Source organism: Symphalangus syndactylus, chromosome 2 (genome assembly GCF_028878055.3).
Source record: "Symphalangus syndactylus isolate Jambi chromosome 2, NHGRI_mSymSyn1-v2.1_pri, whole genome shotgun sequence".
Classification (NCBI taxonomy): Eukaryota; Metazoa; Chordata; class Mammalia; order Primates; family Hylobatidae; genus Symphalangus; species Symphalangus syndactylus.
The window spans coordinates 80,742,167-80,814,255 of record NC_072424.2 but is presented as its reverse complement, the minus strand read 5'-3'; positions in this window follow the sequence as shown (position 1 = coordinate 80,814,255).

The following is a 72,089-nucleotide window of genomic DNA, read 5'->3' as shown; positions in this document are numbered from 1 at the left end:
GGTTACTCCCTTTAGTATTAAATGCTGTGAAACCCAGGAATATGAACAACCAGAATACAAAGCAGGTATATTTTTTAAAAAGTGAAATATATATATGTATATATGTATATGTGTGTATATCTATGCATCGATATACATATATCAGATATACCATTTGCTAACCATTGTGCTAAATATTGTTGACATGTAGTAATATAAAAATGATTTTTACTTTATTCTTTTGTGTTGCCTTCAAATTTAAAACCATATTTACACTGTTACTGAAAACCTCCTATGAAGAAGTCTCTGTGATATGATCTGATACCCAAAGATGAATAAAGCATCGTGCTTGTTGCTATGGTGTGGGAAATTCAGAGGGGAAGACAGGCAGAGAATTATAATGCAGACTGTGGGAATTGCTATATTGAACAGGGAGGCATGAAAAGTTAAGGGAATAATATAGGCCAGGGAGACAATGAATATATATTGATATGGCTACACATTTATTAAATGTTGAACAATTATACAGATATATAATTTATGGTAGCTTATTAAATTTTTTTTAAAGACGAAAAACTTTTTTGGGGAGATGGTCTGTTATGGAATAAATTATGTCTCCCTCCAAATTCATGTGGTGAATTCCTAACTTTCTGTACCTCAGAATGTGATTGTGTTGGAGATAGAGCATTTAATGAAGTAGTTAAGTCAAAATAGGGTCCTAAGGGTGGGCTCTATATGACTGGTGTCCTTATAAGAAGAGTATATTAAAACAGAGAGAACAGACAAGCACACACATACAGAGAAAAGATCCTGGTGAACATGTAGTGAGGAGGCCATTTTCAAACCAAGAAGAGGGGCTCAGCAGAATTCAAACCTGCCCACAACTGGATTTCAGATTTCTGACCTCCAGAGCTGTGAGAAAATAAATGTCTGCTGTTTATGCCACCGAGTCAGTGATATTTTCTTATGGCAATCCTAGCAATCTAATACGGAGTCTTTACAATCGTCTCAAAAATAGTTTCAGCTTTTTGTCTAATATTTGACCCTTTTTTCTGTATTTTGATTCATATGTTATTTATAAGCTACTTAGCATACAAATATTTTAATATGAGATAATTTTAATATTTTTAATATATGGCCCCCATCATGATAAATAACTATTTTCCCTCAAAATACAAGTTCAAACTCTTTTTTGAAGAGTGGGGAGATTTTCAGTAAAATTGTATTAGTCTGAAATGCATCAGCAGGTAATTTGAAGAGAAAAATGTACTGTGTTCATGAGTATACATATTTTAAAGAGTCTTGTTTTAAGTTCAGCAGAACCCACTTACATTATTTTATTTCCTGTTTGTTGTTTCTGATTTAATCAATGCCTAAGACAAGAACCAGATTTCTTTTTTGTACTTTTAGAGCTTCTGTTTAAAGGTGAGGAGTAATATACCCCTGAGAATGGATATCGTAGCTTGTTTATTTATGTAATATTCACAGAGACTAGCACAGGGCTTGGCATGGTAGGTATGCATAATGTATTAAATTTGAATTAGTGCATACAGTATATATGCATATGTGTATATATACACATATACATACAGCATATATACATATGTGTATATACATATACATATATAATGTATATACATATATTATATACATAATATACATATACATATTTGTATATAGACATATACTTAATTATATACACAACAAATGTATATGTGTATATATGTGTATATATAAATATACATGTGTGTGTATATATACACATATACACATGTATATATACTGTATGCACTAATTCAAATTTAATTCATTATGCATACTACATACATATACATTATGTATATGTATACATTTGTATATAGACATATAAATAATTATATACATAATAAATGCATATGTGTATATATACATATGTATGTGTATACACTGTATGTACTAATTCAAATTTAATTCATTATGCATACTTAAACACACACACACACACACACATATGTCATTTTTCTTCCTTTAACAATTTTTTACCAAAAGATGTAAGCATAATTGGGTAGATTAAACTGCAATGTGCTAATCCTCTCAGTGAGGTGCTCCAGTGTAGGCTGGAAGATGTCTTGGTGAAATTGGTATAGAATCAATATTTGACTTTTAGATTTCTATTTCAACAGCTATCTTTTAGTGAGCTTATGCTATAAGCCAATACTGTGCTGAGTGCTTTATATACATAAATCCATAAAATCTACATCTTTATTTTCCCTATACCTCCTAATATATTTTTGGTAAACATTTTTCAAGATAGTATATGTGCAAGTTATTTTTAAAGCAGTTACAGCATAGCTATAGATAATATCCATATATGGTATTTAAAAAATATATCATGATGCAATCTGATATCAGTGAAGGAGGGAATAAACATACTTGAGAACCAAACTGTCTATGACCATTTTTATCTTAACTAAATAGTCCTCATTTCTGCTGGTCAGGAATTAACTCTCTAAACTGGTTTCTCTGCCTCACACTGATTTCTAGGAGTTGAAGATAGGAACAATGGAAATTTTGCCACTTCCTAGTTCAAAAAACAATAAAAGGATTTCTAGAGTAGATGATAATCCATATTTTAGTGAGCCTTTATGCCTATTATGTAAAGAACTAAAGACAGTGTACTGAGATAAATTGTTCTGAATTATAAAGGACAGGTAATAGAATATCAGGGAGAGGCCCAGGATGTGCTCTCCATAAAAAGGAAAAGAAAATCCTGAGAGTCAGAGAAGGGTAGAGAAATAGGATGAGAGGGATAGAAAAACTATGAGAAACGTGTTATTTATTTATGTATTGGTTGTTCATGTTGATTGAATCCAAATCTCTCCTGTGGCTCTAAACTCTCAACAGAGTCTGCTACATGCCCTGTAACACACTCTGAATTTGTTTGTTTGCTTTTGGTAGAAAATAAGGAGGAAAGGCCATAGTTTCATCTCTGATGTAGCATCATATGGAAGAGAAAGTGCTGCTGCAGATTCATATATAATACAAAAACTAAATTTACATTCAAGTCGAAAGTTCTTTTGTAGATAGAACCACCGAACAAATACACAACCAAAAACATAACATACTTGAACATCTTCCATTCACCTCCAATCTCCGGAGAGATTAGGGAATTATGAAGATAAGGATGTTCCCCTATGAATGAGATGTGATTCAAAATATTTTGTTTGAATCTCAAAGACAAACTCTTTGGAATCCTTGAAAACATATTGTTAAATTTAACAAATATTTTTTTCTTTTTTCCTCCTATATTCAAAATATTTAACATATTATATTAGGTCCAAAATATATGAGACTTTGAAGAAGCTTGATATGGGGTTTTATCCTTATAATGAACACAATAGGAAGCCCTTGAAGAGTGGTAAGCAAGAGACGTAATGTGATCTGATTTAAATTTTTCAGATTGCAGAATAGAACACTGATTACAAGGAGAGTCAGAGTGGATTCTGGGAGCTCAGCAGAATGGTATTTCCTTAGTTGAGGTAGAGGAAATAATATCAGCCTGGACAACATTGATAAAACTGTTAAATTTCCACTACAGATGAGAGAGAGAGAGAGAGAGTGTGTGTGTGTGTGTGTGTGGTGTATGTGTGTTAGGATATGAAGACAGGTAGGTAAAATAAAAGAATCACTAGGCATTACGAAAAAATGACATGGAAACAAGACTATAAAAATAACAATTAGAGATCTGGTTTCATCTCTGACAAGTAAATAGCTTGGGAGTCATCACTTTCAAACTTACAATAAAAAAATTCAGACCAACTGAAAACCGAGAACTTTTCTTGGAGTCATCAGAAAATTGAGGTTACAGAACAAAAAAACCACCTCAAAATCTGAGAGGCAGGAAAGTCCAGAGAGTCACAGCTTAGATCTACTTATTTCTGGAGCAGAAGTGACTGGAACCATAAACTGGTAGGCACACTTAAGTAGCAAGTCGGACAAGTGAAGATCTGAGAAAGATGCCCTGTGGCTCTGACAAGGAAATAAGAAAAGTATCATGTGAATGATATCCATATCTAGAATCATATCTATAACACAAGCATCCTGGTTCAGGAGAAAAGACTTTGCTACAGCCTTATCACAGCTAGAGGAAGAGATTAGTCCCACTCCAGTTCCCTCCAGGCCTCTTGTCTTACCTATCAGGAGAAAAATGCACAAATACAGTCAACAGGATGTGGAACAACAGGAATGCTCATACATTGCTGCTCAGAATGCAAAATGACAGATACACTTTGGAAGACAGTTTGGCAGTTTCTTATAAATCTTCATGTAGTCTTACTATACACTCTAGCAATTACATTCCTAGGTATTTACCCAAGTAATTTAAAAAATTATGTTTACATAAAACCTGCATGCAAATTTTTACAGCAACTTTTATCATAATAACCAAAAACTGAAAGCAACTTAGATGTTTTTCAGTAGATAAATGTGTGAAAAAATAATTTCTGTGGAAACGGTGAGTATAATCAACAATTTTTTATTGTATCTTTTTAAATACTAGTGGAATTGGAATGGTCCTATCACAAAGAAATGATAAATGCTTGAGGTGATGGTTACCCCAGTTACCCTCATATGATTATTACACATTATATGTCTGTATCAGAATATCATATGTTCCCCATGAATAGGTACATCTATTATGTACCTATAATAATAAAATAAACACAAAACTGCTTTTAATACATACAGTGGAATGCTATTTAGTGATGAACAGAAATGAATTATCAATATACACAAAAGTTTGGTTGAATTTGGATGCATATCTCTAAGTAAAATGTCAGTTTTTAAGGTTATATTCTGTGTGATACCATTTACATAAGGTTCTGAAAGAGACAAAACTATAGAGACAGGAAATAAATAGATCCAGGGTTTGGAGTAAAAGGAGGACCAAACAGGTGAAGCACAAAAAAAAATTAGTGCAGTGAACCTATTCTTTATGACATACAGATGACAATGTAAAATGCAAAATTCATGTTTTCATGTTGTCTACATTTCTTTACCTGGTGAATTGTGGATATGTGACATACATTTTCCCAAACCCTTAGTGTCATACAGAGCACAGAGTGAACCTTAAAGTATGTAAATTTTAAAAAAAATCAGTGAGGATAGCAGGTATTTCAGAATGGATATGAAACTTAAAAAAAAATCTGAAGGTTTCATAAATATTTGAAAAAATCTAATTGATGAGAGTGGAAAGAAAAGTGCCGACCTGAGTCACTTTGGAAATTAGTGTAGTCTGTAAGGCTAACCAGAAAAATAATTGTACACAGGTACTGAACTCTAATTAACAAGTTTTTTCTCATCAGAGTATTGGATAACAATTCTGAAGCCACTATCCATGTATACTGTATTTGAATAATTCAGTATTGGATGGTAAATTGTGGCAAATCAGTATCCAATGGTTGGAGTGGGAGAATACAGGTAAGTGAGGGGAAGAGACTAGAATGATTCAGATGGTCATAAATTTGAGTTGGAGACACTGGTACAGACTCACATTTGGCTAGATTATATAAGTACCTCTATATACAAAGTTTAGAAAACACACATGGATAGGTTCATCTATTATATACCTATATATTGCAGGTATATAATAGATACATATTATATGCTCTTTCAGATGCAAGTTTCTGGAAGCTATGACACTACAGTAGCAAAGAGCATACATACCTTGTGCCTATATCATGTTGTTTTAATACCATTCTTCAATACAAGAATGAGGGATATTTAGAGAAATTTCTGATTCTAGGAGTGGGGAAATAGACAAGGTGGGCTTGGTACATGATATGGCTTGGATGTTTGTCCCCTCCAAATCTCATGTTGAAATGTAATTCCTAATGTTGGAGTGGGGCCTAGTGGGAGGCATTGGATCATGGGGGTGGATCCCTAATGAATGGCTTAGCATGATCCTCTTGGTGATGAATGAGTTGTATCACTCTGTTAGTTCACACGAGGTCTAGGTGTTTAAAAGAGTGTGGTGTTTCTCCCTTTCTCTTGCTCTCCCTCTTGCCATGTCACAGGCTGGCTCCCCTTCCCCTTTCACTATGACTGTAAGCTTCTGGAGGCCCTCAGCAGAAGTGGATTCTGCTTCCTTACAGCCTGAGTCAAAATAAAGTATCTTTTCTTTATAAATTACCTAGTCTCAAGCATTCCTTTATAGCAACACAAGAATGAACAAATACAGTATATCTTGTAGTTCCAGAAAGTATGAAACTGCTAAACAAACAAAGAACACTTCAATGATAGGCACAAGTCAAAAGGATATGGAATACAACTGAAAAACTCCCAATGGCCAAAGCCATAACAATTTTAACGAAAATAAATAAATATGTATTGGATTATAACCCAGTGTATAATATAAATATCAATGAGTGTTTAATGATATAAACAGATGGTTGACTACATTTAAAATGAGGAGGAATAGACATATCTCCCATGCTAAATAATTCCAAATAATTTATTCTCCTAATTCAAGGAGGTTGATCATAATACCCAGTCAAATGTGGGGTGCACATAGCCACTTTCTTCTATAAAGTATAAAAAGAGGGGCAAAAGAGTAATGTCACAGTGAAGACACCTGAACAACACTACCTTAACTAGTGATCAAGTTTAATATAAACAGAGATAAACCATATTCCTATTATGTGCACTTTATATGACAAATGATAGTAATATAAGATATAACAATAGGTAAAACTCGGTGTGAGATATACAGTCCTGTGTCCTTTAATAATGATTCAGCCAATGATAAACTGCCTATAGGACAGTGCCCATAATATCCTGTAAGGTTGAAATATGACATTTTTACTGGACCTTTTATATGTTTAGATACCACTATATTATAATTGCCTACAAAATTTAGTACAGTAACATGCTGTACAAGTTTATAGCCTAGGAGCAATAGGCTAGATCATACAGCCTAGGTGTGTAGGAGGTTATACCATATAGGTCTGTATAAGTGCACTCTATGATGTTTGGACAATGATGAAATCAACTAAGGATGCATTTCTCGGAATGTATCCCCTGCATTAAGCAACACATGACTGTATTGGGATTCTCTGTACTATGTTGTAATTTATCTGCAAATGTAAAACTATTTTAAACATGTTTTTAAATTGCATTACTAATAATTGCAGATTTAATCCCTAAGGGTTTACCTTCCCATCTTCTATTCTTCACAAAATACATAATTCTGCCACAAGCAAACTTAGGCAGTATATAGACTCCATCCTAGCCTCATTTTTACTCCTACTTAGTTCTTACCAGGATACTTAACTCCCTCTCCCTGTTAATTTTTTACAAACCTCTACCTTGGAAATATGAATCAACTGGGACTCAACCTCCCAATCCTCCCTCTCTTTTCTGTGCATTGAGAGCTAATCTCTATACAGAATAAAATTACAGAACCAAGATCTTAAGTGACTTATCATAACGACCTTCATATATAATGTTTGAGGCCCAAATAACTTTTACCAATCCTTCATCCTTAATTAGCACCTTCTGTATTTTTCAACAGAGAATACTTTAAAAGTTCCCAGAATCCATAGATTTTCTCTCCAGTATTGAACACATTAACATGAAGTTTTATGGGAAGTATTTCATCCTTTTGCATTTTTCACATCCTTTATGCTTTTAAGTAGCCTCTGAGGATGAAATCTGCTTCCTTCTCACAGCCATTGTTTTCATGCATGCATGTTTCCTTTCTCATTTCCTCAAATATTTAGCTCAGCAACATCCTTTCCATCTCCCTTGCAGTCAACCCCTCTCTTTCTATCAACAATTTCCTCAACATAAAAACATCTTCAAAAGATACTTATCAAATTTAAACAACCAATTAACTAAGCAAATAATAGCAATAATTGGCACACATATCCTCCTCATTTTCTTATTTTCCATTCATTTCTTGTCTTACTACATTTTACCTTCCATGAAAAAGAATCTACTGACAATGTTATCGTTTTTGTCATCATTGTCCTCTGAAGTTCTAAGGGCAATGACTACTGTATTCTGTATTTTAATTGATCTGAGACTTACGACATCGCTTCTATTCCCTACTACAAACTCTTTTCCCTCTTGTCTATTTGATATAATTCATTAGCTCACTTCTGTTTAATTACTGTCTACTCCATGTCTACATTATTCTAGGCAATGGAGCTTACATTACAGTTAATAAGAAATACAAATAATAAACCATATACGTGTGTGTGTGTGTGTGTGTGTGTGTGTATTTCAGGTATTGATAACTGTTAATGGTGGGAAAAAAGCATGATAGGATAATAAAAAGTACTGAGTGGCATTTTATCAAAAAAATGTCAGAAAGTAATTCTCTGAGAGGTAAATTTGAGCAAATCTCAGGCCATACAAAGAAATGTGCTAAAGATACTTATAGGATAGGATACAGCAAGTGCCAAAGCACTGAAGCAGAAACAAGTTCAGTGTAATTCAGTTACAAACAATAAGAAGGCCAGAGATGTCAGGGTCAGTGAGCTAGAGAGCCAAGAACAGGGTAATGGGAGAAGATACCAGAGATCTAGAAAGGACTGAATGAGTGATGGAACTTCACTCAGCAGGAACATGACAATTTATTGTATTCTAAATGGGATGGAGTAAGTGATATGAGAAAATTCTGGCTATATTCAAAATTGACCACAATGAGACAAGAATAGATATAAGCAGATTAGTCTGGAGGATGATACAGTAGTCTAGGTGGGAGATGATGGTGATCATGGTGGAGAAATTGAAAGAGTCAAGCTTTATAATGTAAAGAGTTTTATCTTATAATCATTTTAATTGATAATCAGTAATAAATTTTTAAAGCTTCAATAGACAAAAGCATATTAAACAAGCCATATAGCACTTTACAGCTGTAGATAATAGGAAAAATATGACAGATAGAATTTAAAATATGAAACTAATTTAAATATTATATTGTCAGGCAAACAATTTTTTTCATTAAGTAATTTTATGAAATAAACAAGACAAACTCTGTTTTTAAAATATAAGCTAAAAAAATGCCCTAAAGAAGACAACCCCTATACTGATGTAGTTGATATATTTTCTTTTTGTCCCCATTTAAGTGTTGTTTATAGTTACTAAGGTATCTTTGGATAAAAAAATTTGAAGCATGATATATAAAATTCTTAATTGTGAAAAGTAAGCATTTTTTTCTGTAAATATATCTATACTATATATCTATATAGTATATCCTACAAACTTGACAGCCATTGCTCCTTTTATAAACTTAGGTCAAATACACTGCTGAAATTAAGAAAATACTTTAAATAATAAGTCCATTTTGAGACAAAGACAATAGAATATTTTTACATTCATAGTGTACTATAAAATAAAGATTAAAAAGTATATTTTCCTTTGAGAAATCTGTACACTTGTAAAATTATATAACATAAATCATGTTTTCTGTTACTGTGAAATAGTTTAATTTTTTTTCTTTTAGGCTTTTCCCTTATTATAACAAATAAGCTAACAGCAGTATGAAACTTCAAAGTAAATAGATGAACATATGAACAATCTTTTTTTACTTTTTTCTCCCACAAACTACTGTCCTAATGGAAAACTTCTATGACTTTTTATATAAATCTTTTCAGAATCTTCTGATATCACCCATTTTAAGAAAATATCCCTTACCATACATTAGTCAAGAAATATGAACCAAAGTATTTTATTAAATTTTATCTGTATATTATAACACAGAACTACAGAATTATAGACAGTACTGATTTGAAGTCTGAGTATTAGAAAAGACCATGACTGATTAGAGGAGCATCATTTTAGGTTGCATGATGTAAAAGGAGTTGGTAAAATTAAATTGTCTTCAGGTTTCTTTCCTATAATGTTGCAGAAAATAAATCCACCTAGTTTTGCTGATAAATTTGACTTATTAAATATATGTGTATGCATGCATATGTATCTATAGAGAGAGAGACACATATGATATACATACATAGATAATTTTTAGGTAGAATGTATTGCAGCTCTACTAGAGAAGAAAGTGTAGCTACATTTTACCATTATTTTCTCCTTGTTATATCCCACTTCCTGCTTCTTCTGACCTTTCCAAGAAACAACAAATTCTTAACTAAGGGCTCCTTGGTCCACCAAAATACCAAGTGTAATGCTAGGATTTGAGTAATTTTGAAAGATATTTAATTTCAGTCATTGAGAAATTTCATGTAATGAAAACCTCTAAATCCAATAAATTCCATTCTGAGATTCAACTCTAATTTTGTTTGTTTTTATGCTGTGGAAAACCTCTATAGCAAATACTATCTCTCAAGCATCTTGGATATATCTTAGATTCAGTTTATCACTAATAAATATTTTAATTGATGTGCTGACAACTTTGTTTTATTTTATGCAAACCTATTTGAAATACAAGCATTCATCAAACTGAATTTAAGCAAGTGTTATTAAGATTACTTGTTTGGCTTGCAGTATTTTCAGCTTCAGGTCATAGTATATATATTGTTCAAATTAAGTTCACTGAACTGTAAAGTGTGAGAGCTGTTAGAGAAGCCTTTCTGCATAAATGCCTGTTGGAGAAATCTGTTCATTTTTAAAATAGCAGCCCTATTACTTGCCCTGTGGTTCTAGGTGACACATATGAACTCCATTTCTACGTATATCTGAGGCTGTAAATCAAATCAAAAGAATAATATTTCTTCCCTCTGTTTATCATCACAACAGGAAAAACAGAAGTGGTTAATTTTTTCATTTTATCAAAAAATTCATTTTATTTTTCATCACAGTGTTTGACATTTTATACATTATAGTCAAAAGAGATCATCGTTAGTTTAACGTTTAAATAATTTATTTTATTTAACTATAATATTTGAAGTACTTTATAAACTGAAATTTTAGAAAATAAATAGTAGTTTAATAATTTTTATATAATTAGAATAGTTCAGCAATTCTCCAACAGTATTTTCTTTGATGAATTAATATATATGTTCTCATAGGTTGTTTTAAATTGAAAGGAATAAAAGCCTTCAAGTCTATTCTCACAGCTTATCAGAAAAATAGCAAGAAAAAATATTTTTAAAAATATTTTACCAGGAACGAAGAAGTACAATTTTGGTACGATATGAAAAAACGCTAGAGATTCAACATCTACATCTTATCTGCAAAATACATCATCTCTAATTTACCAAATAGTGAACACTGACTTCTAGTAATTTAATTATATGAAGAGCTCACATATTTTTTTCTGCATGCTGTAAAATAGAAAGAGAAAATTTGCTTCAATTTCTATACTCTTCACATAGGACATGCAATGAAATCCTGTGTTTTGATGTTCTTATTTAACAGAAGAGAAATTGATCGGTTAAGGAAAAGACTATTAAGCTTCCAATTGATTTCAGTCTTCTATTAATTGAAAAGACTATTAAACTTCCAATTGATTTCAGTCTTCTATTAATTGTGACATCAAAGGTCTCTGGCAGGAACTGCATCTGCTGCAATGGGAAGGAAAGCCCAGAAAGGCAGTGTCCTGAGGATTTGATTTTAATATCATCCCATACAATTTATCTGTAGTTATGTTTGCTTTTCTTTCTAGTAAACATTAAAACATTTCCTGATGTTCTTTCATTCCCTTTTCACTTTTATTCATTTTCTACATATTGTGTTTTGTATTATTCTCAATATCACTCAGCTAAAATATAAGTATTAGCTCCTTATTCTGTAAAGAATTTACTTTTATTGTTGTTATTTTTGTTTTTGGAGACAGGGTATCACTTGGTCACCCAGGCTGGAGTGCAGTAACATGATCACGGTTCACTGCAGCATTGATCTCCCGAGCTCAAGTAATCCTCCTGCTTCAGCCTCCTGAGCGGCTGGGACTACAGGTGTGCACCACCATATTGGGCTAATTTTTTGGATTTTGTTTGTAGAGACACTGTCTCCCTGTGTTGCCCAGGCTATTCGTGAACTCCCGAACTCAAGCGATCCTCCTGCCTTGGCCTCCTAAATTGCTAGGATTGCAGGTGTGAGCCACTAGGCCCAGTCAAGAATTTATTTAACATTTTTAATACATTTACTTTATTATTATATCTATATTATCTCCTTTCATAACCCATCTTAATATTAACTTCTAGAATTTAAATTTTAACATCGAAGTTTGCCAGATAACGTCTTATCTGAGAACATATTTATATGGTTCTTGATGCATGTCACATAGTAATTATGTTACTTTTGTGCAGTTATTACCATGGCCATTTTAGGAGTTTCTATTTTGCAAAAACCATATCATAAAAACATTGGTCTAGCCTCGAATTCGATAATTCGCTTGAGCAACGAGTAAAATAACAAATCCTGCAGATGAAATTTAAAGAACTATTTGCCTGACTAAAAATAATAAATTAAAAAACAAAACAAAAATACATTGGGCTTATAGTTTCCAGGCCCACATGTAAGGAGCATGGAAGTCACCACTCCATCCTCACGACAAAGCAGAACAAGAAAGCTGAGAAGACAGAAAAATCTGCGCCTAAGATTGGAGAGACTAATAGGCAATTACAGGGATGCATAGTTTTATTAAAGCAGAGACTCATGAGCAGAAAACATCAAGGGAACTAGTGCCAGGGTAGGAAAAGGTAGTAAATTGCCAGAGGTTCAGAGAAGACAAGTCTGAGAGTTGAAAACTGTAGGGCGACCCAGTAATGGTGGGGTGGTGTAGAACTTTTGTGAGTTTTACTGTCAGGGGCTCAACCTGGAGATACATATTTCTCACAGTAAATATCAGAGAAAAATCCACTCCTACTTATCACAGAGGGAAGGAAAAAGAAACTATTTTGAAATATGCCCTTTTGTTCTTCTAAGAAGGCATGTTCACCAGATGTTTACCCACATCAGGGTAACCTAGTTAACCAGAGTCTAACCTGCTGGAGTTTTGTCAGACCCTACTTGACCCAACACCAAACTACTCCAGCCATCCTGTCCCACCTAAATGGGAGTTGGGGAACTGAGAAACACTTAAGAAGTACACAGTCCAGAGGCATAGGCTCACTAAAACTCTGAGCCCTAATCACGTTCGTTATCATCACATTGCTAAAGGCCTACTTAGAAGTTCATTTTATTCACCACATCATGTCCAGTTATCAAGAAAAACATTATAATACATGCTAAAGATAAAACACAACTTGGCCGGGCGCGGTGGCTCACGCCTGTAATCCCAGCACTTTGGGAAGCCGAGGTGGGCGGATCACGAGGTCAGGAGATCGAGACCATCCTGGCTAACACGATGAAACCTCGTCTCTACTAAAAATACAAAAAATTAGCTGGGTGTGGTGGCAGGCGCCTGTAGTCCCAGCTACACAGGAGTCTGAGGCAGGAGAATGGCATGAACTTGGGAGGCAGAGCTTGCAGTGAGCCAAGATCACACCACTGCACTCCAGCCTGGCCGACAGACAGAGTCTCTGTCTCAAAAAAAAAAAAAAAACTTAAACAGACAGGGCAAGCACCAAAAACAGATAGAGCAAGAATGTTGGAAGTTTCATATCAGGAATTTGTAACAATTTTGACTAATATGCTAAGGGCTCTAATGGAGAAAGTAGTAGATAGCGTGCAAAAACAGATGGGCATGTAAGTAGAGAGATGAACATCCCAAAAAAGAATTTAAAAGTAATGCTAGACATCAAAACCATTGTAACAGAAATGAATAATGTCTTTCATGGACTTATTACTAGACTGGGCACAGATGAGGAAATAATCTCTGAACTCAAGGCTATCTCAATAGAAACCTGAAAAACTTAAATTAGGAGAAAAAAGATTGGAAAAAAAATAGAGTATCCACAGACTGCAGAGACAACTAGTGCAGCCTTCCTAACATGTTTGATATGCATCTTTTTGTTTGTATGTATTTTTAGAAAATGTTTGTTTTGTGTGCAAAAAAATTAATAAAAAATATGTAACATATGCATAATGGTAACAGCAGAAGGTGAAGAAAGAAGGAAACAGAATAAATATTTGAGGTAATAATGACTGAGAATTTCTTCAAATGAATTCAGACACCAAACCAAGTATCTAAGAATCTCAGAGAACACCAAACAGGATAAATGCAAAATATAAGAACAACAGCAAAACAAAATTTAAAAAGCATATCATTTTCAAACTACAGAAAAGTTGATAAAGAAAATAAATCCTCAGAGAAGCCACAGGGAAAACACATTACCTTCAGCAAATCAAGTAAATAATTGTATTAAACTTCTCCTCAGAAACCATTTAATCAAGAAGAAAGTGGATTGAAATATTTAAAGTGTTAAAAAAGCAAAATAAGCAACCTAGAATCCTGTACCCTAAAAAATAATCCTTCAAATCTGAATACGAAATAAAGACTTTCTCAAACAAACAAAATTGAGGAAATTTGTTGCCAGCAGACATAGCTTGCAAGGAATGTTAAAATAAGTTATTTAAAGGAAAAATATTATGTCAAAAACTTTCCATGTAAAGATAAGAAAATCATCAAAAATGACTATTGTTATCTTCGCTTATGAAGATAAAATAGAAACTTATTGTTCTTATTATCAATTGATCTAACCAATAATAGATTATTTAAAATAATAGCACAATGTATTCTATTACATATGTTTACATATATATCTTTTATCTATTTTCTTATAGGTTAGGGATGCTTACATTTAATTGAAATGAATGACAGTAATGCTATAAGAGATGAGACAGAGGAGTTAGGATTATTATGTTATTATAAAGCTCTTACACTACTTGTGAAGTGGTATAGTGTCATTTAAAAGAGGACTTTGATTGATTGTAAATGTGTATTATAAACTCTAAGGCAACCACTGGAAAAGTAATAAAAGACATATTACTGATATGCTAAGAAAAGAGAAAAAATAAAATTATATGAAATACTCAATGAAAACTACAAAAGGCAGAAAAAAGTGGAAGACAAAAACAGAAATCAAAAGCAAGGGATACAAATAGAAAATAGTAACAAATGTGGTAGATATAAATTCAACTATATCAATAATCCCTTTGAATGTCAGTGTCCTCAATGCAACAATTAAAAGAGTAAATGGATCAATAAACAAGACCCAATTTTACAAGACCCAATTTTATGCTGTTTACAAGACACCCACTTTAAATACAAAGATATATAGAGAGTAAGAGTAAATGGATGGAGAAACTATACTGTGCTAACAATAGTCAAAAGAAAGCAGATGAAGCTGTGTTAATTTTGAAAAGAGCCAACTTCAAAACAAAGAAATTTATCAAGGACAGAGAAGGGCTTTACATAATTAAGTGGTTAATTCTCCAAGAAGACATAGCAACATTTAAAACATGCATGCATCTAACAGAGAATTAAAATACATTAAAAATGATAAAACTGTTAGAAGGAATAGAAGAATCTATTTATCTTAGTTGGAGAATTCAAGACCTATATATCACAGATAGACAGATCTAGCAGTTAAGAGCGTAGTTGAACTCAACAACATCATCCATCAACTATATATAATTGACATCTACAGACTACTTCTGCTAACAACATCACAATACACATTATTCTCAAGCTCACAGGGAAAATTCACCAAGATAGAACACAATCAGGATCATAAAACACACCTAACAAATTTAAAAAATATAAATCATACAATCTCTGCTCTCAGACCACAATGGAATTAAACTAGATATCAATATAAGAAAGAGAATTAGAAAGTCCCAAAGTACGTGAAGATTAAACAATATACTTCTAAATAACACATAGGTCAAATAAGAAATCTTTAAAAATTAAAAGTATTTATATCTAAATGAAAACATAACATCAAAATTTGTAGGATTCAGTGAAAGCCGTGCTTAGAGGAAAATTTATAGCATTGAATGCATGTCTTAGAAAAGAAGAAAGATCTAAAATCAACAATTTAACTTTCCACCTCAAGAAATGGAAAAGGAAGTGGAAATTAAATCCAAGATTAGGAGACTAAAACAAATAATAAGAACTAGAATAGAAATCAATAAAATTGAAAATAGGAAATCCATAAATTAATGAAACCAGAAGTTGATTTGAAAAGATCAATAAAACTGATAAAGCCATGCCAACTTAAAAAAATACAAAAAAATACTGATATCAGAAAGTGATTATCACTGCAAATCCCACAGACATCAAAAAATAAGAGAATATTATGAACAACTCTATATACACAAATTTGAAAACCTCAATTAAATGAACCAATTCCTTCAAAGACACCGTCTGCCAATTGAACAAAAGGAAATAGAAACTCTAAATACTTTTATACCTACTAAAGAAGTTGAATCGTTTTAAAAAAACTTTAGAGAACAGAAATCATCAGGACCAGATGAGTTTACTGGTGAATTCTACCAAACATTTAAGAAAAAAATTACATTAATGCTTAATAATCACTTTCAGAAGATAGAAGCAGAGATAATAATTTCCAACCAATTCTCTGACGCTAGCATTACCCCAATACTAAAAACAGACAAAGATGTTACAAGAAAAGACAACTGCAGACCAATATATCTTATGAATAGAGATGCAAATATTCTCATGAGCATTCTAGTAAATTGAATTTGACGATGAATAAAAATAATTACACGCCATGATTAAATGGGATTGATTACAGGTATGCTAAGCAGTAACGATATTTACAAATTGCTTAATAAAATCTAGCATGTCACTGAGCTGAAAAAGAAAAATGACGTGATTATATCAGTAGATGCAAAAAATAATTTGACAAAATCCAATACCTCTTTATGATAAAAAATTTAACAGTAACTAGGAATAGAGGGAAACTTCCTCATCATAATTAAGTTTAATAAACTATTAAAAAAACTACAGCTAACATATACTTAATTGTGACAACCTCAAAACTTTCTCACTACAATTAGGAACCAGGCAAGTATGTCCCCTCTCACCACTCCTTTTCAACATCATATTAGAAATCTTTATAATGCAACAGGACAAGAAAAGAAAAAATATATATACAGATAGGAAAGGAAGAAATAAAATGGCTTCTATTATTAGATGATATGATCATCTATGTAGAAAATCCAAAAGATTCTACAAAAAAACCTGGAACTAATAAGTGATTAGACCAAGGTTTCAGGATGTAAGATTAATATACAAAATCCAATTGTTTCCTTATCTAATGACAAATGAAGAAACGGAATTTAAAATTTAAAAAATTATTTACATTAACATCCTCAAAAATGATATACTTAAATGTATAGCTAACAGAATTTGTATGCAGTCTATATGAGGAAAAAACTAAACTCTGATGAATGAAGTAAAAGAAAAGCATAATAAATAAAATGATATTTTATTTTCGTGGATAGGATGACTCAACATTGTCAATATGTCAGTTTTGCCCAACTTAATCTATAGATTCAGTGCAATTCTTATCAAAATCCCAGAAAATTATTTTGTAGATGTTGTGGGCATTCAACTAACAAACTGAATGTGAAGTTAATATGGAGACACAAAAGATCCAAAATAGACATCACAATATTTAAGAAGAAGAAAAAAGTTGAAGGATTAATATTATGCAACTTTACTAAAGGTTTTATAATCAAGACAGTGTGATACTGGTGAAACAATAGACAACTAAATCAATTTAATGGAATTGAGAGCACACAAATAGACCCAGATAAATGTAGTCAACTGATCTTTGACAAAGAAGCAAAGGCAATACAAGAGAGCAATGATAGTCTCTTCAACAAATAATACTGGAAAAACTGAGCATTCTCATGCAACAGAATGAATCCAGTCACAGACTTTATTCCTTTCACAAAAATTAACTGAAAATAAACCATAGACATAAATGTAAAATGAAAAACTATAAAACTTCCAGAAGATAACACAGAAGAAAATCTAGAGGACCTTGGATATGGCAATTACTTTTTAGATATAATACAAAAGGCACTATTTACCCATGATAAAAATAATAGATAAGCTGGACTTAATTAAAATTAAAAAAAACTTCTGCTCTGCAGAGGAAAATATTAAGAGAATGAGAAGATAAATCATGGACTGGGAGAAATGCAAAACACACATCTGGTAAAGGGCTCTCACCCAAAATATACAAATAACATATAAAACTCAACAATAAAAAGACAAACAACCATTTAAAAATGGGTCCTTAACAGACATCTCAACAAAGAAGATATACAAAAGGCAAATAAGCACATGAAAAAATGATCCACATCTTAGTCATCAGAGAAATGCAAATGAAAACATCAATGAGATGTAGCTACACACATATTAAAATGACCAAAATCCAAAACACGACAACACAAAATGTGGGTGAGAATGTGGGGCAAGAGGAGCTCCCGTGTATCTACTGCTGGTAAAAATGCAAAATGGTACAGTTACTTTGGAAGATGGTTTAGCTTTGAGTATGGCAAAAAAAAAATAGTTTTATTTTCAATATTAAACGCATAAATCAGTAGTTAAAGTTGTAACTTGTTCTGTGCCTTTTAATACAGAAATTGATAAAGATCTTATACTTTCTAAAATGATAATGACTAGTGTTTGCTAATTCATCTGTTTTGAAAACTAGGTATAAAAACAGCAGCATCCTGTTTTAAATATCTTCAGTACAGTCAATACTTCAATTGTTGGAGTACGGATTTCAATTTTGTAAGAAGGCAGCAGACAATTATATTCAAGGGTGGCGAATAATATATCTTAACAAAGTTTGGAGATATTACTAAACACAAACTAGAGAACAGTTCAAATTATTTGAAAAAAGTAACATTTTTTAAAATTAATTTTTAACTTTTATTTTAGGTTTAGAGTACATGTGAAGGTTTGTTACACAGATAAACACGTGGCACAGGGGTGTGTGGTACATATTATTTCATCACCCAGGTATTAAGCTCAGCACCCAATAGTTATCCTTTTTGCTCTTCTACCTCCTCCCACCCTCCCTGCTCAGAGTATCTAAGTATGATTCTTTTGAAATGTATTATTATTTTGATATAAAAAAGATACTGCTATGTGTGTTTACCTGCTTGGATAACACATTCGAATCTTCTTCATTTTATTATTGAATTTTCAGAGACTATATGTGCACAACCCCAATACTCTTATTTTATGGTTCATTTACTGGGATCCTGAGTCATATAGGAATGGTTCAGTGGTAAGTAGCCATATATAAATACTCATCTAATCAGGACTCAATCTATCCCTTCATATTAATCTACTGCTTTCAGTTCTCTTAAACTTAGTATCCAACCACACTGAACGCAACCTCTTTCATGCTTCCAGATATTTGCAATGTTTCCAAATTCTGTGGAATAACATTCTTTTTTTATTCATAACATGCTCATAGGGTAAGTGATAGTCCAATTATCATTCAGATAAAATTGGAAACTAGTAACATTTTGCATATTATTGAAATTACTGTTGTGTTTGATTCTTTTGTTTCCACTCTATTATTGCCAAGTACCTAAGACAAATAAATTTTTATTTATCTTCTTATACCAAGCCCAACAAATTTCCTGGCACATAATTAAACGTTGAAATAATTAACAGATGAGATGCAATGTCACCACAAATATGTAGTTTTATTTAAAAGGTTTTAAACTTTATAGCTGGGTAACATTCATTCATGTAATATGCCAATCATTTATTTTCAGAGAAGCCTGTACAGTACTATGCTATTAAGTAATAAGATAAATGTTCTACAGCTTTTCAATTGAAAAATCCATCGTAATTGAGTTGCTTTTGCCAGTGTCATTTATTTTTTCTTACTTCATTACATAATATCTATTGGTAAAAGGGACTATACTCACTTCACTAGGTGTCTTGCCTTTATAAGATAGAGTAGGACAGGATGGTAATATTCCCTAGTCTAAAGACAGAGTAATCTTGAGTAAATGGACCTTGATTTAACAAAATAGACTCAAATTTTATATGTGACCTTAAACAGCACTCTGCATTCCATATGAGCTTATTTCACAAAAAAGTAAGAAAAAATATATTTTTTACTATGAAAAATTTATTCAGTCAGAAAAAAAGCTAATCCAAAAAGCTAATCATGACAGTTTTGAAAATGTTTTAATATGAATGTAGATTATGTAGTTCCAAGTCTTCAACTTCTTCCACTTTAAAAAAAAATCAAAATGGCTTACACAAAACTGTTTAATATAGTATTTTTATCATTTAGTAACTTCAGTGTGGAGAAGCAATTAATATATTTAATGGATCCATAGCTCTTAAAAACATTTTATAGATTTTGGCTTCCACTTGTGTCTGGAATCATTTTATTCACGTGCATGTGCAGTTGCTCCAGCAACTGGATAGTTGAAATGAATATCCTTTCTCTTAATTATCTCTGCCCCGCTCTAAAAGATCAGTTTACTATATTTGTGTGGGTCTATTTCTGGCTCTCCATTCTGTTCCATTAATTTGTCTATTCTTTCACCAATACCAACCATATTGTCTTTATTATTGTACTTTTATAGTAAGTCTTGAAGTCATATATCAGTCCCCACTTTGTTATTTTTCAATATTGTGTCTGCTATTCTGAGTCTTTTGCCTTTCCTTATAAACTTTATAATCAGGTTGGCAATAACCGTAAAATAACTTGCTGGGATTTTGACTGGAATTGTGATAAATCTATAGATTAATCTGGGAAGAACTAGCATTGTCAGAATATTGAGTCCCCCTCAATATGAACATGGAATCCTCTCCATGAACATGCAATATCTCTCTACTTATTTGGATGTTCTTTGATTCTTTTCATGAGTGTTTGTTTTACAGATCTTCTCACATAGATCTGGTACACATTTTCTTATACTTACACATAAATATTTTCTTTTTATTTTAATGCAAATATTGTTTTTAATTTAATTTCCAACTGTTCATTTGTAGCATAAAGTAAGGCAATTGAATATTGTATATAAACCCTGCACCTTGCAACATGCTATATTCACCTTGTTCAAGAATTTTTTTGTGTTTATTTTTTGGGCTTTTTGGCATAGGTAATTACGTCATCTATGAACAAAGAGAGTTTTATTTCTTCCTTTCCAATCTATATATTTTATTTCTTTTTATTGTTTTATTATTTTAGCTAGGACTCCTAGTGGAATACTGAATAACAGTAATGAGAGCAGACATTCTTGCCTTATTATCCATTTTAGAGAGAAATAATCTAGTTTTTTTAATCATTAAATATGTTGTTAGCTGAAGACTGATAGTATATATTTTTTAATCAGGTTTAGGAAGTCCTCCTATATTTCTAGTTTGGTGAGAGTTTTGTTGATAAATGGATGCTAAATTTCGCCAAATGCTTTTCCTGCATCTCTTTATCTGATAATGTGATTTTTCTTTTTCAGTCTGATGATATGATGGATTCCATTAACTGAGTTATAAATGTTGAAACTTCCTTGCATATCTTTAATGAATCCCACTTAATCATGGTATAGACTTATTTTTATACATCACTGGATCTGATTTACTAGAATCTTGGTGAGAATTTTTGGATCTACATTTGTGAGAGATTTTGGTCTGTAGTTTACCTTTTTTCTGTATCTATCTTTTATAGATGTAGACCAAATTAGATAATTTATTTCTCTTTGAATGAGTTTTGGTGGATTTTGTCTTTCAATAGGTTGGGTAATTTAACTAATTTATTGAATTTGAGAACATAGTTTCCCATATTTCTTTATCTTTTCAATGTCCATGGCATCTGTATTGATGACCACATTTTATTTTTGACATCAGTCTTTATCTTTTCAATGTCCATGGCATCTGTATTGATGACCACATTTTATTTTTGACATCAGTTAACTTGAATATTCTCTCTTTTTTTCCTTTTAATTATCATGGCTAGAAGTTTATCCATTTTATTAATCTTTTAAATAATCCACTTTTGGTTTTATTAATTTTTTATTGATTTTATTGTGTAATTCTTATTAATTTTTGTTATAATCATTATTTCTTTTCTTCTCTTTACTCTGGATTTAATTTTATCTTCTTTATCCCACTTCCTGATGTGTAAACTGAAATTATTTCTTTTAGACATTTTCCTAATATATGCATTCAGTGCTACAAATTTCCCTGTAAACCTTGCTGTTGCTATAACCCACACATTTTCATTATTTCTATTTTCATCTTTATTTAATTCAAAAATTTTTTTTTTACTTTTTTTGACACTTCTTTTTGTCTTAGGTGTTACTTAGAAGTGCCTCTGCTTAATCTAATGAAAATATTTTGGGATATTTTAGATCTGTTTTCATTATTGATTTTTAATTAATTTCATTATGATGTGAGAGCATACTTTGTATACTTTCTGTTAGTTTAAATTTGCTGTTTATTTTTAATGACACAGAATGTGGTCTGTCTTGATGAACGTACCTTGATAGCTTGAGAAGAATATATTTTCTTGGTGCAGGATGAAATATTCTGATGCCAGACCTAGTTGACTTATTGTGCTCTTCATTATAACTGTATTTTTACTGATTTTCTGCCTTCTGGATCTGTCAATTACTAATTGAAGGACATTGGAAGTCTGCAACTTTAATGGTAAATATGCCTATCTACTTGCAGTTCTACTAGTTTTGGCTTCACATATTTTGACACTAGTTTTTGAACATACACATTAAGAATTTGTATGTCTTCTTGGACATTTTGCCTTTTATCACTGATAATGCTTTCTATCTCTGAAGTCTGCTTTGGCTGCAATCAATATGGCTCCTCCAGCTTTCTTTTTATTAAAGAAAGGGATGCCTCTCCCTATCCCTTTACTTTTAATCTACCTGTGATTATATATTTACTGTGAGTTTCTTGGAGACAAGATATGGTTGAATCTTTTTGTTTTTATTTTCATGGATTTTTAAAATCCACTCTTATTCTCTATTTTTTAAATAGACTATTTAGACCTTTCATATTTAAATGATTATTGATAAATTGTATAGATGATTAAGTTTCCATTTTTGTTGTTGTATGTCATGGTGAAAAAGCATACCTGGGATGTGACTTTTAGAAATGTGTTTCATTTTTTTCTCCCTGTAAGTAAAGGAGGAAGATAGAGTAGCTGGAGTTGAGCCATTATCTTTCCCCTGATCAGATACAATTGTAGTCCTTTACTTTTAGAGTTGGCCCTTTGTTCTCTACCTCAATTCAGAAGCATGAGGGAATTCTCTTCTGCTCTTCAAAGTGAGAAACTGATGGGAAACCTGGAGGTAAAATGCAGGTAAGTGTGGGGATTCCTCCAAGATTGGGCCCTTGCCCCAGAGTTTTTAATTCTCAAGCTAGTCCAAATTCTGCCTCTCAGAATTATCAGTTAATATTCCTTTCAATGAATGAATGGAAAACAGAGAAGTAGAGAATTGCATTTTCACTCTTTTTAATTAGGATTAGTTGGTTAAAGATTGTCTTAAGTAATCAAGGCCCTCATGTGGAAATGAATAAGAAGTATTTCTGTTATATATAGTTTAATCTTCCAAAACACAATGCATGACTTAGAGTCCTGGTCAAACTGATTTGATGCTAGGGTTATAAAGTCTTGAACTTTTAATGGCTTGACTTCAGATTAACAAGGAGGGTCAAATGTAAGGAATAAAACATCATGCCTTAGCTTGAATACTGGTTAGAGTTTCTGCTACATGGCCAGCTGGGTTACACTTAAGGATAAAATTGTTCTAGAAGATCAATTAATTGCACTTTTGAAACTAGGATGAGGGAACAAAGAAAAAAAAAATTCTATCAAACAGAAATTTTGGATTTTTTCCACAAGTTAAAAGAGGATATTCATAGGGGTAGAAAATTTTGTAATTTGGATGTTACCAATGAAAATTTGTCTGGGGAGTAGTTTAGGAATGTATATTCCCTGATGTCTAATACTGACTTTTAAGTTCCATACTGGTTCTGAGCTTTAGTCATCCTTCATTATCTACAAACATTCAGTAAAATTATGTTGCCTTCCAAAAAAATTACATTATTTTCAACTAGGTAAGTGAAGGCACAAAGGCAGGTATTGAATTAAGCATATATTAGGAAATAACAAGGATGTATCAGAAATGTGAAGTGTTGATTGACAAGGCCAATGTTTGTAAACACTCATCATTCCACCAATAGCTCAATGCTGCATTTAACGAGAAACATTAAGTGGAGGAAGGCTCTGGAATGTGGGAACTAGTAATTTTATTGGAGTATTAAAGGAAAGGATGCCTACAGTGTGCAGGAGCATTTAGGAAAAACTGAGTAACTACGTTAACTATAGTAATTGTCAAGATTTTAGGAGAATCTTGAGTTCGTAGTATTTTTCAGAAACTGGATATTTACTATCAAGTATCTGGTGAAAACTGTAGTCCAATAGAAGAGACTGAAAAATACAGAATTTACAACAGTTCAATGTGGAATATAAAAATGTAGTTAGGAGAAGAAAAATATATTCAATTTTGAATATCTGTGTGGCTCAGGATAAATTCACAGCAAAAGTTTTTTGTATTGGATACAAGTTACTGAACTTGGAGATATTCCAGTTATGGGTGACTAAACCCTCTGACCTTAAGGGCTAAGATTTTATTTAGAAGACAGTAACTGATCATGATAAAGCCATGATACATAAGATTAAGAATGAGTGAAAGATATGTTGATTGATACGTAAAATAGATACATAAGATTGAGAACGAGTGAAGACATGAAAGTAGCAGCTGTATAAAACTTTTTTGAAAAAAATAGGATATCGTTTAGGTAGTTCTCTTAGACTAGGATTGATGTGTTTATAATTTTGGATTCACGACAATGAGCTAACAAAGTTAGAAAATAAAGCAAGAAATCACTCTTAAAAGGCTAAAAATTATCTCACTTGGTCTTACTTGGTTTTTACTTGAGTTTTGTGCTTTTGGATAGAATTTATGTATTATTTACATATTTCTCATATATATATTTGTGTGTATAATATAGAATATACATACCTACAAGCATGTAGAGGCATATGCAATAACTACAAAATGGTATGAAAACTTGAATCAACTACAGGGGAAAAGCACAAAAATTATTAGTGGTCTAAAAACATAAACTTTAAAAAGCAATACTTTTACATTTGCCCATAATGGTGATAAATAAGTCATAGATATCTCTTCATAAATATATCACACTTTTATAAATCACACTCAAATTCTTCCTACCTGATATAGGTCTCAGGTCATACTTTAGTTTACTTTGTAATTGAAACTTACTATAACATAGAATTTTTAGTATAGTTTTTGAAATAAACATAGGACTTTGCCTATTTTAGACCTAGTAAGCATGACTTATGACTATATTGTATAATTGCAAATTGTTCTTTATGATGATGAATTTTACAAGGCTCTAAGATAGTTCAAAGTAAAATATGTAGTTCAAGTTTTACCCAATGAAAAAGAAGGTATTTGCCATTATATTTCTTTGCTTTTATTCTCTTTGGGGATGTCATGGAGATCAGGAAAACTAGTGAAAGGTTAGTTCAGGTGTTCACATGCTGGCTTGTCATTAATCTTTTCTAAGTACTCAATGAACACTCAGATTACTCAATCAAAAGTGTAAAAAAGGTTGCTTTTAAATTCCAGCAGTCTAACATTCTGAAATCAGCAAGTGTGATTATGTGTATGTTTTTAGTTACTGCTACTTTGAAAGCATTTTAGTTTACTCTATGTCTCAATTAACAACGGCAAAAAAAAATAGGTATACTAAATGGTAACATTGTTGTTTCATGTTAATTTCATTTACGTTTCATAAGAGGACTATGAGCAGAATGTCGCATTTCAGTGTAGTATCCCTTCTACCACAGGAATAATTATACTGCTTTGAAATTTGTGAAAGAGTTCCTATAAAGGTGTAATTCCAAAAACATTTAGAGAGTATGGAAAGATGCTGCAAATTTTAAAACGAATGTTCATCTTTTTTAGTTCAGGTAATTAGAAGTTTATAAGTGGCATGTCCTAAAGTGAGAAAACGATAGAAAATTTTGTAATTAATTTTCCATTTTCATCATAATGTACTTTTAAAATCATGCAAAATAGTTTCAATTTCTATAGAATATTCTCTAGGTGTTAGAAACTATTTAAAATACATTCTTGCATTCAGTTCCTAGATTTGTTAGATTCCATTAGGCATACTTGTAAAATGTTTCATTTAAACCAGAATACATGTAGTGTGTTGTATATGTATGTGTAGGAAATCATACAAAATCAACACCAAATGTGATTTATGCACAAAACTTCCTGTCTTATAATCAGTTTTAAACAGCTGCATTGTTTTCACTGAATATGTGATTAAGGACTGTATTCAGTAAAACTCTGATTCAAACTCTAAAATCCGTGTCTCTGCTACAGTTTGAATGAATGTGTCCCCCCAAAATTCATAGGTTGGAACCTAAACTTCAAGATGGTGGTATTAAGAGGTGAGGTCTTTGGGAGGTGACTAGGCTTTGAAGGCTCCACCCTCATAGATTGGATTAGTTCCCTTACAAAAGAGCTGGAGGGAATGAGTTGTACCCTTTTGCCCTTTTTGTCCTTCTGCAAAAGGAGGATGCAGTAAGAGGCACCATCAATGAAACAGAAAGCAAGACCTCACCAGACACCAAATCTGCTGGCACCTTAATCTTGGACTTCTCGGCCTCCAAAAATATGAGAAATAACTTTCTATTATTTATAAATTACCCAGTCTAAGGTATTATTTTATAGCAGTGTGAATGGACAAGACGCTAAGACAGTGTTGCAACTCTAACATAGGCCAACTGAAAATAGGTGCAGAATTCCCTCCTAGGAGTGTCTTGAAGAAACCTTCCTGTTAGGTAAAGCCAAACTTCTCATGTCTCCAGGTGAATGAGATTTTCTCTAGTGCATTTTGCTGAAATGGTGTTACGTGCAAGTTCCTCTTTTCTTTCTCCCTCCTAAAGGAGACATCTTGGGATTGTGTGCCTTCTACCTATCCCACAGATCTGTACCTTGTGCTGAGAATTGCTCTCCCTTTTTGCCTAGGACAGCGCACTGAGGTATAGCAATGATTGCTGCAATCTCCACTTTTCCTTCTCCCCCTTGAAGGTGCAGTCTCAGAGTTGTGCACCTTCTCCCAATCCTGCCGTCGAGCCAGTTGCTGATGTCTACATTGGCTGCTGAGATATATATGCTGTCTGTGTGGGCACATGCATACTGTCTGTGGGGGAGTGCACTCACAGGTTGTGGGTGCCCAGAAAGCATTCGCTGCTGGTGAGCATGGGGCACTGACTATGGGGCCGCATAGGGTTCCAGCTGTGGGTGCTGGCAGTAGAAGTTTGCATGGGCCAGCTGTTGAGGTCCACAGTTTGGCTGCTTGGCTGATGGTTCTTGGTCAGCCTGGCTGATTGATGGGGTTAGCAGACAGGTTGTTGAAAGCCAGGCACCAGGTGTTGTAAGCTCCCACAAATTCATTGCCCCCAGGTGATCTAGCCATGCCAGTTTCCTCAGCGTTCTTGGTAAGGTAAGCAGAAATGAACCTCTCAGGCAATGTCCCAAAAGGCTGGCAATGTTGGATGATCACTTAACTCTTTGTTTATCCTGTAGGCAAAATATCAGGCCAAGGAGGCCTGTCTCAGCACTGATTAGTGCTTGCCTGAGGAAAGGGAGACCTGGGTAAAGTGAAAGAGTTCTTTCTTCCCTTTTCAATGTGACTATTCTCATATCTTGTGCTCTACTGGTATCCTAAAAACATCTCAACTGGATTCTGAAATCCTCACTATGGTGTTTTTATCCATGAATGATTGTTAAATTGGTGTTTCTGAGGAGGCCAAAAACTAGGATCTCCTATTCTAACATCTTGCTCATGTTTCTCCCTTAAACTATTATATTAAAAAAAAATAAGATATATTTGCTACAATAGGGACTATGCACATTGCAGATTTTGCTTGCCTCGGCCTATTCTCAACATTTGTCCAGCTCTGCTCTTTCTTTGGTATTGCTGAACAATTGTTTATGGTCTGGCACTGGCATAACATGAAAAATACGAAGGTGGCAGCCTGAATGTAAATTGACACATTGCATACATAGTCCTTAATTGTTGTAATTATATCGGTTTCTCTCTTTAGTTCATTTCTAGATATAATGCAGAAATGAGGAAAATGATTACTCAAGACAGCCCCTAGATACTTGTTATTGTTCACTATGATCATGAGATACATTCCTTCCTCATATGATTAGCAAATTAGTGGGAATGATAGGGTCAGCTACTGCCTGAAATCCAGGTCAGAATCATATTCTGAAATTAGCTTATGAGTGCCTCCTGTGAGTATAGGAGTAGAGAACAAAGTCACATCAAAATAACTGCAGAGGAACTATTCACCTATTTTTAATTTTCCTGAGACATCTCTTCACTGTTATACTGGGGAATCAAACATGCCATTCTAAATATTTAGAGGAAAAGATAGACAATTTGTATATGAAAAATATTCATGTAATAATGTTTTCTCTAAGCAGAATAAATATACTCATTTCAAAAAGTACTGTCCCATCCCCTTTTTATTGGAATATTTCCTGGGAAATGAATATTTTAATTCCTTTTCTCAACAAATATTGAGCAAGTGCTAACTCTGTCACCCAGACTGTTCTTGGCACTTTAAGATTTATTAGTGAACAAAACAGACTAACTTCATTGGTCACATGGTGTTTGCTTTTCAGTGGGTCATGGGTGCGGCAAGATAAAGAGACAGACAGAAATCACAAATAATAATGATAATAAATTTTTGGTATTTTAAATGCTGAAAAGTTATCCGGTTGAAAATAAAATAGAAAAGGGAACTAGAAGTGTGCACAGGAGTATTCCAGTGAGTGAGTGGGAGACTACCAAGTAGGAGATGAAGTTAGATGTTCAGAGTGTTAGAATCTTTAGCTTTATTTGAGAGATATTAGAAGTCATTGGAGGATTTTGAGTACAGGATGAATATAATATACCTTCTATTTTAACAAGATCAAATTAACTGCTTCATTAAAATACACTACAAGAAAGAGAAGTTCTTCTAGATGTCCAGTTGGAAAACTGTTGTGGTAATTTAGGCCAGAGGATCATAATTTGAACTAGGTTGTGGCTGTGGAGGTGCTGAGAACTAGTTTTATCTTGGATATGTTTTGAGACATGTCAGCACTTTTTTATCCTTTGTTCAAGCCACTTGATTAGGCTACCTTCAGGAAGATCTGAGTCCCTTTTAAGGGTTTACCTAATTAAGAGAGGTCCAGAATAACCATCCTTTCAATAAACTCAAAGTTAGCTGATTTGGTATATTAACTATATCTGCAAAACTGCATCTTTATAATGTAACATAACCTAATCATTGGAATGAATTATATCATTTTTACAGTGATACCCTTGTTCAAGGGAACCAGATGGTGGCTATCTTAGGGCCATTTGTGAATTTTATCTTTCACACTCTCCAAAACAAAATGTAATAAGTTTTTGAGTATAAGTGATGTTACATTTTATCTACTTGGTTTAGGATCTTAAGTTTTTCCAAACATCTTAAACTTATGTCTAATATTCTGATGCATAATGTTATGAACAATATTGTTGGTCATTGCTCACAACCAGCAGTGTTTGTTGAGCACTAGTAGAGACGTAGAATGCCTATGAATGTTCAAACTCTATCTAAATTGCCACGTGATACCCCTAAGAATGTGATCTATTAATGCCATTATTTAACCAGATGACTGTAGATATTATCACTCTTGAGCTCTCAAGAAGCAATGATGTGGTACCATCATCAGAGCCATTATTGCTCACCTATACAGTAATCTCTGGACAAGCTAAGCCCACATGGTGGGCCTCTTAAGTCACATCAGATACTTGAGAAAGTCTAATAATCTCTGAACCTACATTATGAGCATAGCATATGTATTAGTCTGTTCTTCATTGCTATAAAGAAATACCTGAGACTGGGTAATTTATAAAGAAAAGAGGTTGAATTGACTCACAGTTCTGCAGGTTGTTTAAGAAGCATTGTGGCTTCTGCTGCTGGGGAGGCCTCAGGAAGCTTCCAATCATTGCAGAAGGCAAAGGGGGAGTCAGGGGGTCTCACATGGTGGGAGCAGGAGCAGAAAGAGAGCAAGGGGGAAGGTGTTACACACTTTTAAACAACCAGATCTCATGAGAACTCACTATCGGAAGAACAGCACCAAGGGAATGGTGCTAAACCATACATGAGAAACACCTCCATCATCAGTTACCGCCCACCAGTCCCCAAAAGTGGGGATTACAATTTGACATGAGATTTGGACAGGGACACAAATCCAAACCATATTATATGGCAATAGAGTCAGTCATTTTCTACTCTACCTCACTCACAAATCCTTGATTTATATATTTTGGGAACACAGTGAGGATTTAAGCTGGGCCAGGTGAGATTTGGACAGGGACACAGATCTAAACCATATTGTAAGGCAATAGACACCATAATTTTCTACTCTACCTCACTCACAAATTCTTGATTTATATATTTGGGGAACACAATGAGGATTTAGGACTGGGCCAGGTGGAGTCGGTAAACAGTAGAAAATATATAATCAGAATACCACAAATGATGTTTTCTATTGCCCATTTTGAAGAAACACACTTATGTGTCCACTCTGGAGTGTGGAATTGAGAACCCTATCAGTAGATTATTTTTCTCCCCATGGAGCATCTGTGCGCCTTACAAATAAAACATGGTCATATCTTTCAGTGTCTCTGGATTATTTGACTTTTCATCTCTTTCACAAAGTGAATTTATGACCTGACTACAAGGACTCTCATCTATAACAACTAAAATTAAGTTGTTTGCTTTTCCTGACAGACAAAAACAAAAAGCATTTTATCTCAAAGACAATCTTCACTATCATAAGCTGTGATCAAACTCAATATAGGCAAGATTTATTGGATGATAATGCTAACTAGTTTTGACTTTTATGAAAGACTATAGTATTCAACATTTTTTTATTCTCTTACTCATTTTGCTAATTTTAGAAACTTTTATCCTTGCCATCGATATATGCTTCTCTTTATTATACTATCTAAAAGAGCAGATGCAATATAATTCCAGGCCAATTATCCAAAAGGTAAGATCTGAATTTTAAAAGGGGCCTTGAAAGCTTTCTGACTCACCATGAGCATAATATTTTTTATGTATACTGTTGCATAGAGCAAAATTTTGTGGGCACTGCTCTAAATGCTTAGTAAATATGATTTAATGTCATTAAGTATTTATAAATTGAGAATTCTCTTATTAACCAATTTTTACAGATTCAGAAGGGCACATGAAGATTAAGATACTTAGTCAATCATACAGTTTGCTTCCTTTTAGTGCTGGGATGTGATCCTGGTCACCGCACTCAGACAAGTCTCTCATCAATGAGAGATCAGATGACAAACCACAATCACTGGAGGCAACAAGCCCTGGGTTCATGTTTCCTCAAGATGAACACTAAAAAGGAGTGACTGGAAGACATAAAAAATCTACAGTAAAAGGGCAAAAGGCAAAAGCCAAATCCCCCTACTTCATCACTTTTTTAAGAGAAAGATCTTTATATATCTCAGAAAATTGTCTCATGCTTCTTGAGAAGTGTTTCATTGTGTGCTGTTATAAAGAATGTTTGAAAAGCCTCTGAGAAAATACAGTGGTGGAGATCAGCTCATAGTTTATTTTTCTCTTTGCCTGTATTCATGATTAATTTGCTACTTTGACCAAAATATCTCTTGCTGTGACACTATACATTTCCTTCTAAGAGATATGCTGTTGAGCTATTTTAGCAAGAAAACATGTTAACCTCTCACATTTTATAAATGTGTTGTTTCACTACGAATTTTTTCATATTGTTATTTTTTATTTACTATACGCATGTGCAATATAAAGAAAATGGTTTTATTTGCTTTGCCCTCTGTATGTCTATGTTATAATTTTCTTTTTGTAAGAAAATAATGATTATGATTGCCTTATCAACAGTTATAATTCAAAGAACTAGACTGTTTATTGTAATCTAGACTCATTATCTAAACCTTCTCTGATACAAACCAATTTGTAGTCAGAGGTGATGACAAAGTGATAGTGGTAAAAATAGGAAGTTACAGAATGCTTGATAAATTTGCTTTCTGGTGCCTTTTGACAAGATTGAAATGCAGAAAGTTAGTAAGAGGTAAGGTAAGGAGTCTAGGCTGTTTAACTATTACTTTATAAAGCAATAGTGTTATAATTACACTTGTATTCAATGTGGCTTACTAACAGTAATAACGATAAAAGTATAATCCAATGGCAAAAACCTGAAGTTCTAATTACCCCCATCTTGACATGCTTTTCAGAGAATACCACACTATTCCGTGATGATGAACCCTTTTGTTTTCTCTCCTCAGACATCACTATCAGATTTTTTTTCATTCAACAGTTATTATTCAAATTTTGAGATGGGAAGGTAAGAAATCGTCTACTTTATAACATCTTGAAATCCCAAAAAAAAAAATAATTAAGAATTACTAATTCTAAAACTAGGATAATTTGAAAAATATGTAAGGCATGACTAAGTCTATGTCTTTTTGTTGATAAATAGGTTTTCTAATTTAATTCCACTATACCCCAACCAGTTATTAACAAATAATGTTAACTTTAGTGCCAGCCTGATTAAAAATGAGTAACATCAACATAACACCTTTGAATTTAAAGGTACATTAAAAGTTTTAGGCATATATACAGAGGGACAGAACAATATTGCACTATCTTTGCCAAGAGTTTTCACATTTACTATATAAATTGCTTTTGAAAATACACATCTGAGGTTGAAAAATGATTTCTACTCTTCTTTTTCTGAAAATCGAAAATACTAAAACCTAGACAGGTTAGAATATTTGCCCACGACAACATAAATGTTAGAGCTGTAAATAATGTCCATGTCTTCTGAGCTTATACCAGGTGCAGGTTACACTGTGCTATGCTTGCAAAATAAATTAAATTATTGATGTATAATAGTAAACTCAATAAATCATTAAAACATTCAATAAATATTTATTGAACATATGCCAGATATACTTAAAGGTTTTGTGCTTACACAAAAGATAGAACAAAATCCTTACCCTCGTGGAACTAAAATTCTTACAGGGGAGACAGCTAATTAACAAACTAATATATCTATTACAAAATATGAAGTTGTAAGCACTAAGATGAAAAAACATCATACAAACTGGCTATCATATTTCATATCTTAAAAATATTACCTTCAGCTCATCTCTACTTCTTAGCCACCAAGCCACTTTTGCTCATTTTTATAAAAAAAAAAACTCCCCAAAGTGTTGGATATTGTTAATGGAGAGTGATTGCTTCTTATTCCTGATGTTTCCTTCCTCTGAAAGGAGCTTTGCTAGTGAGAGACAGGACTACCTGGATTTCCTAGGCCAACTAAGAATCCCTAAGCCTAGCTGGGAAAGTGACCACATACACCTTTAAACACGGAGCTTGCAACTTAGCTCACACCCGACCAATCAGGTAGTGAAGAGAGCTCACTAAAATGCTAATTAGGCAAAAACAGGAGGTAAAGAAATAACCAATCATCTGTTGCCTGAGAGCACAGCGGAAGGGACAACGATCAGGATATAAACCCAGACATTTGAGCCTGCAACGGCTACCCTCTTTGGGTGCCCTCCCTTTGTATGGGAGCTCTGTTTTTACTCTATTAAATCTTGCAACTGCACTCTCTTCTGGTCCGTGTTTGTTATGGCTCGAGCTGAGCTTTCGCGCGCCATCCACCACTGCTGTTTGCCGCAGTCGCAGACCCACCACTGACTTCCATCCCTCCGGATCTGGCAGGGTGTCTGCTGTGCTCCTGATCCAGCGAGGCACCCATTGCCACTCCTGATCGGGCTAGAGGCTTGGCATCGTTCCTGCACGGCTAAGTGCCCGGGTTCATCCTAATCGAGCTGAACTCTAGTCATTGGGTTCCACGGTTCTCTTCTGTGACCCATGGCTTCTAATAGAGCTACAACACTCACTGCATGGCCCAGGATTCCATTTCTTGGAATCCGTGGGCCAAGAACCCCAGATCAGAGAACACGAGGCTTGCCACCATCTTGGAAGTGGCCCGCCACTGTCTTGGGAGCTCTGAGAGCAAGGACCCCCCTGTAACACTAGTGTAGTTTCTAGATTCTCTCTGTCTCTTTTACTCCACCTCTGGAAAAATGTTCTGATTTATCTAATTTGGGACATACATTACCCTTTTCCTTTACTTGAGAGGTGGGTGGTTTGCTGGATTCTTGCATTCCACTAGTCTTTCAGGGGACCATTTAGAACAACGTAGGAGTGGGTATCTAAGTCTGTGTATGATTATGAGATTCACTTAGAAAATTTATCTGACCAACACATATAAAGCCACATAATTACTATAGTGAAGCAGCATCATTGTCTGGGCTAAATACCAGGCTTCATCATCTCGTGCCAAGAAGATTAAGGACACGGACACAGGAGGAGTGGGTTTAGGAGTGGAGGTTTAACAGGCAAAAAAAAAGAAAAAAAAAAAAAAGAAGAGCTGTCTCCCTTGAGAGAGAGGACTTCTGAAAGGAAAATCAGGCCGAGAAGAGATTGCACTGGATTTTATAGGCAGGCTTGAGGAGGCAGTGTCTTATTTACATAGGACCACAGATTGGACCAGGTATGATGTCTACATAGCACACAGGGAAGGCTGGCCACCTCACCCTAATTTTATTATGCAAATGAGCTTTAAATTTGGCCAGTGCCATCTTGTCTGCTCCTTACTATACATGTGGCTGGCAAAGAGAAGGGAAAATGGAGCCGCCATTTTGAACAAGCCTAGTCCGAGGTAGCCTTTTCCTATTGGCACAACTGCTGACAATTCACCTGCAGCTCAATTTTGCAGGCTGCTCTTTGTTAGAAAAGAATGATTTGGGGGCTTGTTTTCATTAAAAGGAAAATCTTATTGAGGACTCTGGTAGGTACCCTCACTATCTGCCTAAATAATTTCTTCTTAACTCGTACATCAAAAGTTTTAGAATCACTAAAGAAACTACTTTAGTTATCTGTCAGCTATCCTTGTTTTACTTACCAATTTGTTCAGAATTCAAATGAGAAAGAGAATGCTCAGAAATTTTATTATTTATTTAGCTGTCTTTGTTTTCTTTCATCCCATTCTCTCTCTTGATCCTATTCCACTAGGGATTTCACCACCATTAACCCATTTATGCTGCTCTTGTCAAACATATCAGTGCATTCTGCAATGCAAAATCCTTGTTCCACTCTAATGCCTAACCTTACTCATTGTTTCAGCTGCATTAAATAGAGTTGCTTACTTCCTACTTTTTTAAACACTATCTCTATTTGATTTCTGGGGTTCCACACTAATCTGGCTTTTCTTCTCCCTCACTGGATCTATTTCTCAATTTTTTCTGCTGATCCTTGTTACTCTCCAATTTGAAGTATGTAGTGTCTTAGGTTCAGTCATTGCCCTCTTCTCTTCTCTACTTACATTTACTCTGCAGGTGATGCCATTCAGCCACAAGACTTTAAATACCATTGTATGCTCATTACACCCCCATTACTGTCATCAACACTGTCTCCTCCCCTGAATTCTGAAGTCTAACTCAATGGTCTACTGGACATCTCCATTTGCATCTCGATAGCATCTCAAAAGTAACACTTGGAAGCTCTACCCCTTCCCAACACTTTCTATTCAAACCTGGCTTGCTTGCTTTCTTTCCCTTCCTTCCTTCCTTCCTCCCTCCCTTCCTTCTTCTCCCATTCCTTCTTTCCTTCCCTCCCTCCCTCCCTCCTTCCCTTCCTTCCTTTCTTCCCTCCTCCCTCTCTTTTTCTTTTCTTTTCTTTTTTCTCTTCACACTAATCTTTAAAATTTAAATAAACTTTATATTGTGTATTTTTAATATTATTTAAGAATATTCTCTTCTGCTATAAAAATAAGAAAAGCAAACATTCTAGAATAGATAAAACTAAGTTATAGAAGCAAGAAGTTTGGGATATGTGCTAGACACACACAATTTGATTAGAATATATTTGTACTGAACATTAATACAAAGGGATGAAAGGACATAAAAGTGACAAATGTTCATAATACACTTACATAGGATGCATGGAGCACAGGATGATAATGACACCAAAAACACGAGTCACATAAGAAAATATTTATCCATTTGTGAACCGTATTCTGGCCATATCAGTTCTAGCTCCAAGTACTCTCTACCTCATGGTACACATAGCTGGTCAGCACTTACTTTTTACACCTGTATGTCACACATATAGATAGTGTATATTGGCTCCAGCCATCTTCCATCTGATAAGCCCTTTATTTTCACCTCAATTCACCATTAGCAGAGACAGCTGATGTGTCAGAGGAGGCACATATGAACATGGTGGCTAACCAAAGATCCAGGTGGCAAGGCATTTCTGCCACATGTGCACCCTGTTCTACTTATTTTTTCTCTGCCCCTCTGCATTTTTGCTATACCTTTTAAGTTCATTCAATAAATTGTGTGACTTATGCATCCTAATTTGCACTGTGAGCCTTTCTGTTTTGTGAACTCTGGAGTAGCTTGATTGGGAGTATATGTACAGGCTGTGGTTGCATCATTGTAATTTCTCACATGACAGACCTTCTCACATGATGATCAATTGCAATGTCTCCTATCACTTGTCATTACAATATAATAGATTTGTTACTGCAACTTTGGTGGTGCTCTCTGGAGAAAAAGAATATTAAAAAACTAATGTTAACAGAACAAAATTGATCATTTAAATTATCAAGTAAATTGGTCTAACCTAATATTTTTCAATAAAAAAATGAAAGATATTTGCTTTGACAACTATATATTTTCTTTCCAATTAAATAACATTCACGTTGCAGCATATTGTTATTTAGTAGGTTAGCATACGCTCTAGGAACACTAATAAATCTAGCAGAAGGATAGATTGGGGCACACTGTGAGAGAAAGGCATCACGAATGGCCCAAGGCACGGACTATACTAGCTTAAGTTACAAGCCAAGAACAGGTTTTAAAAATACACAGAGTGGAACAGCTGTTTTTCTATATTGATCTTTGCAAAGAGAAGTTGAGATGGCAATAAAACTGTGTGTGCATGTGTATTATACTCATATCTAAAATTACAGCAAGGACTTAGATTCACTTTGCTTAAAAGTACTTGTTACTATTTAGCTAGGCAAGGCTGGAGACAGCAGTATTTACAAAGGGTGGAAGTGCCAAGTTCATGATATGAAGGAAGCAAGAACACTTCGGATTGTGGAATGTAGGATATGGTTTAAGACATCTGTAAACAGAAGATAGTGTTTCTCAATCAAAGGCAAAGAAAAGAAAGACAGAAAAGAAAGAAAGAAGAAGGAAAGGAAGGAAGGAAAGAAGGAAGGAAGGAGGGAGGGAGGGAGGGAAAGAGAGGGAGGGAGGGAGGGAAAGGAAGAAGGGAGGGAGGGAGAGAGAAAAAGAAAGAAAAAGAAAAATGGAAGTCAGTGAAGGAAGAAGGAGAGAAGAGAGGAAGGGAGGAAAAGACTGCAGACATTGTCTACCTTGCAGTGATTGCTTCTGACTCTAAATGCCCTGAAAAAACAGAATACATCTTTATTCTTGCTTGAGTGAATAAACTCCTCAGTTGATAAAACTTGACTTAGTTGATGAAACATAAGACTATTAAATCATAACGTCATTTTTTTCTCTCTTTCTGTCTCTCTCTTGATACAGATAATGTTGAAAACTATTGTATTTTGAATGTTTAACTGACTTATATTTTATCCTTGCCTCTTTTCCATCTGCCCCCTGATGTCTGCCTTTAGGCCATTTCACTGTCCATTAACACCTCCAGCCCTGTGGGTAAACTACTAGGGAGGGGGATTAAACCAAAAACCTTCTGTACCAAGAGCCTTGGATAAATGGAAGAAAACAACAGAAGTTGTCACTGGAAAAGTAAATTTTAGAAATAAATATGTAGTTCAATTGTCCTGAATTGTTTTTCCCTAATTCTGTAAGCAACTGACAAATTCTTGCATTAATATTTTATTCAATTTTCTATACATTTTTTCCCCACAACTTAGTAGAGGGACTGTGCATGGGTTCTCAGTGAGACCAAACTGGATTGCATTCACTGATTCACTGACATCAAGCATTAGGGGTGTGACCTGAGAAAGTTAATCAAACATTCTAATTCTCAGTTTTATTTCTAAAATGTATACCTGAACATACTGTGACAAATTTGATGGCATTTGCAACAGATCTCCTAAACAGGCCAACATAATTTAGGGCTCAAAACATGACAGTGACCTTCCTTTCTGTCATTCTTTGTCCAAGTAATAGGAGTAAACTTTAACATTTTACTTCTGCTTTACTTTATTCATCTTAAAAAAAAAATGTTTAAAGGATAAGACTACTAGTTGAGGATAGGACTCCTTTTAAATTTTAAGTGTTCTATGCTGATATATAGAGTTGAGCAAATGATGGGCATAATACACCCAAATCTTTTTAAACAAAATACATTTTGAGATCTCATGCCATGGATTAAGGCTGTTTTATACAAGATAATTTAAAAGAAGATTTTCATTCTGAAGACCATGAGAAAAATATATTTTCTGTCAGAAATTGATTAATACTATGGAGAAGAAAATGGTTTGTGAGTCCTTGGATAAACAATTTAATGTATTCTATAAATACTCTGTTTTTAAAAATATCAAATTGTGATGCAAAATTTTATGGACGTTATATTTGTTTTAATTTTACTGAATATGTTTTGTTTAATTTTAAATAACATTTTAAATTTAATGCCACACATCAATAACCATCTGATCTTTGACAAACCCAACAAAAACAATCAATGGGGAAAGGATTCCCTATTTAATAAATGATGTTGGGAAAATTGACTAGCCATATGCATAAAACTGAAACTGGACCCCTTCCTTACACCTTATACAAAAATTAACTTAAGATGGATTAAAGACTTAAACGTAAGACCTAAAACCATGAAAACCCTAGAAAAAAACCTAGGCAATACCATTCAGGACCTAGGCATGGGGAAAGACTTCATGACTAAAACACCAAAAGCAATGGCAACAAAAGCCAAAACTGACAAACTGGATCTAATTAAACTAAAGAGCTTCTGCACAGCAAAAGAAACTATCATCAGAGTGAACAGGCAACCTACAGAATGGGAGAAAATTTTTGCAATCTATCCATCAGACAAAGGGCTAATATCCAGAATCTATAAAGAACTTAAACAAATTTACAATAAAAATACAAACAACCCCATCAAAAAGTGGGCAAAGGATATGAAAAGACACTTCTCAAAAGAAGACATTTATGTAGCCAAATGACACATAAAAAAAAGTTCATCATCACTGGTCATTAGAGAAATGCAAATCAAGACTACAATAAGATACCATCTCATGCCAGTAAGAATGGTGATCATTAAAAGGTCAGGAAACAACAGATGCTGGAGAGGATGTGGAGAAATAGGAATGCTTTTACACTGTTGGTGGGAGTGTAAATTAGTTCAACCATTGTGGAAGACAGTGTGGCGATTCCTCAAGGATCTAGAACAAGAATACCATTTGACCCAGCAATCCCGTTACTGGGTATATACGCAAAGGATTATAAATCGTTCTACTATAAAGACACATGCACAAGTATGTTTACTGCAGGACTGTTCACAATAGCAAAGACTTGGAACCAACCCAAATGCCCATTAGTGATAGACTGGATAAAGAAAATGTGGCACATACACAACACCATGGAATACTATGCAGCCATCAAAAAGGATGAAATCATGTCCTTTGCAGGGACATGAATGAAGCTGGAAACCATCATTCTCAGCAAACTAACACAGCAACAGAAATCCAAACACCGTATGTTCTCACTTATAAGTGGGAGTTGAACAATGAGAACACGTAGACACAGGGAGGGGAACATCACACACCAGGGCCTGTCAGAGGGTGGGGGGTTAGGGGAGGGATAGCATTAGGAGAAATACCTAATGTAGATGATGGGTTGATGGGTGCAGCAAACTGCCATGGCACTTGTATACCTTTGTAACAAACAAGCATGTTCTGCACATGTACTCCAACTTAAAGTATAATTTTTTAAAGTGCCTTTTTAAACCCTATGGAAATACATATAATAACATAAAAATAATCAATAGCTTATGTGTACATTTAACACCATAGTAATAACCCACTATAAAACACATATGTGTGTGTGTGTGTATGTGTGTATTTTCCTCTGTTTTAATAAGAAAGATTAAGAATAATTTGCAGTTCATAATCCAGGTGCATATCTTAATCTTCTAGGTAGAATTATCTTTTCTATTTCTCTTTTAAAACACATATAGGGAGATAATTCAAAGTATTTCAGAAGAACAGCAAATTACTTTGGAGATAGCTTGATAATGTTATTTGTTAGTCTTATAAACATGTCCCTTCTATTTTGGGCTTTAATTTTATGTGTATGTTTGAGAGGAGGGAGGTCAATTGTAAACCCTCATAAGTATTTCCCCTTATTTGTTAAAAGAGTTGGAATAAGAAAATTTAGTATTCTGGATTAACAGCATAAACTATCTATTTTTAACCCCCCACCTCCACATGGAACCACTGTTGTGGTAGTAGTATTTTGTGATTTAACTCCTTCATCTCAGGAGGGGATTTGAATTTGACCACTTAGAAGAAAGATTACAAGAGTTATTTCTGGATTAGCAGATATGACTTTTAATAGCCTGGCACCACTGAAAGGCAATTGTATTCTGAGAAGTAAGTATCATAAACTAAAACATTGATTTGTTAAAAGCCTTTATATTAGACTATGGCTTATTTAAATACCAAGTTTCTATACTAAGTATAACTTTGGGATACATCCTTTCATAAAGTGTCCAACTCCACCTCCATAGCATGAGGGGATGAAAAAAATAATTTCACCTGTTGTTTTTCAGATCTGGCCTTCCTGGGAGAGAAGAGAAGAGGAAGGAGACTGTCATTCATCCCCCAATACACTTCAACATCTGCTGAGGAAATGAAGATGGTTCCACAACCCTCAGCCTGCCTGTTTCCCATGACTAGTGCCTTGGTGCTCAGCTATGCTATGCACAAAAGCCTCAAATTCTATCTCTTAGCATTGTGAGGTGACAGGGAACTAACCTTTAACACAAAAGATTCTGGTTGCAAGAAATCTTCCTAATTTTGGTGTAACAGAGGAGTATGCAGCTCAGCCCACTTCTGAAAATACACTCTCAGGGGCTCTACAGACTCTAGCAACATCAGGTCCTGATAGGCCTAGTAATTTTGCCCAGAATTTTATGAATTTTTACAGACATAGTATAGACAGTATCAAGTATCTCTCTGCCATATTAAGCAGAGGTGATATAGAAAACATTGTGCAGAGTAGTTAAATAACAGGCAAAATTTTGGTAAATAATCTGCCCTCTACATTATGCAGAGCAGCATACCATACACATGCATGTATAATAGTCCCTCTTTATCCACAGAGGATATGTTCCAGGCCATACAGTGGGTGCCTGAAATGACAGATAGTACCTAATTCTACATACATACTATGTATTTTCCTATATATACATGCCCATGATAAAGTTGAGTTTAGAAATCAGGCACAGTAAGAGATTAACAACAGTACCTCCTGATAGAATTGAACAGTATACTGTAATAAAAGTTATGTGAATGTGTCTTCTCCCTCTTTCAAAACATCTTAACTCTACTGTATTCACCTATTTTCAGACCGTGGTTGACTGTGGGTAAGCAAAACTGCAGATATTATATGTAAATATACATACACACATATGTAAATTATTCTGAGTATCACTGTTTTAAAAGAAAGGGCTTTAACATAATGGCAAACCATTATGCAGAGTCTGAATATGATACAGTTCAATTTTGTTCCATTTTCTCATTGTGGAATATATAAAATACCTGTATGTCTTCCCACATGACACTCTGAAATTCTTGGTTGACTTTAAAGAACAAAACCCCTTTGTTTGATCACAATCTAAAAATTAACTGGGATTCTCTAAGTATCTTGCAATTGATTAGGTTGTTCTTCATGTAGTCATGAGCTTAATTACTTAATCACCATTTTATAATAAAGTCAGGGGTTATTTCTAAGTCTGTTTTGAAGATAATCATGTTTATTATTTGTTTAAAAGTTAATATAATTAAATCATACAAATCTATATTTATATGAAATAACCAATGTGCAGTATTTGTTTTCTTTGCTTAAATCTTGATTTGGAGGAATATAAAACTAGATCCATGGAAAATATAAAAATATCCTTTTTTCTTGTTAGTCTACTATTTATAACAGGTTTTCATAATAAAACATGCTTTGTATTGATTCCTTTTGAGAAATAAACATGTCTGATTATAAAATGCCATAGAGACTGACATGCATTAAGTTCAGTATTCAGAAAGGCAATGTCATTCTAATACAACAAATTATTCAGTGTTACTCACTGTGACCTTGAAGAATATACTAATAACAGTTTTCTCTTTCAGAGCACTTCCACATGTGACAATTCTTATTTCCGGTGGTATTTTAAGGAATGTTATTCAATCAACTATAAATATATTAAATATATCAGTCTACCTCTAAAAGTTCACTACCCAAATGGCAGTTCCATTTTCAATTTTTCTTGATAAATAGATATTGAATATTTGAAGGAGGGGGTTGTTTAAAAAGTAGCCATGAGCTACTAGAAGATGGTAATGTCATCCTGTGATAGCCTGTTTTAGTCTGGTGGACAATGAGTGACCTTTGGAAAGTTAGGTGCTGTCGTGGCAGCCTCCAAGTACATTACCGAGCAGATTATACCAGACACAGGCTCATAACCCAAGTTAAGATGCAGAGATCATGTAGCTTTAAAAATCACATTACTTTAAAACACAGTAATTAACAAAGAAGAGAGAGAGTAGGTTAAAATTTAGGACAGCATGAAACTGGGGTAGAAGGAGCACTCTACTTTCATCCTGTATTTACAAAGTTTCTCTTCATTTTTCTCTTTTTATCTCACCCATATCAAACTTCTTTTCTCATCTCGTGGGTACAAAACCAGAGTTAAGTATGAACAAAGGGGATCAGTAGACAGAAGATGCACAGAGATAACACGTTTACTCTATCAGAGTAACTCAGGTCCAACTATTGCTTCCACAGTTTCATTTCCCCAAATAGCCTGACTAACAGTTGTGCGTTTTATGTGTCTGAGAAAGAGCATATATGGGGCCAAAATGATACTGTACCACCTGTCACCAGCAAGAGGCCAATTTAGGGATGATATAGCTCTCAATCTGGAAGAACAATGACCTGTACCTCTAATTGAACATTTCATTTATTTAAAGATTGAGTAAATGGAATGTGTGATTAAAGGGATAGAACAAATGTTTGTTCTATCCCTTTAATCACACATTCCATTTACTCAATTTTAATATATCTTATAGATTTTACTTACTCTATATTATAAATTCTGTCTACATATCACAAAATATTAGATAACTTAATATTCATAATTAGCACTTTTTAGTTTTGTACATATTTTATTGTATTTATGTTTTGTTTTTCTCTCTGCAGCAAAATCAAAGATCTTCAAATAATACTGCAAGGACTTATTGTGAAAAAGAATTTGGTCTTGCAAAAAATTTTGTTATATAATATCTAGCAAATTGATTCAAATAGTCATTCACAACAAAAGTGACCACGCACCTGCAAAGTTTTGGAACAATCAGTCTATATCGAACAACATAATATAGGTAGTAACTGATTGTTGAAGTGGCTTAATGGGGATAGTGTAAGTACTTTATTACCATGTTAAAAATGTGGGGAACACATGAAGTACCAGATTCTGTTTGGGCTGATGTTTCCCTCTTCTCTGTTATAATTTTGAATGGTGCTATGATCTGAATGTTTGTGTCACCCATAAATTCACATGTTGAAGCCCCCAACCCCTAATGTGGCTCTGCTTGGAAACTGGGCATTTATGGAGGTAATTAAAGGTAAATAAAGTCCTAAGGGTGGAACCTTGATCCAACAGAAGTAGTGACCTTGTAAGAGGGAGACTGTTATTTCTCTGCTTCTTCTATGCAAGGACACAGCAAGAAAGTGACTGCCTGAAAGCCAAAAGAAAGCCCTCACAGAACCTGACCATGTTGGCACTCTGATCTCAGTCTTCCAGGCTCCAGAACTGTGAGAACACAAAGGTCTGTTGTAAGCCACCTTGTCTATGGTATTTTGATATGGAAGCCAGACAAGACTAATACCGAGGGATACCAGAGAGGTGTGCTTTGATCTTTACCTAACTTTTTCAGTAATCACTTGCTCACTAAGTTAAAGAAACCTACATACAATAGGCAGATTGTATCCCTACAAATTCCCCTAAGGACTCACAGAAAAAAAATGTTATTTTATTAGAGTTAAAATGAAAAAGCATTTAAAGATCTTAAGTTTGGCTTTGTTCTACCAAGTGACTACTTCAACCCTAACCATTTTGACAGTTGAGAAACTAATTTCTGTACTGACGAATATGGCCCAAACTTTTCACCTTATAGTATTTTGCTCAGAATTCCTGACTTCTAGCCTCACTGCTGGAAGACTAGCATTTACCTTGCTGTTTTCTGGTTTAACGTGAGTGACTGCTGTCTCAGCTGAAACTTTGCTTATTCTAGAAAAATGGATTGTCTCTCCAAAATTGCTGTGCAGGGGTTTCCTGCTTTATTTTTTTTCCAAGCTGCATTTTTTTCTAATCTGACTCATAATATAATTGCTCAATGTAGTCCCATTATGCAAAAAGAAATTAAACAAAAGTAGATTTAGTCTATACACCTTATTTACTAATTTAGATAACATTAGTGTTTATAATACACTGACTCAGAAATGCTTTTTTCTTTAATAATTGCTGTTTCTGGATACAAAAATAAATGGTAAAAGATGAAAATTGGAAATTGTTGCTGAGATGATCATTGCTAGCTATGAAGAATTCTGCAAATTTCAGTTATTGGCAGCTGATAACATATACTTTTCAGCATATTTCAGGCAAATATCAAATAGAAGAGAAAGGAGAGCCTTTCCCTTTCTAACAATTTTTTTCCCCAGCATCTGTTCATTTTTCCTTAGGATTTGGTGTCCGTGGAAAGTGACAATATTAATGTGGTAAAGCAGTAACATGGTTATCTAAGGTGTAACCATTAGACTATGCTTGTTAAAACAGGTAAGAGAGCTCATACTGAAAATATGCATTTTGTGTTTAATATGAAAAACATGTCAAAAGGTGTAATCTCATATTATCTGGTTTTTATGTTTTATTTTTGTATGAAATTTAGTTGATAGTATAAACAAAGCTTTTAATTCATCTGCCTGCTTTATTAATTCAAACGATCTCAAGGCACTTCAAAACATATTTTTAAAGAGTCACTTATGCTAGTAACGGTACATTTTTTGTGTGTCGTTATTCCAGCTTAGCAGTTGAGGTGCTTATCGACAATATTCAGAAACAGGATGAACACAAAGAATAGCCAGCATAGTAATTCTCAAAGAAAGACATCAATTTAAATAGAATGATTTATACACATATAAGGTAATTGTTTATATTTGAAGAATTGCATATAAATATTCAGTAAACAGATTTTATTCTTAGTTTGCTAGTATATTTTGATTTATTTATGTAAATATATCAATCAGTAAATTCTAAGACAACAGTGGACTTTTTTTAATCCATCCTAACAGTTCAACAAATTGTAGATTTTAAAGTAAGGTAGAGATGAAGTAAATGAGTTCGTGACTTGCTGTAATCATTTGCTTTTTATTCAAATCTTGAATCTCTACCGCCAGGGTATCAGTTTAGAATAATATTTTAAAGGTAATATTCAAAAACCAGAAAGTTGATGCTTTTTTTTTTTCTTTTTTTCTGTTGCTTGTTTACTTCGAGCAGTTATCTCCATACCGCTTAGGGTCTGACAAGGCTTCAATCAGAGTTGGCCACCTCTGTTCCTCTCTATAGCTTGGACTCCTCCTCCAAGCTTAAGTATTTGTTGGCAGACCAAGATAGCCTTAAGGTTTCCCTCAGCTTGACTAAACTGCAGACTCTGACATCCTTTTTCTTAGAGCACTGTTTCAGACATTTTGAACCTAAATTCTTTCACTGTCCCTTTGAGGTATGTATTAGTCTCTTCTCATACTGCTATGAAGAAACTACCTGAGACTGGGTAATTTATATAGGAAAGAGGTTTAATTGACTCACAGTTCCACTTTGCTGGGGCAGCCTCAGGAAACTTAACATATGGCAGAAGGTGAAGGGGAAGCAGGCACTTCTCTATGAGGTGGCAGAAGAGAAGAGTAACTGAAGGAAGAACTTCCAAATACTTATAAAACCAACAGATCTCATGAGAACTCCCTCACTATCACAAGAACAGCATGGGGGAAACTGCCCCCAGGATCCAATCACCTCCCAGTAGGTCTCTCCCTCAACACCTGGGGGTTACAATTCAAGATGAGATTTGGATAGAGATACAAAACCTAAGTATATCAAAGTGCAGACTCTTTTGAAAGCTTCTTACCACTTTTACTGAGAGGTGACAGCTTGCTGGCAGCCTCCGCTCGCTCTCGGCGCCTCCTCGGCCTTGGCGCCCACTCTGGCCGTGCTTGAGGAGCCCTTCAGCCCACCGCTGCACTGTGGGAGCTCCCTTCTGGGCTGGCCAAGGCCGGAGCCGGCTCCCTCAGCTTGCGGGGAGGTGTGGAGGGAGAGGCGTGGGTGGGAACCGGGGCTGCACGCGGCGCTTGCTGGCCAGCGCGAGTTCCGGGTGGTCCTGGGCTCGGCGGGCCTGCACTTGGAGCGGCGGGCGGGCCGGCAAGCCGCGGGCAGTGAGGGGCTTAGCACCTGGTCCCGCGGCTGCTGTGCTGATTTCTCGCCAGGCCTTAGCTGCCTCCCTGCGGGGCGGGGCTTGGGACCTGCAGCCCGCCATGCCTGAGCCTCCCGGATGAGCGCCGCTCCCTGCTCCACAGCTCCCAGTCCCATGGACCGCCCAAAGGCTGAGGAGTGCGGGCGCATGGCTCCGGACTGCCAGGCAGCTCCACCTGCGGCCCCAGTGCGGGATCCACTGGGTGAAGCCAACTGGGCTGTTGAGTCTGGTGGGGACTTGGAGAATCTTTATGTCTAGCTAAGAGATTGTAAATACACCAATCAGCACTCTGTATCTAGCTCAAGGTTTGTGAATGCACCAATCAGCACTCTGTGTCTAGCTCAGGGTTTGTAAATACACCAGTGGACACTCTGTATCTAGCTAATCTAGTGGGGATGTGGAGAACTTTTGTGTCTAGCTCAGGGATTGTAAATGCACCAATCAGTACCCTGTCAAAACGGACCAATCAGCTCTCTGTAAAACAGACCAATGGGCTCCCTGTAAAATGGACCAATCAGCAGGATGTGGGTGGGGCCAGATAAGAGAATAAAAGCAGGCTGCCCAAGCCCGCAGTGGCTGGGGTCACCTTCCCTATTGTGGAGGGTTTGTTCTTTTGCTCTTTGCAATAAATCTTGTTGCTGCTCACTGTTTGGGTCCACACTGCCTTTATGAGTTGTAACACTCACCACGAAGGTCTGCAGCTTCACTCATGAAGCCAGAGACCACAAACTCACCAGGAAGAAGGAACAACTCCAGACACACCACGTTAAGAGGTGTAACACTCAACGTGAAGGTGTGCAGCTTCACTCCTGAGCCAGTGAGACCACGAACCCACCAGAAGGAAGAAACTCTGAACACATCCAAACATCAGAAAGAACAAACTCCAGACATGCCGCCTTTAAGAACTGTAACACTGCCAGGGTCTGCAGCTTCATTCTTGAAGTCAGTGAGACCAAGAACCCACCAATTCTGGACGCATTACAACCCAAGAATGCCTTTCTAAAGGGTCTGGGAACCACCTCTTTGAAATGTAAACATTAAGGAAGATGGTGCCCCTATTTTTCAAATTCTATGGGAGGAGAGGAGTCTAACTTCTGTCCAAGTCTTTCACCAAGTTGTAAACTACTTCCTGTCATGAAGACCAGAGAAAGTTTCATTTTCCTTGGTGTAAGGCCAGTGAGGAAACAGATATAGCTTTCTGGTTGTTTATTGCTGGCTTGAATTTTGTTTTAAAAAGAATACAATGTGTTTAGATTTTGTTGAAAAATTTTGTAATTGTTTGGTATGAGAGGTTTTTTATTTTATTAACAAAAGATAGTTTTTTTTTGTTTTTTTTTTTTTTTTTTTTGAGACGGAGTCTTGCTCTGTCACCCAGGCTGGAGTGCATTGGCACCATCTCGGCTCACTGCAAGCTCCGCCTCCCGGGTTCACGCCATTCTCCTGCCTCAGCCTCTCCGAGTAGCTGGGACTACAGGCGCCCACCACCACACCCGGCTAATTTTTTTGTATTTTTAGTAGAGACGGGGTTTCACCGTGGTCTCGATCTCCTGACCTCGTGATCCGCCCGCCTCGGCCTCCCAAAGTGCTGGGATTACAAGCGTGAGCCACCGCGCCCGGCCTAAGACAGTTTCTATACAATCTGCTGCACGAGTGTTTTCAGAACTTAAAATAAGGATTACAATTCTGAAGTGAGTAAACTCCAGAGCAGGGTGTTATGATGTAAATTTCTTGGGGTTTACAATTAGTAAAATAGTCTTGAGCCTCAGCTTAGGCACTCATATACCTTTTGATTGAAATTGTGATACTTGACCTCTTTGGCAATTTGAGGCCCTTCTCACTGGGTTTTGTGAGAATTAAATAAGAAAAAAATGTGGTATGTATACACAATGAAATATTATTCAGCATTAATAAAAGAAATTCCAATATTTGCAATAAAACAGTTGAACCTGAATGATACTATGTTAAATGAATATGCCAGGCACAGAAAGACGAATGCCTCAGGATCCCATATGTGAAATCTAAAGAAGTTGAACTCAGAAGTAAAGAGTAGAATGGTGGTTACAAGAGTCTCGTAGGTGAAGGGTGAGGAAATAGTTGAAGGATACAAAATTTCAGTTAGGAAGATTAAACTCAAGACACCCATTGTACAACATGGTGACTATAGTTAATAACAACGTATTATGCTTTGAAAAAGCTGAGAAAGTAAATCTTAATTGTCCTTGCCACAAAAATATAAAAAATGCCTATGTTAATTACCTGGATTGAGCATTCCACAATCTATACATATTTCAAAATACCATGTTGTACATAATACCTATATGCAATTTGTATTTTTCATTTAAAAATATAATAAATGAAAAAATATATGTGAAATCCCTTTGAGCAAAAGTACATCCTCCTCATGCAATCAAGAAACATTTCTACTAGACCAGAATCTAGTAGTTAAGAATTTGGGATGATTAGAACAGATTGTCATTTGTCCTCAGGGATCTTACAATCTAACTGGTAAAATATGTATTAAAGGAAAAACAAACTTGTTATGAATTAAATGGAAACAAAAGTAGTAAACATGATGTGTTCAGGAAAATACGTAATTCACATCTAGTAATTTAGGTGGCAACAAAAATAAAATATGGAGTACAATATTGGCTTCATTGTTATTAATTTATTTTATTTTTGTAAATTTGAAACAGTGCCTTACAGGTTATCTGTCATTGACCATTAAATTGAATGATGTATTAATACCAAGAAAATATGTAAAAAGCATTTCTAGATATTATCTTAAACATTTGTGCCTAATAGATAGAAATTGTAAGCAAAGCATGAACAGTCATTTTCAATACATTACAACTTTTAAACCTGAAATAGAATCATCTAAATTTAGCTGAGTTTTTACATTTAAAACAAATATTCTTACCTTTTAATTTATTAACGTTTCAATCATTTAATATTTATATTTGTACATTAGATCTTAGTAAAGCTTAGAGATAGTGACTATTCAAAAACATATTTTATGAAACATACATATGTATATATGTAAAACGTCTTAATGTTTTAATGAAACAGTTTCATTTTGATGAAAAAATGTTTTAATGAAATATATATTTCATTATATATATTTATTTTTATATATAGTATATATAGTATATATATAGTAGGAATGTGTATATATATACACATTCCTACTAATATGGGAAGGGGGCAGGGAAGTTATGGGTAGAGGAGGGCAGGGTTCCTGGTGAGGGCTCCACCCTCGGCCCTGTGCACATGGACCTAAGTGAGAACAAGCATTTCTGTTTTCAAGCCCCAAAAGTTGACTTTTGGCCCGCCACGCCCGCCATCGTGTGACCACATAGACCCGACAGGCCTTAGCAGGCACACAAACAAGTGGCTGGACACTGAGAGGAGCAGATGAGCACACCGACAGACACCAACAGACGCTGGCAGGCCACTGACAACAGGATGACGTGGAATTCAGTCCAGGGTGGTCAGAGGAGAGTTCAGCCGCTGGGCGGCCCGACTCCAGGGGAAGACAATCTTCCCTCTCCATCCCGCTACTGGCCTCCCCATCCTTCTCACTGACAGCTTCTTCTGCCACTCCATGAAACCTTGCACCCATCCTCCAAGTCCATGTGTGATCCGATTTTTCCAGTATCCTAGGGCAAGAACCTGGGATACAGAAAGCCCTCTGTCCTTGGGATAAGGCAGAGAGTCTAGTTGACCTGATTAACACAAGCCACCTGCAGACTGCAAAACTGAAAGAGCACACTGTAACACACACCCACTTGGGCTTCCTGAGCTGTAAACACTCAACCCTAGACGCTGCCGTGGGGGTTGGAGCCCAAAAACGCTCCCCATAACCTGCCCGTCCGCATGCTCCCCCAGGGGTTTGAGCAGCGGGGCACCAAAGAAGCGAGCCACACCCTTGTTGCAAGCCCTACTAGGAGGGATAAGGGAACTCCTCCTGTTTTACCACTGAAGTCTTCAATATTTTTTGTCCATTTAATAGCTGTGTAATAAACTAAAAGTTATAATCTTTTAAGTCACCTCTGAGCTAGACACACAAGGAAAAATATTTAACGTTTATGAATTGTATACCCCTGTGAATTATATGCCCTTGTGAAACATATAGTCAAGGAAGGAAAAAAAAGTCATAAATATATATGTTATAATATCAATTGTATAAAGTGCTATATAGAAAAATAAAGCTTGATAAAAGTACAGAGAGTAAAAAATGAATGAAAGCACCATTATACAGATGTGATATTTGAAGAAATCTATGAATGAAAGAAGGGATTCAACTATACAGACTACACAAAATCAGAGTGAGTGAAATTGTATCACTAGGGGATGATTAAAGATATTTAGCAGAGGCACGTTCAATATTACATGCAGAGAGAAAAAGCCAGAGCAGTAGGGTGGAGTTAGTGAGAATTTGGTGGATATTTGGTGGATTTTAGATATAATTTGATGGTACAGTCTACAATATAATCTGATAAAGTGGCTATAAGTAAAAGAGGAGTCAAGAAAGATTTCTGGATTTTTGTTTAGCAACTAGTGAACTGTGCTATCACTTGCTGCGAACGCAACACCAGGGAGGAAGCAGATAAGGTGGGAGGAAAGCAAAAGTTTTCCTTTAAATATTTTGAATTTAACATACTTATAAGGCATCAAAATTGATACACTGAATATGAGATTGAACATATAAATTTTGATTTTGAAGAATATACGAAATGGAATTAAAATATACTGATGGAAATTTTAAGCCTTGAAACTAGAAGTGATCACCAGGAAGTTAATGTAAATGGGAGCAGTATAATGTGCTAAACTCTGGTGCACTTCCACATTTAAAGAGGAAGAGGAAGATCTAGCAAGAATGATTAAGAATGGTAGGCCATGTACTATTTGTGTAGTATGTAGAAGTGAAGTGAAGAACGTGCTTTAAGAAAGAATTGTTAAGTGGGTAAAGTGAGAACATAAATTAGAATATGTAAGAGTATTCATTAGTTTCAAATTACTGCACAACAAATTATCATATACTTAGCAGAATAAAAATACACACACTTATTAACTCAAGGTGTCTGTGTGTCAAGAGTTTGACCCATGGCTGAGATGGGTCTTCTGCATGGTTTAAAATCTAGGTATTTTCCAGAGCTGGATTCTTATTTGGAGGCTCAACTGGAAACATAACCACCTCTAAACTCATTCAGACTGTTGGCAGAATTCTTGTTTGTATGAGTGGCTGTAGAACTGAGGATTATAGCTTCTTGCTACTTGGAGGTTGCTCTCAGCTTCTGCAGGTTCCTGCATTCCTTGCCAATGGCAGGTTACTTCATTGGACCAGCAAAGAGAGTTTCTAGAGTGAATCTGCTGGCAAGACAGAGTTTTTTTAACATAACACAATCCAGGAAGCAACACACCATCACTTTTGAAATACTCTGTAAGTTGAGGAAAGTGACAGAGCAAGGGAAGAGGATTATACAAAGGTGTGATCACCATGAGAAAGGGAATATGGGTGGTCGCCTTATAGTTTGCCATCCACAGGTGGTAACTAGAACAGGTATTTTGAGGCTGAATTCATAAAACCAAGAATTCCTACAAAAATAATTCAGTAAATAGATTGAAATACATATATATATATATATATATATATAAAATGTTATTTTATTTTATTTTGGAGACAGAGACTCACTCTGTCACCAGGGCTGGAGTGCAGTGGCACCATCTTGGCTCACTGCAACCTCCGCCTCCCTAGTTCAAGCGATTCTCCTGCCTCAGCTTCCCAAATAGCTGGGACTACAGGTGCTGTCCACCACGCCCAGCTAATTTTTGTATTTTTAGTAGAGACGGTGTTTCACCATGTTGGCCAGGATGGTCTCCATCCTTGACCTCATGATTTCCCCGCCTCGGCCTCCCAAAGTGCTGTGATTATAGGTGTGAGCCACTGCGCCCAGCCTTTTTTTTTTTTTTTTTTTTTTGAGACAGAGTCTCGCTCTGTTGCTGGAGTGCAGTGGCACAATCTCGGCTCACTGCAACCTCCACCTCCAGGGTTCACGCCATTCTCCCGCCTCAGCCTCCCAAGTAGCTGGGACTACAGGCGCCCGCCACTACGCCTGGCTAATGTTTTGTATTTTTAGTATAGATGGAGTTTCACCATGTTAGCCAGGATGAGATTGAAGTATATTTTTAATGACATTTCACAATATGATGTCATCCGTCTCCAGAGAGGGCTCATTCATTTTGCTGCCGGCCAGAGAAAAGTGGGGGAACTGGTTGTTTTAATTCAGGTAGAGATTAGGCTGAGTTAAAGCTGGATTGCATTTAATGTAAGGCTCATTTTACATTTGGTTTGTGCCTGTCCCAGTGTGTAGTTTTAGGACATTCAGTTAAGAGTCTAATGTTTTGGCTGGGCGAGGTGGCTCATGCCTGTTATTCTAGCACTTTGGGAGGTCGAGGTGGGTGGATCACCTGAGGTCAGGAGTTCAAGTCCAACCTGACCAACATGGTGAAACCCTGTCTCTACTAAATACAAAAAATTAGCCAGGCATGGTAGCAGACACCTGTAATCCAAGCTACTTGGGAGGCTGAGGCAAGAGAATCACTTGAACCCGGGAGGCGGATGTTGCAGTGAGCCAAGATTGCACCATTGCACTCCAGCCTGGGCAACAATAGTAAACACTCAGTCTCAAAAAAAAAAAAAAAAAAAAAAAAAAAATCTGATATCTGATGTTTCACCAGAGACCCTCTCTGGGAACGTCCTATATTTTAATATTTCTTCCTAAAATGATAAGACTGAAAAAAAAATCCTTCCTCTATTTTCTACAGAGTTTTTTAAACTTACATATTAAATATCCCATCTTGCACAGCTTCTGCATCACAAATTGTTTTCAGGTTAAAAGAGTACATATCATTAGCTGGACTCTCCTAAATTATTTGCTTCTTATAATCTTCACCGCTCTACTCTTTGTTGGTTCCCAATTTCTGATGCCACTGCACATATTTTTAAAAACCATTATTTCATTGTTGAAGTTGTTTCTTCCAGAAGTATTGGTCTCCAACAATTTTTTTATCCTACAATAAATCAGTGGCCCTTAATTTTTTATCTAAAAATATTACATATTTTTCACTTTTTATGTCACTTTTCCTATTCTTTCTGTCATTTTGTTACCTCATATTTCTCTTTTCCTTGAGTCATTTTGCTCTGGAGAGGTTAAGAACTATTTTCTTTTATTTCATTTATGTAACTTTTTTCTTTTGGCTTATTTATTGTATGTTACTTTTTTTCTATCCTTTTCTTTCATTTTAGAGTCTGCTAGTCTTTCAAGAATAATGTGGAAAAGATAGTTTAAACTGGAAAAAAAATAGTACCCTATATTTTGTATGTTGCCTCAAAAAACTCACAGAAATTCTGCATATCTCTGACCTTTATGTGTATCTGTTCCATTATCTTTTGCTGCATAACAAACTACCCCAAATCTCAATGGCATAAAACAATCATCATTTTAATGTGTCTGATCAGTTTGTTAACCACGAATTCAGGCATGCTGACTAGTCCATTCCACATGTCAATAGATGTCACAGAGTATTTTTTATTTGGCAGAGAGGCTGGTCTGAACCATCCAAGATAGCCTCCCTTACATGTTTTTTTGTCTTGGCAGGGAGAGAGTTAGAAGGCTGGGCTCAAATGGGAATGTTGATCAGAGTATCTAAAAGAAGTGTCAACAGTGTTGTAGATAGACTTCTTATATGACAGCTCAGACCTCCCTGAGTGTTCTAAAACTCCTAGATGAAAGACGAGATTCTTATGTCCTTGCTTCAGATGTCCTAGAATATAATTATTGGTCTGTTTGATTGGTCAAATTATTAAGGGCAGCACAGAAACACAAATTCTAGGGAGAGGAATTAAAACCTACCTCTCAATGAGAGGAGTAGCAACAATTAAGGATATGGCTATCCTTAACATACCACAATATCACTCCTCAGTATTTAGAATTTGCCTTACATCTATCTCCCACATCTTTTTAGGGAGAGCAGGTTATAAAAGTGGGCATACAAAATAACTCACAGTAAAGGCATGTAAGTCCATTATTATATAAGGTTATTTAGTGCCCAATTATCAGTTCTTAGTTTACTCTCTCTGCAGCTATGTAGGCAACTGTTGCTTTATCTCTTTCCCACGCTGAGCCATAAAGTTAAGACATTTCTCATGGTTAGGAGTCCTAATTAGAGTTTGAAACTATGAGTCTTATTAGTGCTAGGTGTGAACTATTTGACTCTCAGCTTTAAATCCATACTTCTATGCTTTGCTTTTTGATGCTGGTGTGAGGGTTCTTTAAGCCTACAATTCTTTATCAAGTGGATTTATGTTATGCTTTTCTAGTACAGGCACTGGAGGGAGACTGAAATTTCAGAGGAAGAAAGAAGTGACTTGTTTAGTTCAATTCCCTTGTTGTTCCTGTCAGTGTTATTTCATCAGTGTTGCTACATTGTGACTGCAGTAGTGGTTTCCAATTTCCCACTTATTTTGGTTCTTTCACAACCATCCTGATCACCTCTTACCCTAAAGGATTACCAGGACTAGGCTGACTTCTAGCTTTATGAGGGGCTTTAGACCTCTTCTCTAAATAAATGTGACATCAGCACCAACAAACCATGCCACCTCCTGAGAGGCCTCACCTCAGAGCTTATGGGATGCTTACTTTAAGCTCCTGAAAGAGTGCCATTTCTTGTCTTGAGGTGTAAGTTATAGTTTATAATACCCCTCCTTTCTGCTCCTGGGTTTCCATACTACCTGTCTGCCACTCCCTCCTCAAATCTTTGATTCCCAAATCTATGGGGATCCTACTCTTGGCCTCTAAAATCTGAAAACCCTGAACATTTTACCTTTCCCCCAACTTTAAAGGCAACACCCATATCCTCATCTACTACTTCTGCCTTACTTCATTTGTTTTCATTTTGCCAGGTGAGTTTTCCGACATCTCATTTTTTGTGTTAAATTCTCTCTGTTGAAATAGCTAGTGTAGTTTCTGTTTTTCTAAGTGAACTCTCGCTAACACATTGTACCAACCCTCCTTTATTCGTTATTCCCTTATTGATTGTCTCAGAAAATACAAGGTAAAATTCTGAGAAATTTGGGGTGGCTCAACTTTCTTCAATTCATTTAGTAATTTTGAAATAACCCAGTCTATAGATAAAATAACTTTTTGCTAAAATAATTTTAGTAGTTTCTTCATCTTGAAACAAAATGTAGCCTAATACAGAACTTGACCTGAAGAAAACAAGAGGAAAAATGACTGAGATCAAGACCTAAGAGAGAACACATAACAATAATAAATGAAATCTTTTCTATTTTGCCATTTTTTAACTCTATGTATGTTTCCTTTCTCTCTATAATAATAAAATCTTCTAAAATGCTTGGATACTAGTTTCTTTTTTCTTTTTTTTTAGGAATTATTTTTCATTTCTAACCTGGACCATTCAACTTCAGCTGTGGACTAAATTTATTGCAGCTTTCTTCCTCCCTTATATAGTGGAGAATGCCACTAACATAGACTGATATGGTTTGGCTCTGTGTCCCCACCCAAATCTCATCTCAAATGGTAATCTCCATGATCTCCATGTGTCAAGGGCAGAGCCAGGTCGAGGTAATTGGAACATGGGTGCAGTTTCCTCCCTGGTGTTCTTGTGATAGTGAGTGAGTTCTCATGAGATCTGATGGTTTTATAAGCATCTGGCATTTCCCCTACTTGCACACACTACGTCCTGCCACCCTGTGAAGAAGGTGCCTGCTTCTCCTTTGCCGTCTGCTGTGACTGTAAGTTTCCTTATATTAATGGTGAAGAGTGTCCAGGTTCCCAGAATCTTGAACAAAGAACTGGACGAAACACACAAACAAAGCAAGGAAGGAAGGAAGGGATTTGTTGAAAATGAAACTACACTCCACAGTGTGGGAGCTGCCCTGAGCACAGGGGCTCAAAGGCCTTGTTAGAAAATTTTGGGGAGTTTAAATACCCCATAGAGGATTCTATTGGTTACTTGAAGCATGCCCTATGTAAACGAAGAGGATGAAGTGAAGTTACAAAGTCATTTACAGCATAAGTACTATGGAGAGTATATTTCCTGTTATAGCTGAAGTGTAAATCGGCCTTATATTCCCTTCCTCCAGACCCTATTTTCCTGCCTCACCTAAGCCTCTTCCTCCCTGCAGAACTGTAAGTCATTTAAACCTCTTTCCTTTACAGAATTACCCCGTCTCAGGTATGTCTTGTTAGCAGTGTGAGAATGGACTAATATAGTAAATTCGTACCACAGAGAGTGGGTCATTGCTGTAAAGTTACCCGAAAACGCGGAAGTGACTTTGGAATTGGGTAATAGGTAGAGCTTGGAACAGTTTGGAGAGCTCAGAAGAAGATAGGAAAATATGTGAAAGTGTGGAACTTCCTAGACACTTGTTGAATGGTTTTGATGAAAATGCTGATAGTGATATGGACAATGAAGTCCAGGCTGAGGTGGTCTCAGATGGAGATGAAGAACTTTGGGAACTGGAGCAGAGGTGACTGTTGCTGTGCTTTAGCAAAGAGACTGGTGGCATTTTACTTCTGTTCTAGAGATCTGTGGAACTTTCAACTTGTGAGAAATGATTTAGGGTATCTGGAGAAAGAAATTTCTAAGCAGCAAAGCATTCAAGAGGTGACAGATTATAAAAGTTTGGAAAATTTGCATCCTGACCATGGAATAGAAAATAAAAATTCATTTTCTGTGGAGAAATTCAAGCTGGTTGCAGAAATTTAAATAAATAACGAGGAACCAAATGTTAATCGCCAAGACAATGGGGAAAATGTTTCCAGGGCATATCAGAAACTTTACTGCAGCCCTTCCCATCACAGGCCTAGAGGCTTAGGAGGGAAAAATTGTTTTGTGGGTCGGGCCAAGGGCCCCCCACTATGTGCTGCCTTGGGACTTGGTGCCTTGCATTGTAGCCACTCTGGCCCTGGATAAAATGGGCCAAGGTACAGCTTAGGCTTTCACTTCAGAGGATGCAAGCCCCAGGCCTTGGTGGCTTCCATGTGGTGTTGAACTTGAGGATGTGTCCGGAGTTGGTTCCTGCTGGTGGGTTCACGGTCTGGCTGACTTCAAGAATGAAGCCACGGACCTTGGTAGTGAGTGTTACAGTTCTTAAAGATGGCATGGACCCAAAGAATGAGTGGTAGCAAGGTTTATTGTGAAGAGCGACAGGACAAATCTTCCACAGTGTGGAAGGGGACCCGAGTGGGTTGCTGCTGCTGGCTGGGGTGGCCAGCTTTTATTCCCTTATCATCCCCTCCCATGTTCCATTTCTGTCCTATCAGAGTGCCCATTTTTCAGTCCTCCCTGAGATTGGCTACTTTTAATTAATTAATTAATTTATTTATTTATTTATTTTGAGACAGAGTCTCACTCTGTCGCCCAGGCTGGAGTGCAGTGGCGTGATCTCGGCTCACTGCAAGCTCTGCCTCCCAGGTTCACGCCATTCTCCTGCCTCAGCCTCCCCAGTGGCTGGGACTACAGGCACCCACCACCGCGCCCCACTAACTTTTTTTTGTATTTTTAGTGGAGATGGGGTTTCACTATGTTAGCCGGGATGGTCTCCATCTCCTGACCTCGTGATCCGCCTGTCTCTGCCTCCCAAAGTGCTGGGATTACATGCTGAGCCACTGAGCCTGGCTGAGATTGGCTACTTTTAGAATCCTACTGATTGGTGTGTTTCACAGAGCACTGATTAGTGTGTTTTACAGAGTGCTGATTGGTGCATTTACAGAGCACTGATTGGTGCATTTTACAACACTCTTGTAAGGCAGGAAAGTTCACCAGTTCCCCACTCGACCTAGGAAGTCCAGCTGGCCTTACTTCTCAAGGTTCATGCAAGTCAAGAACTGAGTTTTGGGAACCTCTGTCTGGATTTCAGAGGATGTATGGAAATGTCTAGATGTCTAGGCAAAAGTTTGCTTCAGGGGCGAGACCCTCAGGGAGAATCTCTGCTAGGGCAGTGTGGAAGGGAAATGTGGGGTTGGAGCCCCCACACAGTCTCCACTGGGGCATTGCATATTGGAGCTGAGAGAAGAGGGCCACTGTCCTCCAGATTCCAGAATGATAGCTCCACTGACAGCTTGCACTGTGCACCTGGAAAAGCCTCAGACACTGAATGCCAGCCCATGAAAGCAGCTGGGAGGTGGCTTGTGCTCTCTAGAGCCAAAGGAGTGGAGCTGCCCAAGGCCATGGGAGCCCACCTCTTGCATCAGCATGCCTTGGATTTGAGACATGGAGTCAAAGGAGATCATTTTGGCTTTAAGGTTTAATGACTGCGCCACTGGATTTCAAACTTGCATGGGCCTATAGCTCCTTTGTTTTGATCAATTTCTTTCATTTGGAATGGGAACATTTATCCAATGCCTGCACCCCATTGTATCTAGGAAGTAACTACCTTGCTTTTGATTTAACAGGCTCATAGGTGGAAGGGACTTGCCTTGTCTCAGATGAGACTTTGGACTGTGGAATTTTGAGTTAATGCTGAAAAGAGTGAAGACTTTGGGAACTGTTTGGAAGGCATGACTGGTTTTGAAATGTGAAAAGACATGAGGTTTGGGAGGGACCTGGGGCAGAATGATATGATTTGGCTCTGTGTCTCCACCCAAATCTCACCTCAGTTTGCAATCCCTATAATCCCCATGTATCAAGGGCAGGACTGGGTAGAGTATTTAGATCATGGAGGTGGTTCCCACTATGCTGTTCTTGTGATAGTGTGTTCTCATGAGATCTGATGGTTTTATAAGCATCTGGCATTTCCCTTGTTTGCATTCATTCCGTCCTGTAGCCTTGTGAACGTGCCTGCTTCTCCTTTGCCTTCCACCATTATTGCCTTCTCCCTAGCAATGCAGAACTGTGAGTCAATTAAACCTCTTTTCTTTATAAATCACTCAATCTCAGTATTTCTTCATAGCAGCATGAGAACGGACTACTACGTAGACCATGTTTTAAGTACTATGAAAAGTGTTATGGTAATTTCAGAAAAAAGTTATATAATTCCACATAAGTAGCTTTAGATACGGCTTTACCTGTCTAAAGATAATTTATAAGAGGGATGTGTTGGAATTACCACAGTTAAAGAGACAGAAAAACATGGGGGCCAAAATAGCTGTTAGAAAATTGTATTATTGGCCCAATCCTTGATTTATTCATCACGGTTTGTGAAGCCTTATATGAGTAACTCATGGATTCAGCGAATTTGCTCAGATTTGCATATTGTATTACCCTGATATTGAGCTCCAGTTACTGCCAAAAATATTTTATTCCTTATTCTTTAGGCTTTACATTGTCTTTTTATTCAAAAACCCAAATGTGTCATATCTTCCCTCAAATACCTGACCTCTTTTTTAACTTGATTTCATTATGTACTTCACCCACCAAATACAGCATTAATTCTATAGCCAGATGTCATAATTGAGTCATTATACCTCTTAAAGGATCTCTCAAGTGCTAACTCCTATTCATTCAAGTGAGTTCCTATGGTATTATCATGACTTCTTGACCCATGTGTTTGCTGAAATTTCCAGTTTCCTCCTATACTTTAAATTCTCATTGACAGTTCATCTTCCAAAGCCTACATGACTTTCTGCTGCCAGACTTACTTTATAGTCTTCATATATATAACTTCTTAGTGGGGCAATAATAAATAAATAATGGTAAATATATATATTTTACTTCTTAGTGGGGCAATAATATAAGGAGCTTAGAAAGATAAATGGTGAGAATCTCTTGAAAGATAAAAATTTCTGGGTATTGTGAAAGCAAAGAAGGAGACAAATGAGGATTCAATACACAACCTAGAGGGCATTAATGACAGTACATAAACAGAAAGCTGACTGTGAATTTTATTACTTGGTCAAAGAGGAAGACTGAGGAAACAAAAATATCATAGATGCTATCTTTTTAAAAGCAGCTATTTAGGATAATAGTTTCCAAACTCTTATATGAATGTAAGTTATGGCCTTATTACAGAGGCCACAGTTTTAGGATTATTTATAAATTATTCTGTATATAACATTTAAGATGGAATCATCAAAATGTCCTGGTAAGACTACCAGGATTGCATACACAGTGTAACTATATTGATCTGGCCATGATAAGAGAGCAAACTCAGGTATACCTTATTCCAAATCCTGTGGCACTTTTCCTACTATATCTTACTTCTTAATATAGTGTATGGAGGCACAGCCCATACTGTAGTATATTCAAGGCGAGAGAAAGAATACAAATATTATTCAGATACATTCCACTTTTAAATTACATAAGGCAAATACATTTAGTACTGTTTTGTTTCAATATCTCAATTCATTTATTATTCAATTCACTATGCAGTGATATGAAAAAGAAAAAAGGAAGTTAATATCATTCGCTGATCTGGCTTCCCCACTAGAGACCAGCTTTCTTTCTAATTCAGTCATCTTCTCCTTACTAGATAAATTTATGCAGCCACTCAGTCTTTTACACTAATTGAAAAAATGCTGATTTTGTGCACTGATGGACTACAAAACTTCACTGGAGATTTTCTGTGATCATAAGTACATTTGATCATTTTAAATGGCACTTAGGGACTACATAACAGACAGACTAATTCATCTGTGTTTGGAAGGTCTATACCCAGCACAAAGAGGCATTTCATATTCTACTCATTACTTCTTCCGAGAAAGAGAACCTTAAGTATTTTATCAGAGTTCTAACAAGGAAAAATTCACTTTAATAATGCAATCTAAAACATATATATGATTTTTGAATACTATAGGATGGGCAGAATTATGATATAATAGGGGTTATTATATCATTTCTGTTATAATCTATTAACATTATAAAGTTATTTTTATTTAAATTAGATACCAAAATTACTTTTAATGATGTGCAATTCATGCCTTTATATCTCATCAGTTTGTCAGTATAAATGATGCTAAAATAATGTTAATATCAATAGCAGATTTCCTTGTTTTTTCAGAATACAGATTCTTTTCCTCTTTGCCACTTTAAGGAACACCCCATCACTAATTGAGGGAATTAATGGTTTTCTGGTGCTTTCTACAAAAGATTTGCTCCAAAATATAAGTATGGATTAGAAAGAACTGCCTTTCTTCAAACACTGTATTTTCTTGCATTCTTAAGTAATGCTGCTTTTTTAAAAAAAAATTAAACAATGGCTATGTGGCAGGATCTATATTTTAGATGCTAGGAATTTAAATGATGAATAAGAAAATCAAAGACTCCGCTCTCATAAACTATAGATCTGAGGAAGATAATAAGAGACAAACAGTAAAGAAGGGAGCATCAACTGAAAAGGAGGAAAACTATAAATTAAATAAGGAAATGACCAGGCAAAATGAAAAGGTAGATGCTTTTTTACATGAAAGGATCAGGGAAGACCTCCCTAAGAAAATGACATAACCTGAAACCTAAGGAATGAAAAGGAGTTAGCCACAAAAAAAGAACTAGAGAAAATGTGGCTTGCTGAGGTAAAGGAAACAGCTAATACAAAGCCCCTGACGAGTGAATAAATGTTTTTCGTTAAAAACAAATACCCAAAAAGGATTTGAGTGAACCCTGTGACCAGAACTTCAAAATCACTGAAAGAAGCAGCTAAATACAGGACCTGGTACAATGGCTCCCTGCCAGGTTCCGTTCTCTAATTCTACCAAAAGCAAGCAAACAAACTCCTGCTTTCTTAACCCCTTTAAAAATAGAATCTTGGCTGGGTGCAGTGGCTCATGCCTTTAATCCCAGCACTTTGGGAGGCCAAGGTGGGTGGATCACCTGGGGTCAGGAGTTCGAGACCAAGCTGGCCAACATGGTGAAACCCCATCTCTACTAAAAATACAAAAATTAGCTGGGCGTAGTGGTACATGCCTGTAATCCCAGCCGCTTGGGAGGCTGAGGCAGGGGAATCTGTTGAACCCAGGAGGCAGAGGTTGCAGTGACTGAAATTGTGCCACTGCGCTCTAGCCTGGGTAAAAAGAGCAAAACTCTGTCTCAAAAAAAAAAAAAAAAAAAAAAGAAAGAATCTTACAATCTTACATCTCGGATATTCATCTGTCAGGGTTTGGTAGAAAATGGAATATAATACAAACAATTCAGGAGAGTATCATGAAGGTAAAACTTTCATATCGGCAATCCATGTGACTCAAAAAGGAATATCAAGATATCCAGATACTAGCAATAGCTGAAAGTTATTATTACTCCTAAAACAAAAGAGATAAAGTGGGGATATTATGTTCTTGAAATCCAAGGAGAGCTAGAAACCTTAAGTACTGGCCATGAGGAAAAAAAATATGGTAAAGGGAGAGATTCAGTCACTGCCTAAACATGGTACAAAACAGAAAAAAAGAGAAATGAATATCCCATTCTTTCTTTGTCTTTTACTTTCTCAACTCCTGTCAGTATCGCTCACTGGCGAAACCCAGTGGCATACTAGCTGACCTAGGGGCACAAGAAATGCAGTGTCTGAGGGTAAAGTTCTTGGGCACAGAGCAGTCAAGGAAGAAATGTAATGCACCTGAGGTATGGAAGGTGCTAACTGAAAAAAATAAACACAGCATGCAGAAAGATATGTCCAGAAAAGCAATGCCTGAGAACCAAATTCAGGCGAGCAAATTTCTCTTTTATACATCAATGAAATTTAACAAGAGGACAAATATATGCCCTTGTTTTGAACATATGCAAGGGAAATATGTCGAAAAACTTGAAACCTTACTGATTGAGATCAGTCATTTGTCTAAATCAACCCCAAAATAAAATTTGTAGCGTTTTTAACAAAATAAGGAGATTTTAACTTTGGAAAGAAAACTGGGAGGTAGACAAAAGAAAAGCTCGTGACAATCAGACATGAAGTTTATTTTATGACTGATGAATAGTTATTAATTTGAGAATGAATGAAAATATGTAACTGTGACTACCTTGAGCACCCTCGGGGCAAAGTGTGCCTCTGCCTGATTGATTGAGCACATCAGAATATTACAGCTTAATAATAAAAGGCATTAGGTTCTTTCATTCTCTCTAGCTTCAATAAGCAATTTCTCATTTATTAATTCAGTTTTGTTTCAGGCTCCTACTAAGATACTGAAATAGAATACATTGCTGGCTCATTTCACTGAGGTCCCAGAGAAACTACAGAAGTGGGAACAGGCAGGAGGTGGGGATCAAGATAAGAAGTCAGTGAGACAACTGCAGTGTTGGAGAATTCTCTTGAAGTAGTATAGGTAAACTGGTTGTACCAATCCTGAGCAGGGAACCTCTGGCTTAATTATGGAAAAGCATGTGAAAGGTGTTAATCTGGGAACTCTACTATCTTTACTTGGGACAATCAATGCCTTCTCATATATCTGCAGATACTCAAACTATCGATGGAGGTGACCTAATGAGTAAAATAAGGACAGTGCAGAAAGTCTTCAAAGATGAATTGAGAAAAACAGGGAGGGGTTTTGACTTGCCTAAAGTTGTGATTTCCATCTTCCTCTAACGAGACTATGAGGATAGGTGGATGAAAATCTATGGAGTGAAGCTCCCACTGACTATAACTAGACAGCCTCATGAAATATGTAAATAACTATCTTTAGAAATTGAACAAAGGCAGTAAAGAATTGTGATTTCTGACAGAAAGAGAAGAAAGGAGATAAACTGAAAGATAACATTATCTTTCCTTCTGGAAGAATTTCCAGATCATGGTAAAAAGAGGGGCAGTTTAGGCAGGATTTTGCAGGCTTTGTAAGTTGTGAAAAATGCTGGAGTTCTAGAAGTCTGAAATAGCTGAATTTCCTAAGAAAGAGACCAAAGGAGAGCTAGATGTGCAGATAATATGCCCTAAATCCTGTATAAGGCCCCCACTGAGGAAACTGTTGAATGTTAAACTTTGTATGCATAAGATTATATGATGCTGGATACAGAAATACTGCCAAAAATTGTTCAAAGCTCTTCAAAGAAAGATATAACTGGTCACTTAACAATGTTAGAATTTATAATAACCAGCACGTAACAATAATAATAGACATACAAAAAGCAGGATAACATGAACCATAACCAAGAAGAAGTCCATTCTTGGCACCTCAGATACTTTGCATTTTTACTCATTGTTCCAGCTCTGATATGGGATGGGGACACCAACCAGGGCTGGGGGGTGGGAGTAAGGCTGCCAGCATGGTGAGCTCAGAAGACAGAGCCTCAACTCAAAGACGATTATTCTCAAGACCCCAAAATTCATGTGTTGAAGACTTAACCCCTAGTTCCTCAAATGACTCAGAATGGAAATAAGGTATTTACAGAGGTGACTAAGTTAAAATGAGGCCATTAGGGTGGGCACTGATCCAGTATGACTGGTGTCCTCATAAGGAGAAGAAATTTGCACGTAGACACCAGAGAGGGAAGACAATGTGAAGGCACCGCGAGAAGACTTCCATTTACCAGCAAAGGAGAGAAGCCTGAGTCCATCTTTACTCACGGCCCTCAGTAGAAACCAACCCTGCTGATGCCATGATCTCAGACTTCGGAACTCAAGAACTGTGAGAAAATGAACTTCCGTCATTTAATCCACCCATTGTGTGGCACTTTGTTATGGTAGCCCTAGCAAACTGATATATACCCCAAGATTTTTAATCAGAAGGGCATTAAGTAGACAGCATTGACTCAAACAACAAAGAATGAGATCCACATGAGATACAAATTGTAACGCATTAATTTTCATGCTTTTCCTTTTCACTTTTCTGAATCAGCTGGTTAAGATATCTGGATTAATTACTACTTAACTGTGACACCAATTATATCCTTAGTCTTAATATTGCTTGTTTACTTATTTATTTATTTATTTATTTATTTATTTATTGAGACAGTGTCTCACTATGTTGCCCAGGCTGGAGTGCAGTGGCATAATAGTGGCTCACTGCAGCCTCAACTTCCTTGGGCTCAGGTGATCCTCCCACCTCAGACTCTCTAGTAGCTGGTACAATAGGTGTGTGCTACCACGCCTGGCTAATTTTTCTATTTTTTGTAGAGATGAGGTTTTGTCTTGTTGCCCAGGCTGGTCTTGAACTCCTGGGCTCAAGCAATCCACCTGCCTTGGCCTCCCAAAGTGCTGGGATTACAGGCAGAGCCACTGTGCCCAGCCTTAATATTGCTTTTTACATTCAACGTCATTCTTTTGTATCAGTGCTATACTAGCTATAATTTCCTTATTATTGTCTAAGTCATACAATGGAACCAACTGGTCATTGAGTTTGTAGTTTTTGAGGGGCAACTCAGTTTCCTTTGCTATTACTTTCTTGTAAGAAATGATTTGCTTACCTGAGTAGTTCAACCACAAAGTGACTTTTTATATGTCAAACATTCCCACAAACCAAACAGTTAGAAAAAAAAAAAATCACTGTATCTATTCTACAGCTCATTAGGTTAGAAATTGAATCAATTCTATTGATTTAAGTTTTGCAGTCTCTGTTCCCTGTTTGGAAATCAACAGTGAACTCTAATTATAATCTTTCTCTTTATGTATGTGTATGTTGTAGTGCTCAAATGTGTGTTCTCCAGAATCTTCCTTACTGCTGTACAGTCACTATTCTCTCAATGATACAACAGTTTTCTTCCACGGAAAAACAAGTAAATCTGACACAGAGGTTGGAACAAGCAGTGTCAAAAACTACACATGGACCCTTAAACATCCAACAATGGTATATATGTATGTATATATATATGCATGTCTATTGATCATATCCTGTAATTAAATGATTCAGCTTATGCTAAAGAATGACCAAAAGAGGACCGAGAATTTCAACCAATATGCTAAACAATTTTTGGACCAACCGTATTTCCTGTCTGTGCTAAACAATTCTGAGACCAAATGAACTTTACTGCTTCTAAGCTAAATAATACTTGTAGTTGGTAAAATAACTTCATTGCTCACTTCAGGAAATATTTGTTCCTGGAAGCCTGGACTACGAAAAAATTAAATTAGATTATTTTCCCATACTAACTTTTTGCTCATTAAGGACTTCCCAAAAACACAAAGCTATTTTGCATAAAAACTGCTTCATTTCAACCAGTCCTCTACCTTGGATGATCTGTCTTAAGATTACTAAGGGTGGCTCATAAAATCATGTGGATATTATTGTATAAATTCTGATAATGAGACAAAACTACTATTTGCTCAATGTGACTTTCTCTACGAAGATGCTAAGTCCAATAAACTCAGCTTTGCTTGTCCAGCTGTCAAGGATTTTGGCCAATATTTTTTAAAGCAATAGAGAATTTTGAAGGATTTTTAGCAAATGATTATAGTCAAATCTGCATTTGGAAAAGATTATCGTGAATAGAGTAGCAAGAGAAGATTTGCAGAGTCCAGTGAATAGCTTCAAACTCCTAAGCTTTTAGTGTGATAACATTCTAAATTCTCATAATTATTTTTTATTTAGACACTCTTACAGTTAAAATAATAAACTTTTAAATAGTATTTATGGACTTTCTGATATTTTATATATCACTATAAATCAGTGAATATATTATATATTCATATCAACATTAATCTATGAAGTTACTTATGTGATAATATTGATATTCAGGGATATTAGAGCCAAGAACTAGGTCTCAATTTCCAATGACTGCAAGCAGGAATTGCCTACCTGAAAGTCTCTGGATAAGTCAGCCAGCTCGTTTGCTATCTCTTAATAGCAATGTTACTGTCAGTCAATCCAGTCATCCAGTTTTAAAGATAAAGTATTGACATGAAAGTAATCAAATTATTTAATGGAAAATTGTTTCTTCATATTGTTTGCTGAATGATTCTATATAATTCACTAGTCAAGAGCTCTCATTAAATTTATACACATTATAATGTATTTTCAATTCATATTGCATTCAGAAGAATTCTAAGTACATTCTTGTATACAAAACTATAATCCCAATACTGATCAGTTTGTATTCATGTTCAAAGCTTGTGATTACTGGGAACATTTCTCCTAGAATTGCCAAGCCTCTAAGGCTATTGATCTAGTGCCAAACCTTACTGCATTTATCCATCTATTTTTAACTGATGTGATGGATTTGACCTTTGCTATGTTCTGTAATTTTACTTCTCTGAAATTCCTTGTAGTGAATACGTCTACGACAATAAATCGCTCCTTAAATGTAGTCCTTGAATTAACTATAAGCTTTAATAGAGCAGAGTAGCTTATTTATCAGTTTATTTCGTATTTTTTCTGAATGATTATCTTAATCACCAGTTCTGGTTTTATTTATTTAACAAGTTACATGTAGTCACATATTATTTAAAGTTCTATGATTTATTTTATTGTGTATCATGAGGTTTTGAATTTGAAAGCTATGGAAAAGTATAAATCATTATACAAATGTTTGATGCTTTATTAATAATTTCACTATAACATGTATTTTTATTCTTCAGTGAAAATACATTATATAATGTAAATACTTCTGAAGAATTTTTATCTTGAATCATAGTAATGGAGTGGAGGTATTTGTGTAGCTATGAATGAATCTATACTTCATTTCTATGTAACTGTGATGGTTTCTAAAGGCTTTCTTCCTCTTAACTTCATCTCAACCTGTTTTCCACCCCAACTATAAGCAAAAATTCCATTCATTCATACCCATTTCCAAGATTAAAGGTTATTATTATATTCAGTTTCACTGAAGATACTGCTACCCCAATGTAACTAGTAAAGACAATATGAGAATGTCTCTAGGCTTTCCATAAGAAATACTTCAACTTTTCAAAACAGCCTTAGAAAGAGTAATTAACACCTAAAGGATATATACACTTAGGGTGTTTCTAACAGGCTACAATAATGTCTGTAATCATTTAAAGACGGAAATACACAATAGGGGAAAACTTGGCTCAGCAGCACAATGTTGACCTCTAATGTTGGAATCACAACAAATCTGGTGTGGATTCTGGTGTTTACATCAAGAGAAGAACTGACTTTTCTCTTAGACATGCATGCTCTAAACTGCATAATCTAATGGTCCTTCCACTTTTAGGTGACAGTTTTAGACTCATTTGAAATAGTATCAGCGTTTGATTAAAATTAGATAGAATAATTTTCAGGGGAGTAGGGAGAAGGAGTTGAGTGTTAGCAGGGGAAGATATATTGTAGTGATCTCTGGTAAAATTACTCTAGTAAAACAGAAACAGGTTTATACATTTTAGACATTATTCAGCAAATATATATGGCTCCTCTCTATGTGGGTATTCTTTTTTAATAGTTATTCAAGACCATACTACTTAATTTGACCAACGAAATATTAGTGTCGGGAAGAACCTGAAGAGCCTGTGTTGTGCACTCATGCCTTTTTCCTCTGCATTAACAGTCATGGACTCATGCAGCAAGATAGAATTTCTGCCAGTCTGTGTGTCTGCAATGTTGACATACTTTGAATGATAGCTGTATTTGTGTTTTTTTTAAGGCACTGAGATTTGTACATATTTTATCACTGCATTCTAACTTAGTTCATCCTAACTGATACAAATGTTGGTTAAGTTCAACTCATTCTAAGATCTGTAAAACAACAAATCAATTGAGTGTTCAAAGAGTAAAGTTCTATCGCTGTTATATAACTCCTCTGTTCATTATTAGGCTTTTATAAAGAGTTATATTAGTTTTTATTCCTTCTTACTTTCCTTTGCTTCTAAAATGGTTGAAATTTAGTTTGCACTCTGACATCCAAAATGAAACTTCTGTAAGTAAGCTACCTAACAGCCTTCTTACTCACAAGTGTAATCAATATTTTAAACCTCATCTTATTCATACTTTCACAATATTTGATTCTTCCTCTTTGACCTCCCCCTTCTTTGACTTCTGGGGCATAATTTACCTTTGGACAATCATCTAACTTCTTGGACTCTCATTCTCTTTGAAGCCTGCCAATACTTTCCTCTCCCTGCCAATACTCTAAATACTTACGGTTTTTAGAGTTTTATCTTTAGCAGTCTTTCTCTCATCAAGCATTGCTATTAGGCAACCTGACCAAGTCTATGGTCTTTAACCTTTCCCTAAAGACTGTTCAGGTTTCATGTTTTCTATGAGCTTCAGATTAAAGTTTCTTACTATCTATCTAAAGGATATTGCTTTTGCCCTGAGGCAACTTGCTTTCATTATGATATGGAAGTGCTGGGAAGGGAAGAGCGTGGTCTCTTTAAATGATCTGAAAGTGGAGAAGGGAAGTGCTGGGTAGAGGAGGGTGTGGCCCCTGGCTAGGGCTCCATCCCCAGGAACCTTGGTGAGGACAAGCATTTCCTGCCCAAATGTTGCATTTCCCGCCCAAATGTTGCATTTCCCAAGACCAGCCTGGCCTGCCATGCCCCCATCCTGTGCCTATAAAAACCCCCGAGACTGTAGCAGGCAGATATCACAAGCTACTGGACGTCAAGAGGAGCACATCGGCAGAGAAACACACAAGCGGCTAGATGTCGAGAGGAACACACTGACCGGCACTGGGCATGCTGGCAGGCCACTGACCAGCAGAACAAAGCAAAGTTTGGCTGGAGCAGTCAGAAGACAGCCTGGGCCACTGAGCTGCCCTACTCCAGGGGAACACCTTCCCAATCCATCCCCTTCTGGCTTCCCCCATCTGCTGAGAGCTATCTCCACTCAATAAAACCTTGCACTTAACTCTCCAAGCCCAGGTATGATCCAATTCTTCCAGTGCATCAAGGCAATAACCAGGGATACAGAAAGCCCTCTTTCCTGAAGACAAAGTAGAGGGCTGGTTAACATAAGCCACCTACAGGGGACAAAACTAAAAGAGCACCCTGTAACACATGCCCACCGGGGCTTCAGGAGCTGTAAGCATTCATCCCTAGACATTGCCATGGGGTCGGAGCCCCATAGCCTGCCGGTCTGTCTGCTCCCTAGAGGTTTGAGCATCAGAGCATTGAAGAAGTGAGCCGCACCCCCATCGCTCGTTCTGTGAGGGGGACAAGGGAACTTTTCTCATTTTAATTATTCCTACTATTTTGCCCATATTTGTACAATCACTAAGCCCAGAATTTGTGTTTAATTCTGTATACCACCTTCCGTTCACTGTCCTCTAGTTGCTTCCTATGCCTTCCTATACTACAGTTTGCAAAAACATATCATTTTCTCTCACTTAATATGTCTTGAATCTTTTTCCTTCTTATGATAACCATTGTTGCTCCATTTATGTAGGGCTTTATCTTTCATTTTGAAATGCTGCCTCCTCCATCTTTATACTGGATTAATGTTTCAAGTTCCAGTATATGTTTCAAACGCAAGATAGTTTGATTCCAAAGAACACTTCATCTTTTTTTGTTTTGCTTACATTATTTCCATGACTCTCCAATTCAATTTTTAAGCTTTTTAAATTTCATATATTCCATAGACATATAAACAACTAGAATGCATAAAATAAATACATCTACCTGATTGCTGATGGAGATGCAGATTTTTTTTCACTGACCTTGTTCTTTTAACCCCAATCTGATTATATACCATAAATTGCCCTCTAGGAATCCTTAGGGCTCCTTGGAATTAAATTTTGAAACCAATATCAAATACCTTACTAATACTAAAAGCCAGTAGCAGTAATAGATATAGCACAAATTAGATGGCACATGTTTCTCTTTATGATTCAGATTTATGTTACTTTGTACCTTCCTTTTACTGTATACCATGTATAATACTTATTTTTAGTTTCATTTATAGTTTTATCAGCCTGAAGTGCTTTTCGTATCACTCTTTTTGGTTCACTTTTATGAAGATTAATTAAAATTAGTTGAAAGCTTTAGTCTTGAATTTATACCCAAGGTTGTTCTATGTTCAGCCCCTCTTCTTCTTACTATTTTTTTCATGTGTCTATTTTAAAAACAGATTGATCAAAATCCTAGTTCAGTATTACAGGCTGCAGTATTCAAAGTCTTCCAAATAATTTTTGAAGTTGGTTCTAACGAGAGCAAAAAAAGAGTGTATTTTCTTACCCAAGATTAAAAACTCTTGAGCTGTTAGTTTTCCATCATTTTCTGGATGACATTCTGCAATAAAAGAAAATAACATGTAAAGCAATGAATGAATGATGGAAAGGAAATTATGGAAACATATGAATCCTCGTTTTAGTGGTTCCTAGGGTTTAGGTGTATTCTTGCCTTTCTGGTGGGTTGAGTGTTCAATCTTTCATTATGTAAACTGCAC